The sequence below is a fragment of the Peromyscus eremicus genome, chromosome 12, assembly GCF_949786415.1.
Source record: "Peromyscus eremicus chromosome 12, PerEre_H2_v1, whole genome shotgun sequence".
NCBI lineage: Eukaryota > Metazoa > Chordata > Mammalia > Rodentia > Cricetidae > Peromyscus > Peromyscus eremicus.
Window position 1 is genome coordinate 80,181,277 of NC_081428.1, and position 72,089 is coordinate 80,253,365.

At 46.1% G+C, this 72,089-nt stretch overlaps 1 protein-coding gene across 1 annotated transcript; it reads right to left on the reverse strand.

Moving 5' to 3' along the window:
• Positions 1-2,608: 2,608 nt before the first annotated feature.
• Positions 2,609-45,669, reverse strand: C12H3orf70 (chromosome 12 C3orf70 homolog). Its single transcript, XM_059277413.1, has 2 exons — positions 45,264-45,669; positions 2,609-7,076 (listed from the first exon to the last, which is right to left on the reverse strand). Exons 1-2 carry the CDS (start codon positions 45,451-45,453, stop codon positions 6,520-6,522), a joined length of 747 nt encoding a protein of 248 aa, XP_059133396.1. The 5' UTR covers positions 45,454-45,669; the 3' UTR covers positions 2,609-6,519.
• Between the last annotated feature and the right edge of the window lie 26,420 nt (positions 45,670-72,089).

Here is a 72,089-nt window from a genome sequence, read left to right on the forward strand (position 1 = left end):
GAGGTGGGGGCTGCACTGAGAATCGGGGACTCTGCCCTGACTGCTTCCCTGCCGGTGAACGCCACATCTGACTTAAGTCTTGACTGCTTCAACCAACACATGGGTGCTCGCAGTGTGCGCGCGCGCGCACACACACACACACACACACACACACACACACACACACAAACACAGAGACACACATAGACACCACATACACACACAGTGGCACAGTGGTCAGGGACAGTGAAGAAGCTGCTCTGTGGGGAGATGTGAACCTCAGGTGTTCCCTGAGTCTACAACGCTGGTGTGTGTCGTCATCTTATAGAGAACAACATCTCTGTGCTGAGAGAGATTGTCTGGAGTTTTACACCAGGTGACAGGCTAGATGCCACCAGACTCAGACACCCCCCAGGGCCCAAGCTTTCTAATCCCTCATCTCTGGATTTCACAGGCAGAGTCTCCTGCTGGGAACATGGGAAGACCTCCCCCAGCCCACAAGCACCAAGCTATGGTTGGAGCACCCATCGGCTTAGTCTTCGGCAGATGCCGGTTAGCTCCAGGCTAACAACTGCCCTGCTCTCTCAACAGGTAGATGGTAATGTGGCCATTGCCTAGACACCCCTCTTCCACCACAGACTCAGTAAATGACGACCCTGTGCTCAATAGGGCTCCCATTTACAAACTAAATGGGCTTTTAGCCATGGAAATACAAGTTCATTTTTAGAAAACTCCAAGAAGTAACAAAAACCACCTGAGTATCTCAGCACCTTTACCTGTTCTTATATATAAAATTTCTTTATTTCATGTGCATTCATGTTTTATGCGCATGTGTGAAGGTTATTAAATCCCCTGGAACTGGAGTTACAGACAGTTGTGAGCTGCCATGTGGGTGCTGGGAATTGAACCCGGGTCCTCTGGAAGAGCAGTCATCTCTTAACTGCTGATCCACCTCTGCAGGCCACCTGTTCTTACTTCTAACATGCACTTCCATCACGTCTCCTTGGCTCAATGACGCTCCCTCCTCAAACTCAACCACCAAGAGACAGGTCTCACCTTAGCCTCTCCATTCAGCGCTGAGCTGGACATGGAGCGTTAAAAGCATTAGTAGTTCCCAGGTTGTAACAAGGACAAGATGGTAGCCCAGTGTCCTGCAGAACAGTATGGCCAGTCAGCACACGATAGACTAGAAACAAGGAGATGCTTCCAGAATGTTGCAGTACAGTTATGCAGAGTTACATCAGTGACCCGCACATGCAGATGAGATTGACTGTCAGCAGGAATCCCCTAAGAAGACAAGCTGACACTTTGGGAAGCCGAGGCAGCCTGGAGCACAGGCCAAGACATGACGGGAATGGAAGACTCCATGGACCACTCTGAATGCTGAGCTCGTGGAAACACCACACGTGTGCACACATGCACTAGCTAGTAATCTGGTACACAGAAGGGGGAGGCTAGACCACAGCCTTGCTCCAGGGCTGTCTGTGGCACTGTGTGGTGAGCCACAAGGCTCAGACAGCAATGGAGAAATGCAGGCAAAGGGCCACGAGTGTGGACTCGCGGGCCAGTGTCCTGGTTCAGGTCCCAGCCTGACTAATGAATGGTGCCACTGCAGCGTTCTGAGCTGCCCTCGTCTGTGACTGGGGTGTTCTGATGACCACACAGGAAGTGGTAAGGCAGCATCAGGAACTCGGTGAACGCATCGCTGACGGCATGTTTAACAGCAGTGCCTGGGGAGTTTGTCCCACCGAGTAAACCCCAGAAGCTGGCATGCTGAATCAAATGGAGTTTCTGGACTTGCCATACTGGGCCTTGGCCCTCGGCCTTAGTGACCAAGTAAACCCAAGGCCCCACAGACTAGCGGCCTCCCTCACTACTCAACCTGTAGTTACAGCCGTCTTACACAGCACTCGTGAACTGGAACAAGGGCCTAACTTGGTGTGAAATAAATGTTATTTATGGGGTGATACAATTTTTATTTCATATAAACCTGATGGAATCAACACAAAAGTTTTTACAGAGTCCTGGGAATTAACCTAAGTGGCAAGCATGGACACATGATGATATTTTCCTGCATTTCAAGTTTCATCAAGTTTAAATGGGGAAGGGGTAAAGACTGCTTCTTTTCTAGCACACAGTGAACACTTGGTACAAAAACTCCAACAGCAATTTTGTTCTGGTACAAAAGAAAACCACATTTATTGTACAGCAGTATTTTTCTAAAGTTGAGCTGTCTTAGGAAACCAGACTCTAATTTTAGGAAATTACAGAAGGGTCAACATTGTGCTTAAACTTTAAAACAGGTTCAAAAGAACCCAGCACAGCACATGACTACTGCAAGGTATGCACAGCCTTGACCGTGTGCAACACACTGACCTGGAAGCCCATGCAAACTCAGACAGGCTTCCAGCTGCTTCACGCTCGGCAGCAAACAGCTCCGCACCGACCGAACCGCACCGGCCCTTCGGGCAAACCCGTGCTCAGGCACCATAGTCAGGACAAGGTGAGATTTGGAAACGAACTCATTTTGAGACATGCCCTTGTGTTTATACTGAAGTTTAAGATGGCCTTCAGGGCTGTGCGGCATAGAAAAGGTGAGTGGTCCTCCCTTCCCCTCCCACCCGCCCTGCCATGGGGAGCACAGTAACACACTTCCCACGAAGCCCACAGTCCACTGTTTGGGTTCACAGCACCGCTGGACACAGGGGAAGGAAAGAGAACAGTTCAAATATTTTCCTCAAGTAAAAAGCCAAAACATGACAATAAAATTTTGAAAATAGGATCCGGGACAATCAAGAGCAGGAGACATAAACGGTATTTTACGTAAACGTGTGCTTTTTTCTCACACGGCAGTATCTACACCACCATGTGCAGATGGATATTCTGACTTTCAAAAGTGTCTGGTTGCAATAAAATTTGCATAAGAAGAATTTGTTCTGATCAACCCCAGAAGAACATGATATTTCAAATAGACAAGCAGGTGACATTAAGAAGTAAAAGAATATTCCCAAGAGATATCAGATCCCAAAGATTTGTCAGAAAACCACCGTGGCTCAGGTTTTACATTGTGTTGTGTTGTGTTTTATATTGTTACGCTGTACTGTGTTGTGTTGCATTGTATTGTGTTATATTGTGTTGTTGTGTTGTATTATATTGTATTGCGGCCTGTTAGGACACTGGCTCTGTGTTGTATTACATTGTGTTGTGTTGTGATACTGTGGATCCAGTTTTAGTCTATTCTGTATAGTATTACATTGTGTTGTGTTGTGTTGTGTTGTGGTGGTGTGATACCGTGGCTCCGGTTTTAGTCTATTCTGTATAGTAGTGTTGTGTTGTGTTATTGTGGTGGTGTGATACCGTGGCTCCAGTTTTAGTCTGCTCTGTATTATATTTCATTGTGTTGTGCTGGGATACAAGATCAGGTTTACTCTAGTCTGTACTGTGTCGAGGTATAAGTCTTCTAGGAAAGCAACTGCTTCTCTTCAGGGTTGTGTTCAAATTCTCATTTTATATCTTAAATGTCACAAGGCGAAAAAAATCCTAGATTTTAAAGTAAAACCTTTGTTTTGTTTTGTTTTTTAAAGATATCAAATAGTTATCCCAAAAAGGACTTTAATTGCTTTGTCATTTCTCAGAAAAAGTTATGGACACACTTGAGACTTAAAATCTTGGTTAGGTAAGAAAACTATATTCCACATTGAGTGGGATTACACTGGTACCTAACAATCCTTCAAAAAGTAACAAGAGTGCCAGTTTCCCACAGAAGCCCATCCACACGGTCCAAGCCTTGCTCCAGGCAAGCAAGCATTCGATAAGGTCCAGATTGCAAGCTGTCATCTCTCTCACTGTGCAAGTGTTAGTCAGAAGCCGATTCCACGCGGCTGTACTTACCATCTAGAGTGCATGTTGCGTCTAAGTATTTCTAAAGTGCCTATGAATACAATTATACAAATCAGCACTATAATATCAGGATTATAGAGAAATTCTTTCATAGAACATAGAACAGAATAGGCCTAGAATTGAAGTTAAGCTATACATTTTTTTATATTCCTTTCAGCTGATTTCAGAATGCAAGCATAGAGAAGTAATTCTGGCTTAATCGTATTTTAGACAGTTACTGATATGAACAGTGTTAGGAGAATAAAACCAAAAACCTCTTGGTTTGTGCTTATTTAGAAAAGGCTGTTTTGAGATCCAAGAATGCAAGGGAACGTGTCCAATTATATAAAACAGCAAGTGAAGCTTAGTGAGTTTAATTATAAAGAGATTGTGCAAATATTTAATGGGATCATCAATTGTTATTAAATGCAAAAATTCCATTCACAATTGTGGCAAATCTGAATGGCAGTCGGGGTTTTAAAAATAGGACCCTGGGCAAAAGTCACAGGTGTTACTGATAAAGGGCCCAAGCCCAACACCCGGCCAAGCTCCAGAACGGGGGCTCTGACCATGTGTTTTCATGGCCTTGGAGCCCGGGTTGTAGACTCCAGCTAGTTTAGTGCTTGTGGCGGTGGGCCCATAGCAGAAAGTATTGGAAAGGTGTGGGGAAGCAGCTCTCCTGTTTGCCTGCCTCTCCACCTGGGAATCTGACATTGCCCATCGCCCACCTGAAGATGGCCGGGTGCTGCCTTCACAGCCCTGAGTGCAGGATGAGGGATACGTGGCTCATGGTATTTGGTGTGCACGCCAGTGAGGATGCACAAACCTCAGGCAGGGCTCCCCAGATGTCCCCAGGCCATCCCAGGCCAGCAGCATGACTCCAGCCACGTTGTGGCTGCTCCCAACTGTCCTCCCCTGTGCCTGCTGGTCCTTCTTGGTTTGAGTCCTCACATTTCAGTGAGTGGGGCTTTTTGCTACATTCTCATCTAGTGCAGGAAGTTTTAATAATGCTTTTCAAAGGAAGCCACATACTCTGCCTTCTGAACGCTATGGATGTTTCCGGCTTGTCAGCCTAAAGAAGGTTCTAGTAATAAGTCACTGGAACTCCAAATCCAGTGGGGAAAGCAGATTCCTCCTTGAGTACACAGTGAAGAACCCCAAATGCAGGACAGCATGGCGAGCCTCTCCTCTTGAGTACCCAGTAATGAGAGGGAGGGATGTGGGAGACGCCGACAGCGAGGAGGCCACGGTGCCTGCTCAGACCGCCAGGCTGGGGTGCCCTGCTGCCCTGTGACTCTCCTCATGTGTTAAAACTCTCAAGTTTGCACTGTGCCTCACAGATAGACTCGGGGAAATGGCAGATAATGAGATCACGTGAGAACGCCCAATATATAGCAAATTAGGAACAGAGTTTTGAAGAAAGCTACGTAAGAAAGGATTACTCACTATTTTGTGTGTGTGAAAGAACACACACAGTGTGTGTGGATCCCAGCGTAGTGAAGTGGAGAAGTGTTACAGAAAACATCTTCCTGACTCAGCAGTGAGCTAGTCAACTGTTTGCATTTGCATAAAATGCATGCATCATACAAAATTCTAGTCCGTTTCTCATCTAAGCCATTCTAATGCTTCATACAACCAAACGAAGCAGAATTAATCAAACCTATTAGATTCATTCCTAATCCCTAAAGGACTTGTCTTTTAGCATTTCCATGCTAACTAAAACTATTGTGTTTTTTTTTTTCCTTAAGATGTCTGATGTGCTGCCTCCTAAATATAATACCTACAAAACTGAAATGCTTCTCCCTGATCTGCAGACAGTCAAGAAGAGGGCAGTGGATGCTGTGGGACCCACCCAGGGCCAGCTCAGTCACTGTAGCAACTTTCTGAGCTAGCCTAGGTCAAGTCCACCTCTCCTTCCCCTGGTTCCAAGAGCCTCCTGGGTGCCATGAGCCGCATGACTTGTGTCCCATAATTCAATGTGTCCCCTTCACCGTGAGAACCAGGTCTGAGCCCTCCTGGATCCCTACTACCCTGCTGCATGTATGTTCACAGCTAAAGCTGGGCTAGACACAAACTGGAGAGACCCATCTCGCTTCACAGTCACAGAAGCTATGACACAGCCATCACCAGGGGTCAAGGGGACCTCCAGGGACCTCCTAGAAGTAGCTCCTGAGGCTACTCTTGTCCTGAGCCATTGAGGGTGGCAGGCAGAAGGAGGAAGTGCCAGCAACACTGTTTCCTGAAGTGAGCTGCTTCCCTACCCGAAACCAACTGAACAGAGGTGTCACGTGACATGCCAAAGAGAAGCTGGGCAACAGCCTTCACCACAAAGGATGAGCTACCGGTAAAATAGGGTCACCTCCACTCTGGGAAGCTCCTCCATGTGACCCATGATTCTCTGTGGTCACCACCACTCTCAAAGTTCTCAGTGAAATTAAGGCTGGGTCACAGCTCATGACACCAGATGCTACATAGAAAGCAAGATACAAAAGAAAACGATGTCATAGCTACAAGGTAATTTTAAGGGTAACACTAATTAGCAGCCCCCTGGACTGCTACGGTTGGTAATAGGGCTTGGAAAATGCCAAGAGTGTTGGAAAAGGACACATCAAATCAAAGTCCAGAAGCTCAGGGTGGATCCCGGCCGCAGTGCCCAGCTGACTACACAGTGGTTTCCATGGTTTCGATCACTTCCAGATCCGACTGCGATGGGGACAGAAGGGTGCACTCATCGGGTTCCCAGCTGCTCTCAGGGCTGTAATCTTCCTCGGAACTCAGCTCTGCCCCTTCTTCTGTGTCCTCGTCACAGGATTCCACATAGTGAGCCCCAATTGCGTTGATCCCCGAGTCCTCAGAACTGGAAGGGGAGGAGCAGTGACCCAGTTTCGGAGTGTCACCCTCTTTAGAAATTAAGGCATCATGTGCAGAGACCTCCTCAGGGCTCATCTTCTGGGAATGGGGCGCCTGCTGCTTCTGCACATAGCACATCTTCCCATTGATGCATTTAACCTGATAGTTGTCAATGAAGAGATCGGAAATCATACAGTACCTTGGCGAGTCAGGGGGAAGCGGAGGCTGGAAGACAGATGCAAATTTCAAAAAGTGTTCGGTGAGCGAGACTGAGATCTGAATGGTGTTCATGGGCTCTCGCGGCCTTGCGGGGATCTCCGTGCTTGGGAGCTGCTCCACGGGGGTCATAGGCTGATAGACATATTTGCCTGTGGGACACACAAGACACAGCTGAAATCCAAGCCCACTGCACAAACTGTTCGCATAGGTGCAACATCAAGACGGAAGCAGTTAACGACATCATCACCCGGCACTGTCATATCCACTTCAGACCCAGTGTGGCACAGTCATTCCCATGCCAGAAACCCAAAATACGTTCTGAAATTTAACTTAGGAGGTACTCTCATAGAATGCCTACCCAGCATGTGTGGGGCCTTGGGTTCAACCACCAATACTACAAAAAACATTGAGCGGCCCCCATGGGTCTGGAGTGGACGGACAGTCCTGTGGCCCTCCCTCTTAAATGATTCACCCATCACACTGGACACAGTGCCCAGAAACAGCATGGAAAACACAAGCTGAAAAGAAAACAATGTACTACAGAACTTTGACTTCCTTTTTATCTCTAACAATAGGTTAATACATGTTGATACGTTTAAAAAATCTAGAGGTACTTCAGTGTGCCACCAAAACTACGGGGGACCTTCCCTTTCTAGCTTTCAGTGTTTTGACTTTGTTACTAGGGATGGAACCTGGAGGTGAGCATGTGCCTGCCACAGAGCTAGACCCGAGGCCCTAGGTGAGATGTTCGAGTCAGTATACACACATTTATTGAGTAGGTAGATAGGAGCTTACTAGGCTGTCCTGACCACCCTGCGCAGCTGGCGAAGGTGGAATCTCTCTAAAGACCCAAAGTGAATCACGTGGCATAAGGAGGAGGTGCCTCCCAGACACCAATGCCACGGCCCCTTCCTAACCCAAACCAGGCAGATGCACACAGGGCAGCTGAGCGGCTCATCTTTAGCTCTTCTCCTCTGCCCTCAGCCCTCAGCTGCTCCTCAGAGTGAAGACTTGTCTGAAGGAAACTAATGTGTCCTTTTCCATGCTCTCTTTACTTTCATATATTTGGGAAGTCTTTCAAGAGCCAAATGCTAAGGAAACCGATTAAAACCATGCAGTTTGTAAGTCTACAATAATTATAATGATTATACTATTATTACTAGAGATAGGGTTTCACTATGTAGCCCTGACTGTCCTAGAACTCACTCTGTAGACCAGGCTGGCCTCAAACTCACAGATAGTCACCTGCCTCTACCTCCCAAGTGCTGGGATTAAAGGTGTGCGCCACCATATACCCTTGTAATTCTAAAATATTTCAAAATACAAAGCTAAAAGTAAGAGGGGTCTGGGAAGATGTCTCATGACAAAAGCACTTGCAAGGAAACCCTGATGGCCCAGGTCCGGATTCCCAGAACCCATGGAAAAGCAGGTGTCACGGCGTGTGTGTATCTCACACTTCTACAGTGAGAAGTGAGGCAGAGGGAGGAGACACTCCCAGGAGCTTAAGGCCGGGTGACCTAGAGTACACAGGACACAGCAAACAAGGGAGAGCCTTCCTCAAACAAGCCGGTGATGGACACCCAAGGTTGTCCTCTGACCTCCATGTGTGGGTGGGTGATGGTACACACACACACACACACACACACACACAATCATATATATGTATATATATACACACATATATATCTCCATCCATCTCCATCCATCTATCTCTATCCATCCACCCATCATCCATTTATCTATCATATCTATTTTAAATGCTAAAGTAGGGGAAGCCCTGAAAACTCAAGAGACAGAAGCCACTGCTCTGCACATCCCTGTGTTCTTCCTATTTGGATGAGTGGATTTACTCAGGCTGGGTTTCATCCTTTGCACACATTATGGCAGCTTTTAAGCCTTAGTGCCACTGGGATTTGGGGACAGATCATCCTTTTCTGGGGTTGTCCTGTGCACTGCAGGAAAGCTAGCCTGGTCTCTGCCATTCATTCATTTGATGTCAGAACAGCTCCTCCCTAGACCATAAAAAAATCCAGAGATTGTCCAATACCCCAAGGGGCAGCCCTCTTCTAGTAGAGGATGGAGGGTTTATGGTACCTCTCCTTGTAAGCATCTCATTGCAAGGAAGTCACTCATGTTTTGTGTCTTGGTCAGACTGGGAGTCCTCACATGGAATTATCTTCATTAGGAAGACTATCTCAGGTTTCATAATGTTAAGACGTGGAAGAGCAGCAACTACATGTAGGACCATGTCCCACCCTCTTCCCGTTCCCTCCTTTGTGAGCTTCCTCATGCTTTGGTTTCTCTCCTCTTGGTTCTCCCGCCTTCCTGCTTCTGGGCTCCTCTCCTCCAAAGCTCTGTTTTCCCTTCTTGAAGTATGGCACTTAGTAAGAATGCTGGGCCCCCCACATTCATGTGTTAAAGTTCCGATGACCAACCTGATCTTCAGGAGAAATAAGCAGATCTATGTGAGATGGTAAGAGTGGACCCAGTGGGCTTCATGTCCTTAAGAAGAGGAGGAACCCAGAGCCTGTTCTCTCTTCAGCTCTGTGACCAGGATGAGTGTCCTCAACGGACACTGCATCTACTGCCCACTCATGTACATGTACACCCCCTCCACGTACCACATACCACACAAACACCCACACACATCACACACCCACACACATCACACACCCACACACGCATCACCATATACACAACACATACATCACCACACCCCCACACGTACATCACACCATACACACACATCACCTCACGCACATCACACCATATGCACACACAGTCTGTTGGTGTCTTGCTCCAGCATCTGCCATAGTGCTTTGAGACAGGGTCTCTCAATGTTTTAGTTAGGCTAGCTGGCTGGCAAATAAGCTTTCCGGATCTGCCTGTCTTCAGCCCTCTACCTCCCAATACCAGGACTACAGGCACATCCAGGCATGCCCAGCTTGTTCCCGTGGGCCCTGGAGATTCAAACTCGGGTGCTCATCTTCCACGGCAAGTGCTCAGTCTGTGGCATTGTACTCCAGCGGGCTGAACTGACCTAACCGTGCAGTAAAGGGAGAGACCAGCTGGGAGATGCACTGTGCTTCAGAGCACAGCCCGCCTCACTCTGAACTAGGCAAAGTCTGTGATCTGGGAACACAGATGGTAAAGACAAAGGATGGTTAAAGAGGCAGCAGCTCCGAGACAGATTATCACACAACACTGCATTGTGTGACTGCTTTACAGAAACAGAGAAAGTACATTTGGAGGCGCGGCACGGTGGTAAATCGCCTGCAGAGCAGGCACATGGCCCTGGCCTCCGTCTCCAGCACCACAATAAATAAGTTAAAAAAAAAAAAGAATTCAAATACCTCATAGGAAAGTCCTGGCTTAAAGAAGAGCAGACGGAGAATCAAGCATCTCAGAATGTCCCTTCTGGACATACACAGAAGTGCTCGAGGCAGCAACTCAGGGAGCAGTGTCTCCACACCTCTGTGCATACAGTGTTATTCGGGCTATTTACAACAGCCCAGAGATAGAAGCCAGAGAAGTGTTCATCATCAGACAGATAATAGAAGCGAAGTGTGCACGTGCAATGAACACTAGCGTGCCAAACCAACATGGGTGGCTCCGGAGGTCACTGTGCCAAGGGAAATAAGCCAGTCGCAGCAATGAACACTCCGTAATTCCACACACGTGAGGTGCCCAGAGCAGTCAAATCCATACAGACGGAAAGCATAACATGTTTTTGGGAGATAGGGCATGAGAAGGAACTATTGCAAGTAACTTCAGTTTATAGGACGCAAAGTTGTGTGAAGATACATGCTGGAGGCAGCTGGTCAAAATGAATGTCACTCAACATGTATATGAAAAAGTATCCAATGACACCCGTCACTGGGGACACACAAATCAAGGACAAGAATCAGAATGGCTGTTATCAAAGGAGGGAAAAATAGCCAACGCTGGTGAGGCTGTTGAAAAGCAGGATCTCTCACACTCCTAAGAAGGATGAAAATTAAAACAATTACTGTGAAGACCGTGTGAAGGTTACTCAAAAAACTGAAATAAGGCATATTAGTCAGCCATGGAAGAGTGCAATGGACAGTGTAATGTTGAGTAAAATAAGAAAGGCATAGAAAGATGATATGGCACGGTCTCTATTATATGTGCAAGGTGAAAAAGTTGATTTCATAGAAGCAGAGACTATTAGTAGTAGTAGCAGAGACATTACTAGCGGTAGCAGGAAACTGGAAAGCACAGGATGGTGGGCAGAGAGAGGATTGCTAATGAGTGATACTGGATAGCAGTGATTTCTGATGTTCAAGGTACAGTAATTATGGTTGACAACAATTGACTTCAAAATAGCTAATGGAATTCTCAGACAAAAAAAACATGTCTGAAGTATCAGATGTCAGTCACTCTCTCTGATTAGCACACTGAAATGTCACACTGCACTCCATAAATTTAAAATAGATTTAAAAGCTGACCAGAAAACGGAAGATAATTTTTTTAGTAATTTTTAAAAAGATATCCATTTAAAACAATGAAACTAATTAAAACATGAGACATGATTAAACAAACAAACAAAAAAAAGCAACTGTGACCATCAGGTGGGAAATGTATTTCAGACATCTCACTTCTTTTGGGAGGAATCTCCTTCAACATTTTCAGCCATTTCTTGAAGATCAATCAAAACCACTAAGCAACTCCCATGAGTCTTTGGAAGTCTCTATTGATAACATTTCTGACTTGGGCAATATAACACCTCAAGGAAACACGTAGACGTACATAGGAGATTTGTGTCATCTTGCATAAATAGAAGCAAGAGAGCGCCACACTGTCAGGCTAGCTGATGTATGAAAGGCAATCATTCAGAGCAAGGCAACAGTCTCCTTCCTTCTCAGGGGCTCATCTGAGCTGGTGCAGGCTGTCAGTGGACCACCCACCTCACCTAACACTCCCTGTGTAGCACCTTGTGATTACACAGCAGAAACAGTTTTTTGAACCTGTTTCTTTTTTACAAAGGGAAGAAAAAACGAAACCAAACTGAAACAGTGAAACAAATCCATCCAGTAAGCCACACGTGTTTCCATGCCCCGTCAGTCAGCTCCTGCTCCTGGTTACGTTTTGTTCCTTTGTTTTATAGCCATACATTTGATAACTTTAAAAAATAATCCTCTAGGAAGAAAAATAAGCATTTTGCATTTACAGATAACTTTGTGTCTGTTAAATGTGTGTCGCCCTTAACATGTGAAACACACGGCTCTCAGGAGTGCCGAGTAATTTTAAAATTAGTCCAAGTAAAATATAGTTAGGAACGTAAATCTGCACAGGAAAGCCAGGATGGTCTGAGGCAGACTGTACCCAGCTCAGGCCCTTGCTTTTCATCAAATCACAACTGTTTATGTTAGGCTGGGGATATTCAATATTTGGAAGGAAATGCTATCTAGTAATTGTTACAGTGTGGACCAGCTACTGAGTAGAGAAGTGAATCGCACACTAGAAGTGAATGGACACAGCGTTCCAGGAGCCTGACTCTCCACCCTGCCCACGACAGTGTATATTCTAGCATTACTGTCCTCTGCCCAAGGAGCATGCTACAGTTCACACTTTGCAGCTATGCTGAAACCCTAATCAGGAACGTGAATGTAAGCAAGACTCTAGATTCTTCATTTACCGCCCATGTCATCTTTAGTGGATCCCATAATGAAGTAAGTCCCTGGTGGGACAGACCAGCTGGAGCATGGCATATCTACTCACTGAATAAGTACTTAGCAAATGGCCACTGTCTTGACTAAGTCACATGACACAGGAGAAAGACAAAACAAAGTGGTGTTTCTGGAAACATTTGGATTGAGACAGAATGCAAAAAAAAAGTAAAACCAAATCAGGGCGTTGTAAAACACAGGAACATGGAGGGGTGCTGCAGAGGCTGAGGAACGGGATCTGGGCTCCAGGGAAGCTCTGTCAAGGCTCAGGTGACTGCGCAAGCAGACTACTCCACACTGGTTTTGGAGCCAGGGTGAGGCAGTTCAGTGTGGGGTTCAGACACGAGGACTGTAGCTGGATGGGTCCTGGAGTGCAAGACCAGGGCACCCAGTGTGGCTACCACAGTGAACTGTGGCGGTCTCGGAGAGGAAGGACACACAGAGAAGTGAAAATGTGTGCTAATGAACCAGAAGCAAGTGAGAGGGAAGAAGAGGCTGTAACAGACATCGGGCTGTGATGTTCTCACCGAAGTGGTGGTGTGAAAGAAACAGGAGGACATGCCCACAGGAAGGTGGCCGCCACAGGGGGTGACGTAAAGTCTGGAGTAGAGGACATCCCAGAGTCCCAGTGCTCTTCATCTGCTTTTGGGTCTCGTGAAGTTAATATCCTCGCCTTCAGTTTTCCGCAGTGCACATGTGGTTAAGATATTTACCTCAGACAGGTTGAAGGACTAACATGAAAATGTCTCCAAGCCTCAGCTGAGTGCCCAGAGCACTGTAAATCCACTATTCTTGTTTATAGAGGGTGGCACTGCCCACCTTACCAGGCCACCCTTTGGCCAGCCTCAGACCTCTGCTACACCCTATGCAGAGTCCTCCAACCGACTGACTCAGTGCTGTGACACCCCACTTTCTTCACCTGTGACCCACACCACTTTCACACTAATCAAGTGACACTGAACTGTGTGCCAGGCACTGGGGACATGGGGCCTTTAGGACAAGGCTATGACTGGCCTCTGAGTCACTGCGCATTCAGTTCAGGAAGAATCCCACTCAACAGGGCATCACAGGAAAAGACACATACTTACAGACTATTAAGAATGGTGAGCACAGAATGATAGGAAGGCCCAGCCACACCCTACTACACTTACAACGCTGATTGGCCGTGTAGCCAGGGACAACACCAGGGAGGCAGAATTCAGTGCATGTCACCTCAGGACAGGGCCAAAAGGGCAGAGGAGGCCTACGGTGACTGGATTAAAAGGGTGGTGGAGGCCAGACAAGGCAGACCGAGGGAGATGCTGGCAGCCGGAGAGCCGATTCTAAGGAGAAGCGATCCTCCCATCCGCCTTTGTCTTCCTCCATCTCTGATTCTCTCACTGAAGGCCACAGGCAAATCCAACCAAAAACTCCAAGCAGGTGTCAGCTGTGGAACTGCACCTTTCTCCAGGATCCAACTCCCTTGTGACTTTCAGTCAACTAGGTTTGAGACCAATGGCGGAGGGGGAAGCAGGCATGCAAAGCAACCTGCATAGGGCACACTCCTTAACCATGGACTTCGGCCATCCCCGCCGCTCTGGACCACATCTTGATTCCTCTCAAGTGCAGCACCCAGCGAAGCCTGCCAAAGCCAAACATGGAGGAGCTGCCCAGCTCACACAGGAATTCCCTGCAGCCAACCGACAGGGACGGTGAAGCCCTAGACTCTCCGGACTATGTCGAGGCTTTGGAGAAGCCTACGGGATTTAAGGGAGCTATATGGCAAACACTCATGGGGTGGGTTCAGGGAGAGCAGAAGTAGACAGCACATCCCACTCCCAAACATCCACACACACTGCAGCAGAGGGAAGCAATGAGCTGTGGCTACAAACTATATATAGGGTTCAGAGAAAAGCAGAGCGCCAGAGAGGGCTCCTCAGAAAACACAGCCTGCAAACTGAAGGAAATCGAAGGGCTGAGGAAGGGAATGTCAATGCCTTATGCCGAAGCCTCCAGTGTGGGAGTGTGGGTAAGCAAGGGATGGTGAGAAGCAGCCTGGCTGGAGCAGTGGACTCTCCTGTGACCAAGACCAGCATTATCACCCAGATTACTAAGAGCAAAGCTCTTCCTTGTCATGAAAGCCGGGGTACCAAAAAGCCATTCTGCTGGATAAATCGGCACAACAGAACCCTTTGAACACACAGACATGGGCAAATCCAGTTAGAAGAGACCCCATTTGGGATGAGTTCAGAATCATTGACCTATGTAAGTCTAGCTGAACAGACTGAATATGGGTGGTGCAGAGTGAGAACTCTTTGGTTTCTAGCTTCTTTTAGGTAGCTATGCAGGGTGGTTATAACTGTCAACTTGACATAACCCAGACTCTCTTAGGAAGATGTTTGTGTTTGTTTTTCCAGATAGGTTTTCTTTGTGTAACAGTCCTGGCTGTCCTGGAACTCGAATTGTAGACTGGGCTGAACTCAAACTCAAAGATCTACCTGCCTCTGCTTCCTGAGTGCTGGGACTAAGGGTGTGTGCCACCACCACTGGGCAGGAAGAAAATCTTACTTAAGGAATTATGTAGATCAAGTTGGCCTGTAGGGGATTATCTTGATAGTTAACTGACCCCACCCACTGTGGGTGACACCATTCCCTAGGCTGGTCACTGAATTGTATATGAGTGAAGAAAGCTAGCCAAGTGACAAGCAGGTAACACAGGCACGTTAGTTTTTCTCTGCTCTTGACTGTGGATGTGAAGTGACTGGCTGCTTGAGATCCTGCCCTGACTTCCCTTCAGTGAGAGACTGTAACCTGGAATTGTAAGCCAAACAAATACCTTCCTTCCCCAAGTTGCTTTTGGTTAGGATATTTTATCACGGCAAGAGAAATGAAGCCAGCAGAGTAGACAAATGGGGTTTGTGTAGGGACGATGTCGACTTCTTTCCACTGAAGTCCCACTTCCCTGCAGAACTGGAGGAAGAGTGTAGAGGCTAGGAAACAGCCGAGGGAGTCCCTTCTGCAGTCTGGCCCACTGGGGTTGACACCATGTCCAGAGAAAGGTCCGCTGGTAGGGCAGTTTGCAGTGTAGGAAGACACACTCAGAGGGAGGGAGAGGGGATAACCAGGGTGAGAAAAGCTGTGTGTGCACGTGTGCGTTGAGTGTGTATGATGTTAGGAATACTAAAATCGGAAGGCACTGTCTCCAATCTTTCTAAAATAATATGCCTCCACCTTATAGACGTTTTCTAAGATCATTCCTGCCTCCTACCTTCTCTTCAAAACCTCTCCCCAGAGCCCGAGTCACCAAACTGGACAGCAGATTCCTAGAACTGCAGTTTGAAAAATCCATTTAGAAACAAAAATAAATGCCCGCAGTGGGGAGCAAAGCCGAAACAGCCTGGCGATCCTGGGGTGGCTCTCTCCCAGGCCACCAGCACAAGGCTGTAGACCCACAGACCTCCCGCGACGTTACCTGAAGCCACTCATTCGACAGACAGATACCTCTGACATGCTAAAGCAAGGGAACAGGCACAAGACATGTGCCATGCTTCTCCACTGATCTGGGGATGAAAAGTGCAGATTCACAAGGAAACGACACTAACTTACATGGGCTGATTCAGGGACAGTGAAACCTCCAGTGTCTGCACTTAACGTGGCTCAGCAGGGGCCTTAGGATGTGTACTGCATTTTAAATATCACCTGTAAAAGGCTATTGTTTATAGACAACATGTCTGTCCGTTATTCACAGGCCTCATTTCCAAAACTATACAAAGTAATATAGTATTCTGGAACTGTATATTGTAAAAATCGGGCTGGAGAGATGGCTCAGCAGCTGAGAGCACTTGTTACTCTTGCAAAGGACCTGGTTTTTTTTTTTGGTTTTTTTTTTTTTTTTGGTTTTTCGAGACAGGGTTTCTCTGTGTAGCTTTGCGCCTTTCCTGGAACTCACTTGGTAGCCCAGGCTGGCCTCGAACTCACAGAGATCCGCCTGGCTCTGCCTCCCGAGTGCTGGGATTAAAGGCGTGCGCCACCACCGCCCGGCTAGGACCTGGTTTTATTCCTAGCTCCCACATGGTGGTTCTCATCCACCTGCAATTCCCGATCCATGGGATCCGTGCCCTCTTCTGACCTCTCCAGGCATGAAGCATGTTTGTGGTGCATACATCATGTCCTCTGCTAACCGTCACAGGCATGAAGCATGCATGTGGTGCACATACATACATGCAGGCAAACACTCCATACACATAAAATAAAATGAACACATCTAATTTAAACATTTAAATATTAAATAAATTTTTAAATTTAAAAGCCATAATATTAGTACACACTCTATCAATGAGATATATTTTAAAACCAAACTATTACCATTTATGCACATAAATTACATAGTCTTTAATTAAATAAAACATTTATCATGTTGTATTTTGTTTTCAATCAAATGCAATAATTACCTGAATTTTTCTCTTACAACCTATAGTTAGGTTAGCCAATTTAAAAATTGGGTGCTACTGGAGACATCCCAAGAATTAGGGGCAAGAAGTAACAAATAGTGTCTACTTCACTATCCATTTAACCAGTACTTCATGAGGACAAAGAAGCCCACACAGATGCACCAAAAGCCAGCGTGATTGGGTCTCTGTCCAAGGACATCTTCCTCATGCAGCTATGCAGTCAAGGGCGTCTTCCTCATGCAGCTATGCAGTCAAGGGCGTCTTCCTCATGCAGCTATGCAGTCAAGGGCGTCTTCCTCATGTAGCTATGCAGTCAAGAACATCTTCCTCATGCAGCTATACAGTCAAGAACGTCTTCCTCATGCAGCTATGCAGTCAAGGGCGTCTTCCTCATGCAGCTATACAGTCAAGGGCGTCTTCCTCATGCAGCTATACAGTCAAGGGCGTCTTCCTCATGCAGTTACGCAGTCACTGCACAGTGGACGTGAAATGAGAAAGAACGGTTTGGACTACAGGGAGACTACAGATGCACAGGGGTCGATGTGTGGACTCTTAGACACAATAGACAGAATTCTCTGAAGCACATGTTCTTTCCCACAATGTGACACTTTCTCAGAAAGTGCTAGATGGTGACTGCAGGACTAGACACTCCTCTGCTGATGTCAGGGCTCTGGCAGAAATACCGCAGCCATGTTCCTGGGACACGTGGTTCCTTAGCAACCTAACAGCTAACCTGGTCTAGCAGCGGCCCTCCCAAGACTCTCTCCAGTGGAAACCAGTATGCCCAAGGCCTGCTGTCCACACCAATCCTTTACTGCCCCTGTACGGTCCACCCCCACCTGCACAGGCTGCAGACCTGCACAGCAAAGCTGCAACTTTCTTTGCACCTATGCCAGGGTTAAACTTAACTGTCTCAAAGCCTGACTACAGCCTCAGGAAGGGAACCTCCTTCCAAGTTCGTCCTTCCTGTGACATTATCCTAGTGTCCCTTGGAACCATCGATGACTTCCTCATATAGTGTAGTCTCTTCTTAGGCTGCTGAATAATCCTTTTGTTATATGAGATGTCCTCTTCATTCAGTCTGTGGTCTCTGTCCCTTGATTGGAAGCGAACTGTTCAATGACCATGAAAGGGTAGGTTTCTAGCAGGTGGTCATTTTCTGTCTACTAAGAAACACAACAGTTTAGGCTGGAAATGTGGCTTGGTGATAGGCCTGGCATGTGTAAAGCCGTGGACTTGAACCCCAGCATTTTAAAACCAAACCAACAAAAAGAAACTTGCTAGTTTATACATTTGGAACCTATACTAATGATGGATTGAGTGTTATGCAGTAAGTACTAACTATTTTAGATGCTTAAAATTGGACAAGGTGATGTTAATAGTTTTAATAATTAAGTTAAATATTTATTAATGGGGCAAAAATTTAAGATAATGCATTCTAAAATCTGTATCTGTTAAGAACATGGCCTCTGCCTCTTGTATATTTCTCTATCAACAATTAATGACAAAAAAAATTTAAGAAAACCAAAGAAATCTTTATTGAATACACTTGACTATTCTCTCCCAAAACAATGTCATATAAAACTGCAAATGCTTCTGAAACAAGTGAGATTCTGGATTCATTCTTCACAGTTAGTGCGTGTATCTTTATCCAGAACGAAAAGTGTCAGCAGCATGCCCAAGTAACATTCTACGGCTTTCTGAATGGCAGCAGAGCGCCCTGTGGGCATAGGCTGCCAGACTCTTCTCACCAGAGTCTAGGATAGACCCAAGGGAGGACAGGAAGAAGCTGCCTGCTTCCCAAGCAGGGCCCACACGAAAGAGTGCACCCTGGTTTATCTGTGAGTCTCGACAACGGCAAAGGGAACAGCACTGAGTACATCCTAAGGAGGCAGTTGTCTCGGGTGGGTTTGTGAACCCAGTCTGTGCCGGGCCTGTGAAAATGCCTGATTATGGCAGTCTGCAGAGAGTTTTAGTCTCTGGATACAGCAGACGTGTGGAAACATGACCACAGGGATTTTCAAAACCAAGGGCTTTGTTTTGTTTTTTAATGTGTTCAAATGATCACTTGAAAATATAAGGAAAGTGGCATTACGGGAACAAATATGACAGTTGCAGAGAGGACAAAGTGTGCCACCAGGTGCATTTGCTCAGGATGTGCCTGGGCTAATCCGAGCCAATCACCCCGTCCCGGGGAGCAGTCTGACTACAAATGAGGCCCTAAGAGGTGTCATGCTGCTTTTCAAGGCAGCGGCAACGGAGGATTAAAAACTAAAGCACTGATGAAGAACCACACAGGACTCTGGGAGTTCTTGCAGCCATTGCTTCTAGATGGCAGGAGAGACCATAAGATAGATTCAAGCCGAGAGATTAATGGGGCCTTTGTTGTCTTGCTGGGTAAAAGTGGACCTCATTCTATTCAAAACCATTATCTTGTAGAGTCCACTGAGAAGGCTGATAACTCAGAAAAATCTATAGCGTTCTCATGAAACCTCAAAGGCTCACAAAACGTGATGGAGGCAAAAAGGACTCCCCCTCAAAGTAAACATTCTTGGAAACCCAACTAACTAGTCTTTTTGATGCTTGGTAGGTAATGATGGTTAATTTTATGTAAACTTGGAAAATGGTTTTGGACGCAATTAATATTCAAGCCAGTGAACTTGGGTAAGTAGCAGGCCTTCCACATGAACAGGCCACATCTAATCTGCTCAAGGGCAGAAGAGCAGGGAAACACTCGCTGGCTGCCAACACGGGGCTCTCCAGCAGCTCCCAACGCTTCCCGGGCAGGCTCTCCTGGGCGCCCTTGCTGCCCACACTGGTCAGTCTGCAGAATGAACCAATCCCTTCTCTCCTCCCTCTTCCTCTTGTTTCTCTGGAATACACAGACTCTCTTAGTTTCTGTTGCTGGGATAAAACACCACGACCAAAAGCATTTCCACTTACAACTCTCAGGTCACACTCAGGAACGCGAGGCCGGCACCGAAGCAGAGGCCACGGAGGAGCGCTGCTTACTGGCTTCCTCTTCATGGCTTGCTCAGTTATACATCCCAGGACCACTTTCCCAGGGTTGGCACCACCCTCAGTGGGTTAGGTCCTTACCCATAAATCATCAATCAAGAAAATACCCCATCGGCTTGCTTGTAGGCCAATCTTACGGCATCGTTCTCTCAACTGAGTTTCTTTTCTCTCAGATGAGTCCAGCCTGTGTCAAGTTGACAAAAGAACTAGCCGGCACACTGACCAATATACGGTGGGGCTGCAGTGACCAGCAAAGATAATAAGAAACAGAACCAAATATGAACTTTAACTTCATCAATGGCAAAAAATATGGCCAACTCTACTCCATTTTGAGACACGCCAAAGGAAGACTGTCTACAAAACAGGCCCCGTAACCAGCTGGAAGGGCAGCACTGAGCAACCCCAGTCGTCTTTCCCTGAAGAGCAAACGTGTGTTGTATGTTCTGAATTGACCGATTAAATTACCCAGCTAACTCTAGACAGCTCCCCTGTGCACAAAGGTGGATCCCTCCTTCCTTTAGTCCTTCCTTCTTGGACCAGGGACTGAACCGAGGGCTGTATGCTCGCTGCCCACGTGTCCTAGCGCTGTGCCACGGTCCTGGACTTCTTCCCCTTTGCTTCATCGCACTTAATTTTGAGCTAGGGCCTTGCTAAGCTACACAGGCTCCATGAAAACGTAATTGCCCTGCTTCAGCTTCCAGAGCTGTTTTGTGCCAAAATAATTTGAGATCAGGTATTGTACTGTCTCCAGTGTTTAGTTTCTCTGCACAGGACTTTTGTGGTTATACTGAAGTCTGTTCTGTTTCCATACAAATCTTAGGGTTTTATTGTTGCTCTTTGAAGAATGCCATTGGAAATCTGATGGGGCTTACATTGAATATGTAGACTGATTTTGGTAATTTGTAAATGTAAAATGGCCAATTTAGAAATATTAACCTTGCCAACCCATTGACCATGGGAGGTCTTATCATCATCTAAAGCAGTGGTTCTCAACCTTCCCAATGCTATGACCCTTTAAAGCAGTTCCTCATGCTGTGGTGACCCCCAACCATAAAATTACTTTCATTGCTACTTCATAACTATAGTTTTCCTATTGTTATGAGTCATAATATAATATCTGAAATACAGGAAATCTGATATGCAACCCCAAAGGCTGAGAACCACTGATCTAGACTTTTTCAATCTCTTCCTTTGATGCCCTAACATTTTCATTGTAGAGAGTTTTCACTCATTGTTTAGATTTATTCCTAGATAGTTTTTTAAAGCTTACAATCAAAAGGATGTTTTTCCAGATTTCTTTCTTGGCAAGTTTATTACTGATACATCCAGAAGTGACTAATTTTTACATCCTGATGGTGTATTCTGCTACTTTGCTGGAAATGTTTATCAGATCTCAGAGTCTTCTAGTGAGGCTTTAGGGTCTTTTGTGTACGGATCATGTCATCCCTTCCTTTCCTATCTGCATCCCTGTTATTTCTTAATCTTGTGTTATTGCTAAAGCTAAGTCTTCAAACAAATACTGACAACAGTGGAGAGTAGACACCCTTCCTTCTTGTTCCCAGAGTTCAGAGGAAATGCCCTCAGTCGCTCATACACACTGAGTATGCTGCCTGTTGCAAGGTCCTCCACAGCCTTCTGTGCTGAGACATTTTCCTTCTAGTGTTGTTTTCTTTAGCACTTCTATTATGAAGCACGTTGAACTTCGTCAAATGCCTGTGTCTATGGAGATGACCATGCAACTTCTGTCCTCATATCTATCTGTATGCTATATTACATTTATAAACCTGTATATGTTGACCCACCTTGCATACCTGGGATGAAATAAATTTGACCATGACATTTGTACCTCTTAACGTGTTCTTGAATTCAGTTTGTATTTTTTTTTGAGAATTTTTGCATCTCTGTTCACCAGGGAAATTAGGACACACGAGGACACACACACACACACACACACACACACACACACACACAAATACACATCCATTCATCTTTACCCAGTTTGGTATCAAGTCAATACTGGCTTCTCAGAATGAGACTGGTAGTGCCTTCACCTTTTTTGAGCTGTTTGAAAAAGCAGTGAGGTTAACTTTTCCTTAAAAGTTTGACAGCATTCAACAGTACAGCCTCCTGGTTCTGGGTTTTTCTTTGTTTGGGAGATTTCTTTTTTAACTAACTAAATTTATTTATTTTTATATCCCAATCGCAATTTCTCCTCCCTCCTCCCACCTCCTCTCTGTGACCCCCTCCCCACCAATCCACTTCTCATTTCTGTTCAGACAGAGGCAGGCCTCCCATGGGTGTCCACAAAGCATGGCATATCAAGTTGAGGTAGGACTAAGCTCCTCCCCTTGTATGAAGGGGCAACCCAGTATGAGAAACAGGTTCCCAAAAGCCTGCCAAAGTGTCAGGGACAGGCCCTGCTTTGGGAGGTTTTTTTAAATATTGCTTCAATCTCATTGCTAGTTATGGGTGTATTTACATTGTTTATAATCTCGACTTAATTTTAGAAGGTTATCCATGTTTAGGAATGTATTCATTCTTCTATTTTCTAGCTTTTTTGAATTAGGTTTCCTAGCGTTCCCTAGTATTTCACTGCAGTCTGTCGTAATATCCTTTAATTATCTCTGCTCTTCTTATTCAGGTCCTGTGCTTGTTTGAATGAAAATGGCCTCTATAGATTCTTGCTTGAATGTTGGGGCCTCACATAGTGGAACTGTTTGAAAAGGATTAGGAGGTGTGGCCTTGTTGGAGGAGGTGTGCCACTGCAGGCAGGCTTTGAGGTTTCAAAAGCCCACATCATTCCCAGTTAGCAACCCCACTCACCCTACCTCATGCTTATGGATCAGACATGAACTCTCAGCTACTGCTCCAGCACCATGCCTGCCAGCCTGTTGACATGCTCCCCGCCATGGTAGTCATAGACTGACTCTGAGCCCCTGGAACTGTGAGCCCCAATAAATATTTTCTTGTATAAGTTGCCTTGTCATGGTGTCTCTTCACAGCAATAGGAAAGTAAGATGGGCCTCCTCTTTCTTTTAGGTAGTTTGGGTAAAGATCTGTAACTTTGTTTATCTCGTCAAATAACCAACTCTTGGTTAACTGTATTACACTTTTAGTTTCTATTTCACTCATTTCTACTAGTCTTCATTACTTCTTTCCCCTACTGCATTTGGCCTGGCTTCTGGTTGAGGTGCATCCTGAGGTGACTTCCTAAGATGTTTAATGCACAGTTAGAGCTATCCACCCTCTCTGAGAACTTCTCAGCTAAGCCCAGAGGCTCTAGTGAGTTCTTTCATTTTCTTTTGACCCTAGGACATTGTTCATTCAAGAGTATAGTGTTCCGTATCCAAGTATCCATACCATTTCTTTGATTCCTCTTACTGTTGATTACTAGTTTTAGTCCACTATAATTTGATGATATAAGGAATTATTTCAGTTACTTTGTATCTATTAAGGCTTGCACTGTGGCCTATAATGTGATCAATCTTAGAGGAGAGTCTGCCGGCCACTGAGAAGAATGTGTATTCTGTACCTTTTAGATGGAATATTTTGTAGATATCTGTTAAAACCAATCTATGATCTATGTGATGGTTTAGCTCTGAGTTTTAGTTTGAAATACCTGTCTAAAGATGACAGCAGAGTACTGAAGTCTCCCACCAATGTTATCAGGACCTGTCTGACACATGCCATGCCTTTAGTGTTTATCTTATAAAGTTTAGCAGCCTCAGCACTCAGTGCACACATATTTAAAATAATTTCTTCCTCTTCCTCTTCCTCCTCCTCCTCCTCTTCCTCCTCCTCTTCCTCTCTTCTTTTTTGAGACAAGGTCTCTCTATTATGTAGCTCTGGCTGGAACTTGCTATGTAGACCAGGCTGGCCTTGAACTCACAGAGATCCACTTGCCTGGGATTAAAGGCGTGCACCACCACATCCAGCCTTACTGTAGTTACATCTTCTTGATGAATAGTTCCCTTTGTTAATATACAGTGGCCCTCTGAGGAACCAATAAGGACTTCAGTAGGGACTAAAGTAAAAACAGAACATTCCTTCAGACAAATTTGAAGAGAAAACTGATAGCCAGATCACTTGGGTTTTATTTTTTGTTTTTCTAACAACAAAAAGTATAATATACTTACAATAAATTTTTTGAAGAGCTTTTTCGATATTTGTTCTGATTGCTAGGATAAAATATCCCAATAACCTGTTGTCTCATGACTTGAGCATGCAGCAATGTCCTCTGAATGTCCTACATGTCCTGGCTTTACTCCTGTAATTTCACAAGTCTCCTTACATCCCTCATCTGCTCTGCTCCCCATCAGATTAGCCTTAATTCAGTTTGCAGAACACATGAAATCTTGCCTTTCAGGGACCATTGTTTTTGCTGGGGTTTCTGCCTCAAACATTCTCTCACCCTGGAGGCAGCCTCACTCTCCTCCCGGCCTCCCATGTGATACACTTCCAACTCCTCTTCTCGTCCTGCAAGCCCCTCCCCAACTACAGTATGATCTCTTCACAGGAACCTTGCCTGGACATCCTACCCAAAACAGGCTTCCTTATTTGTAGCAGAATCATGCTTATTTCCTTAGTTATAATCACAATCTTCAGTTGTGACGTGAGAATGTCTATAAAGGCAAGACCCAATAATAACTCTCTCCAAGAAGCCTACCTCAAACATGAAGACACCACCTACTGAGAGGTAAGGCTATAAACGAAATGTACCACAGATGTTATCCAAAAGAATGATGGAGTTACCAAATTAGCGTAAAACTAGTTTTAGAGCAAAGAATATTTTCCAAGAATTTAAAAAAAAAATCACATTGTTATGAAGGCCAAATGACCAGGAGATAAGCCTCTGTGCACGTGAAACCGAACAACAGAGCTTTGAGGTGCTTAAAGGAAAGTCAGATCTCCTCAGAACTACCTACAAACTCAACACAAACAAAATCAAAACCCAAACCCAGAATATGATTCTAACATACACACGGAAGGCGGTAGAACTTCAGTTAAAACAGCTTTGGAAAGAACACAGAGAGTTGTGTGTTCTCGGCCAGATGTACAGCGCCCAGCATTTGTTTCTTACTATGGCACGGATCCTAACACCAGACGTAGAGGGGTTGGCCACTTCCATAACTCTCATGACACTGCTTTACCCGTGGACACACCGTGCCATGCTAGTTATCACTGTAGCTCATGGGGCGCATAGCTGTGTGACACCGTCCACTGCTTCTCTACCCCAGCAGTCTGCACAGCACCTCCTGATACCATGAAAGCTGACCAGTAGCGAGTAAGCTTCCTGGGCAGTACCATCTTGCTTTCTCCATGTCCTATGACCACAGCGTGTGGTATCTTGGCAACCGAGACCTGCTCCACTTTTTGCTCTCACTGTAGCCCTGGATGAGAGCGGTAAGCAGTAACCATGACAACCAGAATGCTATCCTGGCTTGAAAACTCCTCCTCCAAGTATATTAGTACATTACCTTCAAATTTAACCTCACTGAAGTTCTCCAGATCCAAGCAGGATGTGGCCAGATTCTCTGCCAGGATATAAGAGGAATGGTCTTAGTCTAGTTCCCTGTAGGAGTCTGTGTTCTCTGAAGCCTCATGACCTTGGCCTCTACTTTCTGCATTTCTCTTAGCATTCTGGTCTTCCAAACTCCCATCACAATGGTCCATTAAGCTCTGTGTATAGCACGCTAGGACTTGTCCAGCCCAAAGTTCCAAATTCAACTACATGCCTCATGCAATCAAGTTCTGATGTCCTAAAAACCACATGGTCAGGTTTATCCTCGCAAGTGACTCTGCTTCTCAGTACCAGTTTTTCTGTATTAATTACTTTCTCATTGCTGCCATAAGATACCTGACCTTAACCCATGTAATGCTACCACACTTAGAAGGATCTCCCCACTTCAATTAAATCAATCGAGATAATCGCTCACAGATCTGCCTAGAGATTTGTTTCCATAGTGATTCCGAATCCCATCAAGTTGATAATCAAGATGAGGCATCACGGGACTCCTAATAGCCGGCCAGGAACACTTGCAATGACTCCAAGACTTTTTCCTTCCCCATCCTTGTTAAAGGTTACACCGCCGCCTGGTCAAACTAAGACTTTAACCCATGAGCCTTCGACAGACACTTATGATCCAAACAGCAGCCAAAACTTAAGAGATTCTAGGTGGTGACGGCAGATGTTACACCTCTGTATCTGTAAGCTATGGGTAAGAATGTATAATTGGGGAGCTGGGGGCGTGGTACAGCCAGTAAATCTATTGCTATGTAGGCAAGATGAGTTCAACTTCTAGAACCCACACTTTGTTGTTGTTGTTGTTATTTTTAAATAAAGTGGGGTGCCTCAGCATACATCTGTAATCTCAGAGCCGGGAAGGCAGAGACTCTAGGGTCGGTTGAGAGACCTTGTATCAAAAAATAAAGTAGAACAGGCTGGCAAGATAGTTCCATGGGTAAAGGCAGCTTCTGGGTAAGCCTGATGATATGAGTTTAGGTCACAGGACCCAGGTACAAGTGAAAGAGAAGAACCAATCCCACAAAGCCGTCCTCTGTCTCCATATGCATGTCACAGCATGTGTACCCACATACATGCATGTGAGAGAGCGAATGCATACACACAGAGAGACAATAATAATGAAGCTTTAATTTAAAAATAAAGTAAGGGAGAGAACACCTGAGGAGGTATTTCACATCAACCCCCAGCCTCTGCATGTTCCATATGCACCCACACAGGCAGAATATAAAACTGTTTCTAGAACCTAACCAGAGACACATTTTTCAATTTCATTCTGTTATAAATAAATCACAACATTTTAATGTATATATCTGTTCTGCCTAGTTTTATGTCAAAAATCAAGAAAGTTCAAGAAGAAATCACATCAATTTATTCAACGAGAAGGGAGTTTAAGTCCACAAATGATCTGATAATTTATCTATTCCTACCCTAAGAATTCCTTAAATTAAACAAAAAAAAATTGTCAATAAGATTTTATGTCCAGTAAATTTGAGGCAGAGTCTCATGGAGCCCACGCTGCCTAGAACTCATGATGTAGCCAAGGATGACTTTGAACTCCTGATCCCCTCCCTTCTTTTCCCGAGTGCTGGGATTATAGATGTGCATTTGATTTGAACCCTTGCATACTACGCAAGCATTCTAGCAACAGAGCCACACCCTTGTTTTCAATATCTTACAAATAAGCAGAAATCATGAACACATAGTCTGCTATGTGTTAGGAAACAGGAGTGAATGAGCTCCCTCCAAATGACACCCTAACATCAGCTGTGGCTTAGAACCCAGAGTCTGGGGAAATGGAAGTCGAACCTGTAATGGAGACTAGAGTTGCTGCCGCGATCTCCCAGTCCCTTCTGACACATGGTGTCCATAATCTCAGAAGCACCCCCAAAGCACCAGCCAGAGAAGCACTCCCTCCCTCCCACACCTGCTGCCTCAGCTCCTTTGTGACCAAAGAAGTAAACAATGCTTAGATTTGTATGATTTGGGTGATTTTGCTCACACAGTCTTCTCCGTACACTTCTGCTCTCTCTCATGGGTAAGACGAGGCCTAATGTCAGAGGCTGAGATCTCAGGCTGCAATCCAAAACCTCACATACTTACAGGGCAGAACAGCCCACAGGAAGTACGGCTGGCTGGTTAGGCACGGCGGTGCATACCTGTGATCCCAACAAGCCAGATGCGGAAGCAGAAGGAAGGACCGCCACAAGTTTGAGGCTAGCCTAGGGTACACAGTGAGTTCAAGGTTCAAGGCAAGCCTGGGCTATATATCAAGGCCCTATCTTGGAACAAAAGTGGCCACAGCAACACTGTGGGAGGGTGGCTGAACTGCTATGACAGCTTTACCTTTACAGGTCTAACAAGCTTCCCGGAACTCCTTTATTCTTACTGTCTAGTCCTGGTGAATGGAGTGATTCAGACTCATGTTCCAGAACCCTCGAACCACAGGCTCTGGACACTGCATTCCTATTAAGTCATTAATTGCTAGTCTGGTTTATCACGACTATAAGACAATTATGGTCAAGATAGCTGGCGATACTACAAGGCATTACATTATTTCTAATTCTTACAATTGTACCATATATTACTACCAGGTGGCAAATTAATAAACTAGAAGGCTGAGGGTTAACTCGGTGGTGGAGCATTTTCCTAGCAAACGTGAGACCCTGAATTTGACCCTCAGTGTCACTGACTGGATGAAGGTCTTCTACTAGCTCTGGACAAAAATCATGAATATGCAAAGTGCAGCTCCTTCAGTGCTGGTAGCTCCATGCACGGAATAGCAATGGCCTTCAGTTCTTAGCAGTAACTGCTCCAAACCTGTGAGTGCCAACAGCCCTCAGCACCTGGTGTTCCCATACACGCAGAGCACCAGCAGCTAAGCTCCAGCCATTCCAACAGGCTCTTCAGCAGGTCTTCGGATGGACCTCTTCCCACAGCTGGAGCCTGTAGCTCTTCCGGACTCCTTGCCCGCCTCAGTCTCAGGTCTCTGCAGCTCTTCTCCCTCCCTTCCCCTTTCAACAGTCTCTGCCTGCAGCCACGCACAGGACATCTCCAAACTCCGCTACCGCTAGCTGTGCTGGGAGCTAGCAGCCTCTTGCGTGGTCTGTTCTCACACAACCATCTCGGTTCACTCTACCTAACAGACCACAGGCATGCATCGTCCACCTGCAGGAGGCTTTACTGAAGCTGCGCTGCAGCATGGGGGCAGTGTGTAGGTCTTGACCTGAGGATAATCAGAGGCGGCTGCTTAGGCAGGGATGCACGTGCACAGTCACATTTTCTCAGTCATCATATTCTGGGTGGGGAGGTTCACTGAGCCTGCCCGTCCTGGGGGTCATGGGTGGGGAGGTGCTCTTCCTGGGCTGTAGTGACACTTCTGCAGTAAGTGGAGACATATGGAAAGGGTAGGATCATCAAAGGCTGTCAAGGCCAAGTGCATTTTCCAGAGCCATAGTAGAATATCTACAATGAAAAATGCTAAAGCAAAAACTCTTAAGGTAGTTATTAATATGGTGGCCTCTGGCACAGATGTAGCAGCCATGACAGCTGACAAGGTCTCTGTGGCTTCAGTGAAGTCTCCTTGGGCTTCCCATAACTAGAGTAAAGTCATGTCAAGGTGTTTACATACAAAACCCAGTTTTACTGCGTAGTTGATGAGCATTTAAAGCAAATGACTCACCAGATCTCAAAAACAGGGGCTCTTGACTGACAGTTCCTACTCCCGCAAAAACAACAGTTGCTACTGACTGATGATGTAGTGGTTTGAAAGAAAATGGCCCCCAAATAGAGTGGCACTATTAGGAGGTGTGGCCTTGTGGAGTAGGTGTGGTTTTGTTGGAGGAAGTGTGTCACTGTGTAGGCGGGCTTTGAGGTCTCATATATGCTCAAGATACCACACAGTGTCTCAGACCACTTCCTGTTGCCTGTAAGATGTATAACTCTCAGCTACCTCTCAGGACCATGTCTGCCTGCACAGCACCATGTCCTACCATGATGATAATGAACTGAACCTCTAACTGTAAGCTGCCACCTCAATTAAATGTTTTCCTCTGTAAGAGTTGCCACGGTCATGGTGTCTCTTCACAATAGAAACTCTAAGACAGATGAGACTTCAGGTAGAAATGTGCTCACAGCCTAGCCAGATGCAGGACTGAGAAAATGACAGTAACACTGCAATACAGCCTTGGTCCCTACCTGCCCTGGGGCAGATGCCTCTTTGGCTGTGCCTGGGCCACATCTGACAGCTGTCAATCTCATAGCTGAGCTAGTCACTTTGACCAACCTTGACAGCTTCTGTCATTTTAAAAGAAATAAAAAACATCAAAAAGTGCTTGAAACTAAGATTAACATAAATTAACATATTCTGAGGTAAATTCTGTCCAGTATTGAAATGGGAAAAGGAAGTGTCCTTTGGTGTGCGTAACTGAAGAGCTAGTGGTTCTGGGTCCTCATCTCATGAATTAAAAGAGTAAAGGGCGAGTTTTCAAGTTCTATTCTTATAGAAAGAAGAAAAATGAAAGATTTATGGCCGAAAGCAGAGCTCCATAGAATTAAGCAAAGCTCCAGAGGGGACTCCAAGAGAGGGGGAAACGTGTTAAGCTGGCTGTGCCGGATTTCAAACAGCATTTAAGAAAAGAACTGGACAAAGTCCGAGGCCATTTCTAATGAGACTGGTTAATGCTCTGAGCATTGTATAAATTAAGCCAATGGAGGGCCCATATGCTCTATGCGTGTTAACCTAACTGAACCAGGGAGATGATGTGTTCTGTCCATTTAATTAGGGGAGTTGACATGCTTTGAAACCTATAGATGTGGAGGAAGCCCTGAGTGAGTGAAGTCCTGAGTGGACATGTATTTTGACCCATGCGTGGCCATGCTGTGGACTAAGTGACGCATGGCAAAGCTGTTACCCATATGGACCATGCTCAAAAGGAACGGCAAAGCCTTCCCCAGAAGTGCCAGTATGAGTATTTATGAATGACTGGTTAGGGTGTACAAAGACTAGCAACTGTGTTTCCTCCTCCCAGACTGCTCTCCTCAAGAGACCTCCTACCCAGAATAGCCCCTCCCTCTGGGCTGTACATAATAAACTCTCTGGGGTTCCAAATCTTGGCAGTAGCCACAGGGGTAGTGGAACCCTATCCAATCCCAACTTCACTGTACTGTGTCTGTGTGTCTGTCCTTTCAACACTCCCTGGCTGCCCCTAGCCGGGGTTCTAGGAAACCCCTTCTGCCCACCTCTGACACACCTTGCTGGCTGTTAGCCCAGAAAAACACTTCGGGTGGTGCTGACCTTGCCAGAGTCCCCGGTCCTAGCCCTTGGCAGGGTGGGCTACCAGTTAATAGAAACATGCTCTCTTTGTTCTCATGTGTACAGGACCAGAGTGTAGCTTACCTCAGCAGTGAACCAACTCTATCACAGCAACCAAGAGGTAACTACAGTCTTTCCTGGTTACTTCAGACTTGGTTCCTTGAGTATGGGGGTCTGAGTGGTCTCCTTTCTGGAATAGGTGGTACTTCTGGTAAAAAGCCACTATTACTTACAATTGAGTCTGTTTCTATTAGCTACATCAGATGCAAAAATATGTTAAAAGGTGTCATTATCTTCCTAGAGCCCTGGCCTTCTCATCTGATTACCCACCTTCCCCTAGTTAGTGCATACCCAGCTGCACCGGTTAGCTCATACCCACTGCACCCGGTTAGCTCATACCCAGCTGCACCGGTTAGCTCATACCCACTGCACCCGGTTAGCTCATACCCACTGCACCCGGTTAGCTCATACCCACTGCACCCGGTTAGCTCATACCCAGCTGCACCCGGTTAGCTCATACCCAGCTGCACCCGGTTAGCTCATACCCACTGCACCCGGTTAGCTCATACCCAGCTGCACCCGGTTAGCTCATACCCAGCTGCACCCGGTTAGCTCATACCCAGCTGCACCCGGTTAGCTCATACCCAGCTGCACCCGGTTAGCTCATACCCAGCTGCACCCGGTTAGCTCATACCCACTGCACCCGGTTAGCTCATACCCACTGCACCCGGTTAGCTCATACCCACTGCACCCGGTTAGCTCATACCCAGCTGCACCCGGTTAGCTCATACCCAGCTGCACCGGTTAGCTCATACCCAGCTGCACCCGGTTAGCTCATACCCAGCTGCACCCGGTTAGCTCATACCCAGCTGCACCCGGTTAGCTCATACCCAGCTGCACCCGGTTAGCTCATACCCAGCTGCACCCGGTTAGCTCATACCCACTGCACCCGGTTAGCTCATACCCAGCTGCACCCGGTTAGCTCATACCCACTGCACCCGGTTAGCTCATACCCACTGCACCCGGTTAGCTCATACCCACTGCACCCGGTTAGCTCATACCCACTGCACCCGGTTAGCTCATACCCACTGCACCCGGTTAGCTCATACCCAGCTGCACCCGGTTAGCTCATACCCACTGCAGCCTCTTTAAGTTCTCAGCTTTAGTGTCCTGCCCTTACAATGCATTCACATTGCATCAGTGGTTGACCCCCTGGTGAATGCCTTTCAGAAAAGTCAAGTCTCTCAATCTGTCTCACTGACAACCCACATGTGAACACAAACTCACACACATACACATATGCACACGCACGCACGCACGCACGCACGCACAGGTTCCAGAGAGATTTTTGCTCTTTTTTTTTTTTAAACACTGTAATCAGTGAGTGTGAGCTCCCCATCTTCTTTTCTGAAAATGAATGAACCTGATTTCCCCTGAAGGACACTGAGTCAACACAACAGTAATGTTTGTGATTTTCTTAACTTCCCTTTTTATGTAAAGCAGATACAGAGATCCTCACCAAAGTAATGAGGGAGTCCACAGCAGGCCACACTGACTGTCGAACCTCGCCGTGTAGCCTAGTGGAACCTCTTTCTTTTCCAACATCCAGAGACACTAATGGGTATATTTCTATCCCACGTGATGTGTGAGGCATAAAACACACTATCAGGGCAACTGTACTGTGATTACGGCAAAGCTCCAAAACAAACCCACTGTATGACTGTCCTTAATATGGTTGCTGAAAAACAAGACACAAATGCTGGAGTGGATCTGAATGGGCACTATTTAATTAAGTAATTACAGACAATACTGCCCGAGGTCAGTTACTTGACACACACCCACTGTGTGTCTAGCATGGATCACAACTTCTGAATTTGTGTCTCCACCTATCGTTAACAGAAAGTTTTTCAGTGTATAACTGGACTCTTAGATTACATTCTGAGGGCAACACAATATATTAAATGACAATAGCAAAGAAATAATCACTTTTACAGTCTTATCCAGGCAGAACTGAAAACAGAACCTTTTGTGGAGGCTCATATATGAATCTGTTAAGGTGAACTCCAAGTTAAATGCAGAAACTACCAGTTTATACCTCTACCAGTCACAGCTTTAAAAAATATAAAGATAAGCATTATAGGTATAGCTATAATTTTACAGTCAGTTTGAAACAGACATTAATTCTAAAACACAGCTGTACTAAGAAATGACATCAAGGAGTCTTTGTTATTCAAATGATATTTTTCTATTACTAAGTGAAGTTTGTAACAAAAACACTTCACAAAGGTATGATGAGCCACAATGGAAATGTTCTTTGCCTTGATGGCATCGACGTCAATTTGTGGGCCAATGAACATCAGGCCTCTCTGTATTATTTCTCATGACCCCATATGAAACAATCACCAAATGAAAGCTTAAAAAGGCGAGTGGGAGAGATGGCTCAGTGCTTAAGAGCACTAGCTGCTCTTCTAGAGGTTCTGAGTTCAATTCCCAGCACCCACATGGTGGCTCACAACTATCTATACTGAGATCTGATGCCCCCTTCTGGTATAAAGGCAGACATGCAGCTAGAGTACTCATCCATAAAATAAATAAATAAATCCTTAAAAAAAGAAAAATAGTTTAAAAAGGTAATTCCAAAATTTGATCAATCCTGAGTGATAAAACAACTGCTAGAGGTATCACCATCCCTGATCTCAAATTGTACTTCAGAGATAAAGTAAAGAAAACAGCATGGTACTGGCTTAGAAACAGACACACTGATCAAGGGAATCCAATTGAAGAGCCAGGCATAAATCCATACACCAATGGACACCCGATTTTTTTTATAAAGAGGCCAGAAATACACACTAGAAAAGGATAGCATCTTCTATAAATAGTGCTGGTCAAACAGGATGGATGCATGTAGAAAAATGCGAAAAGATCCATACTTACCACCCTGCACAAAATTCAACTCCAAATAGATCAAAGGGCTCAAAATAAAACAAGATACACCGGGCAGTGCTGGCACACACCTTTAATCCCAGCACTTGGGAGGCAGAGCCAGGTGGACCTCTGTGAGTTCGAGGCCAGCCTGGTCTACAGAACGAGATCCAGGACAGGCACCCAAACTACACAGGGAAACCCTGTCTCGAAAAAACAAACAAACAAAACAAAACAAAAACAAACAAACAAACAAAACCAGATACACTGAACCTGATAGAAGAGAAAGTGGTTGGAAACAACCTTGAACTCACTGGCACAGGAAAAGACTTTCTGAACAGAACACCATTGGCACAGACACTAATATCAATTAATAAACAGGACCTCACGAAACTGAAGCGCTTCTGCATGGCATGGGACACCATCATTTGAACAAAGTGGCAGCCTAAACAATCGGAAAAGATTTTCACCAAGAACACATCTGGAGGAGGTCTAATATCCAAAATATATAAAGAACTCAAAAATCTGGATATCAAGAAGACAAATAACCCAATTAAATTGGGGTACAGAGCTAAACAGATAATTCTCAAAAAGAGGAAACTCAAATGGCTGAGAAGCATTTAAAGAAATGTTCAACATCCCTAGTCATCAGGGAAATGCAAATCAAACTACTTTGAGATTTCATTTTATACCTGTCAAAATGGCCAAGATGAGTAACAACAGTGACAGCTCATGCTGGCGACAATGTGGAGTAAGGAGAACACTCCTCCACGGCTGGTGGAGTGTGAACTGGGACAGCCACCATGGACATCAGTATGGGAGTTCCTCAAGAAGATGGGGACTGATCTACCTCAAGATCCAGCCACACCACACTCAGGCACGTAAAGGATGCTTCATCCTACCACAGAGACACTTGCTCAATCATGTTCTTTGCTCCTCTACTCATAATATCTAGAAATTGGAAACAACCTAGATGTCCTCTAACAGATGAATGAATAAAGACAATGTGGGATATTTCTGCAATGGACTATATTACTCCAGTGGTTTTTTTTGTTATTGTTTGGTTTGGTTTGTTTTTAATAAAATTAACAAGTAATGGATGGAACTAAAAAAAAAAACAAAATAACCCTGAGTGAGGTAACCCAGACCCAGAAAGACAAACATGATCAGTGCCTTGCTCAGCCACCATCAGAGAAGCTTCCTCCTGCAGTAGACAGAAACAAATACAGAGACTCACAGCCAGACATTAGACAGTGAGAGACCTTTGAACACTCAGCCCTAAATGGAATATCTCCATCAAATTCCTCCCCTCAGGGCTCAAAGAACTCTGTGGAAGAGAAGGTAGAAAGAAAGGCTTTAAGAGCCAGGGGGTTGGAGGACACCAAGGAAACAAGGTCTTCTAAATACACCAGACCGATGCACATAGGAACTCACAGAGGTTCCATACAAGCTGCTAATGGGTAATCAGTAGTCCTCCCAAGCTGTAAAGCCTATAAACCACAACAATAACCAGTTTGGCAAGATGTCCTTAATGATGCCTGTGGTGGTTTGAAAGAAAATGGACCCCAAAGGGAGTGGCACTACTAGGAAGTGTGGCCTTGTTGAAGTGAGTATGGCCTTGTTGGAGGAAGTGTGTCACTGTGGAGGCGGGCTTTGAGGTCTCATATGTACTCAAGCCACGCCCAGTCACAGTCTGCTTCCTAAGTTGCCTTCTGATCAAGATATGCCTGCATGCATCACAGGGCTAAACCTCTGAAACTGTAAGCTGCCACCTCAATGAAATGTTTTCCTTAATAAGAGTGGCTGTGGTCATGGTGTCTCTTCACAGCAATAGAAACCGTACGATAATGTCATAGTGGCACATCTATCTTGGAAGTGACAAACAGCTGACTGGCTGGACTTAAGGCCTGCTGGACAGCAGGTAACTCATGTCTAGGACTGTACACCTACTCAACTGGCCACTGCTGTAGACGTTATAGACCCTAGAGGAGACACCACTACTGTCATTTCCATAAGCCAATATGATGTACAGCTGTATTGTAAGTACTTACCCTTACACCTACAGATGTCTATAGATCTCACCCCTCATCAAAGAAGCCTGTTTTTGCAGTGGACAGAGACCACGACAGAAATATACAACTGGTCAAAATGTAGAGATCAGGTGACAATGGGGTGTCCTGTGGACCATCTACAATGCAATCCCTACCTCTAAGGCTCAGGGAACATCCCAGAAGAAGGGACAGAGAGGTTATGGGAGCCACAGGACCAGGATGCCTAAAGGCTACGCAGTGTCTTGCAGACGTGGCAGGGATTCTGCACCCATGAAATCTCAACAATACCGTTTCCTAAACAAGACCAGCACAATAACAGACCAGTCGACATGTCAATGCAGACAGGGGATATTTCAAAGGGCCTCACCCCTAGCCGAGGAGCTACAGGCAATGGCTTCTGAGAGAGGAAGAAGCAATCTTCTTTAGGTACAAACCAACTAATGGATTATCCGATCTCAACTGGTCATCCCATGAGAACACCACTACACGGACTCAGTAGATTCGGGGTGCTATTTTGCTGGTTTGTTTGGTTTGGTGTGTGTAATTATAGAGGATGGAGTAAGGGACATGATAGGAGGTGGAGGTGGAAAAGGAAGAAGTGAAAATTATGTAAATACAGTATTTATGTATTTCCTAAAAGCGTTTTAAATTGAAAAAAGAAATAAAATGATAACAAATGCTGGAAGGGTGTGGAGAAAGGGGAATCCTTATTCACTGTTGGCAGGGATGCAAACTTGTGTAGCCACTATGGAAATCAGTGTGGAAGTTTCTCAAAAGCTAAAAATAGAACTACCATACGACTCAGCTAAATCACTCCTGAGAATGTGCCCAAAGGATTTCACTTCCTACTACAGAGACACTTTCACATCCATGTTCGTTGCTGCTCTGCTCAAAATAGATGTGAAATGGAATCAAACTAGATGTCACCAACTGACGAGTGGGTAATGAATAAGTGGTACATAAAACCAAATTAGGAAATCTGCAGGCAAATGGATGGAACTGAATATTACCCTGACTGAGGTAACCCAGCTCAGAAAGACAAACTCCATGTTTTCACTCATTAGCGGATCCTAGCTTTCAAATTTTAGATGTGTGTGTTTACCCTGGAGTGACTAGAGGCCAGGAAGTTAGAAAGGGACCACTGTTGGGGCTAGGGGAGGAGGCCTCAGGGGAGAGGGGAGTAGAACACGTGCTATGAAGGCACCGGGGAGGAACACAGGCAGAGGAAATGATTCAGTGGCTACAGACATGGAGTGGTGGAAGAGGAGAGGTTGAGAGAGCTGGCCGAAATAAGGACATGCGGAAAAACTCGCCTAGGAACCTATTTTGTAAACTAACTCAAGAATACAATTTAAGACCAATTGTAGCTGGGCGGTGGTGGCGCACGCCTTTAATCCCAGCACTCGGGAGGCAGAGCCAGGCGGATCTCTGTGAGTTCGAGGCCAGCCTGGGCTACCAAGTGAGTTCCAGGAAAAGGCGCAAAGCTACACAGAGAAACCCTGTCTCGAAAAACCAAAAAAAAAAAAAAAGACCAATTGTGGTCAGTTTGAGGCCAGCCTGTTCTACATAGGGAGTTCCAGGGCAGCCACAGTTATATAGTGAGATCCTGTCTAAAACACAAACAAAAATTACAACTTTAAAAAAAAAAATGTGATGGGCGGTGGTGGCGCACGCCTTTAATCCCAGCACTCGGGAGGCAGAGCCAGGCAGATCTCTGTGAGTTCAAGGCCAGCCTGGGCTACCAAGTGAGTTCCAGGAAAGGCACAAAGCTACACAGGGAAACCCTGTCTCGAAAAACCAAAAAAAAAAAAAAAAAAATGTTAGCCAGGCAGTGGTGGCACACACCTTTGATCCCAGCACTTTGGAGGCAGAGGCAGGAGGATCTTTGTGAGTTTGAGGCCAGCCTGGTCTACAAAACTACACAGAGAGACCCTGTCTTGAAAAACAAACAAACAAAAAAAAGTTTGAATAGACATATCCTGCATGGGTAGATAATGTTTCTCCCAAAAGCCATGTATACCAGCTCTAGGTGTAAGACACTTCCCTATAGAGTACTGGTCATGGAGGCCCAAGAGGTCCCCAAAACAATACAGGTTATTGCCAATGCTCTTGGTTGCCCTTAAGAACTTGATGGTAAGGCCATATTGCTGAAGACACCACACATCTTGGTTACAGGACATAGGAAAATCACACTGGAAATGAGATGGAAGCTTCATTCATGCTAGATAGCTCTCATAATGCCATGCAGGCTGCTGGCAGAGAAAAGTCATCAACAGTCTTACCCAGCTGTGAAACCCTGGCATTAAAATACTGGCCTGCCAGGCAGGACATGCCACTCATACAATAATGGCATGACTGCTGTGGCGTAACCAACCACATCATGACTGAATTAGAGGACCATGGGAGGGAATGCATACCTGGTACTGTGTGATGGTTAATTTTCAACATGGCAGAATATGGCGTCATCTGGGAGATGGACCTCTGGGCATGCCCACTGGGGACTATTTTAGTTACGTTAATAGATGTAGGAAGACCCACCTTAACTGTGAGTGGGGTCATTGTTAGGACAGCAGATTCTGGACTATATAAAATTGAGAAAGAGAGTTGAACACAACATGCATTCTTTGCTCTTTTCTCCTTACTTTAGATGGAATGTGAACGGCTGTTCCAGCTCCCTGCTTCTCTGACTTCCCTGCCATGATGCGATGCACTACACCTTGAACTGTGAGCTAAAATAAATTCTTCCTGTCTTTGGGTACTTTTTGTGTTATTTTCTGTTGCTGTAATAAAGCTCCATGACCACAGCAACTTATAAAATAAAGCGGTTAATTGGACATATGGTTCCAGAGGGTTAGAGTATCTGATGGTTGAGCAGAGGCATGGCGGCAGGAACAGCTCAGAGATCACATCTCAAACCACAAACAGGAAGTAGCGAGAGCTAATTCAAAGTCCAGGCTCCAGTGGCCCTTCCTCCAGCAAGGTCACACTGAATCCTCCCCAGACAGCCACCAACTGGGGATGAAGTCTTCAAATGCCTGAGACTTATGGGTGACATTTCATTCAAACCGCCACACCGCTGGGAGGTGGTGGCTCATGCCTTTAATCTCAGCACTCGGGAGGCAGAGGCAGACAGATCTCTGTGAGTTCGAGGCCAGCCTGGTCTACACAGTGAGATCCAGGACAGGCACCAAAAATACACAGAGAAACCCTGTCTCGAAAAACCAAAAAACAAACAAACAAAACAAAACAAACACACAAACAAAAAACCGCCACGCTTTTGTCAGGGTATTTTATCACAGCAATACATTCTAAACCTGGTCAGAGGTCCTGAGGTCACAGGCCCCAATGAAGAACCTACTTCTGTTGTTTTCCTGAATGGACATGGTATCAAACTACCTACTAAATATGTATGCTTACATTACTGTTCTCAGCACTGCTCAGTGTGAGCTGTTGGCAGCGGGTGAGTTAACACTCATACAGAAAGACTTCAGCGTGTGTAGACAAGCATTCTGTTTTATGCTGTTGGGGAGGTGGACACATTCCTGAGCACCAGTCTAATGTGAGGATACCTATCGGCCTTCTCCAGCTCTGACATCTGTCAATAGACTTACCCAGAACATTAGTCCACATCTCCTACCCAAGACCTGAGCTCCCCTCTTCAACTACCAGTCAAGGTCAAGCAGGACCTTCAGTCTTATGGATAAATAAAGGGTAGAAGTTGACTGTTCTACCTAACTACCCTCTTCCCCTCCGGCTACGTTTCACTGTCACCGCAGTGAATATATTCCCTGTAGCCCCAATTATGGGTATGACAGAGCTATCCTTCAGAAGAAGCAACCAGGGACTGCCAGGGAAAACAGAGAGTATGAGGTTCCTAGCGTTCATAGTATGGATGTGGGGAAAGAGAACACTAGAATAACACAAAACTACAGTGCTAACCTACGGACAAAGTTCATTTGCTCTGAAGTTCTAACAGCTAAATTCTCTAATCAGCAATTTACCTCTGTATAGGACATCGACCAACAGGGATTCGATTATATCCAAATGCCTGAAGACCAGGCTGCTTCCCACCCTTTAGGTAGCATACAGTCTCCCCTAAACAGTCCTGAAAATCACCTCCAGCCCTGCCTCTGTCTCCATTCTTCCATCTTCTCCAGAGACAGTCTTTCTTTAGATATGCTAATATCATCTTAGGTGACATTAAGTCCCACTCCGACTGCTTTCAACCCGAAAGGAACAGACATCTTCTGAGATGCATTCTGCAGGAAATCGAGCTCATCTCTTATGTGACTTTATGAAGTCAACTCTGAGCTCTGCTAGTGGCACCTACATCATATCATGTACACCCACTCAACCCCACCTGTCATCTCCTAATCACTTTCTCTTTCATAAGCCTTCACTTGAGTTTTATTCTCCAAATCCAGTGACCTCTTTACAGCTCTCACTCTGCTGGATTTCATTACTGTAAACGACACTTGCCCATTTCTAAAACACTTTCTCCATCGTTGGCTCTAATGGACTTGAGCTATTGGTTCTGCTCATTAACTCTAAATTTCTCTGTTCTGGTTCTGGGTCAGATTCCAGCATCAGGCATACCTGGATCCAGATACAAGCTCTAGTCCTAACTAGTTATATGCCGTGAGAAAGCTTCTTGACTCCACTGGGTCTTCTTTATCAACTGTGAAATGGACAGAATGGCATTGATTGTCAAGAATATCCTCAGCACAGTCAGTTTAGTCCGTCACAAAGTAATCAGTGAGCAAACATGAACAGTCACATCCTAATTCTCAGCTCCTGGGACTCTGTTGGCTTTTTGCCTTGAAGAATCTATCTCAAATTGCTTTGACTAATACTTTAGTATATTCCTGAAGTAATGATTGCAAGGCTAAATCTTTCATCCTCTTCTGCATAAAAAAAAAAAAAAAACCCAGGAGTGTCATTGGCAAATATCTAAGGAACAACCTGATGAGTACTGGTTACATCTTCCTGTTCCTTCTTCCAGAATTCACCGCCCTTTGCCCGTCCAGCACTCCATTTGAAGATCTGTCTTCTCTAGTCATCTCAGAATTTATCCTCATGCATTGACTCTCCACACTTGTCTGAAGAGAGAGCCTAAGGGTGGTTTTCTTTATTCTTTGCCCTGTGTCTTCTTGCTCTTGGAGATACCACACTTCCCCATGGCTCCAACTACAAGCTCTAGTTAACAGAAAACGTTCATACAATCTCTGGCCCAAACCTCCCCTCTGAGTTCTCCAACCCTGTATGCAACTAAGACCACATAAACTCAGCAAATCCAAACCCGACTTTATGACCACCCACGTCACTTGCTCTCCGTTTATCCCAGCTGTAAAGGACGGAAGCCTAGAAGTTGATCCCAATAAACTTCCCATCCCTTCCCCTCACCCCAAGTCTACTCACACCCATATATTTCACCTCAAACATCTCTCAAATTCACCCACCTACATCTCTAATTTCTTCTTCCTTCTAAACCAATGTCTACTCAAGGACAAAAGTCTACTTTCTAATATCTTCATATGGTTTACTCTCTCCTACCTCTCTCCTACAGCTAAGCCACAACTTCCCCCTCCTCTCAAAACTGTTCTTAGAAACCTTCATTCATTCATTCATTCATTCATTCAACTCAACATCATTCTTACCAGGAAAAGGTTAAGTAACACAGTAAGTAACACTCTTAACACAGTAAGAGTCTGTAGTCGGAAGGTTTAAAAAAATCCTAGTTTATTCCTCAAACACTAGTCATTATCCAAACACGCTAATTATGCAAGAATGCACCAATGAGTATATATTTTACATGTCTTCTATAAACATGTACATATTTTCAGCTTTTTCTATTTTATATGGTTATGAACTTCACAGTTTTGACATCCATCATATATATAACATCCATCATATATACTGAACTTGCTTAATTGTTCTGATTCTCTCTTTCTCAAGTATGATGGGATATCTCTCATTTTGCATTCTCAGCTTCAATGAACAAACCAATGGTGTCCTCATCTATACATGTGCTACTTTAAAGAAATTACAAAAATTCATGGGGCACACCCTTAGACGCTGCTTAAAGGGTGGGATGCAGCTGTATTCATATCTGTATTTCGTTTCTACAACATCTCATGAAAAGAAAATATGTAAGATACATAGAACAGATTATAAGAATCGTGACAGACAACAAGGTTCCCAAACACGTTAACTGTTTCTACTCAAGAACAATTTTATTTTGGTGAAGAGGTAGTAAGAACTGATACCCAACCAAGTGAGGGACAGAAACAAAGCACCTGGCAGCCGGGGACCACAGCCACTCATGAATGAGACCCCTGCATCGCTGCCAGTGCAGGGGCACAGAACAGGAGTGGGGGCCTGGCAGAGACGAAGAAGAACAGATGAAGGTCTGGGGGGACGGCCCAGCAAGCAAAGTGCTTGACGCGCAAGTGAGGAGACCCAAGTTCAAATCCGCAGACCCCACAGAAAAGCCAAGCACGGAAGCCTGTGTCTGCAACCCCAGTGCTCCTACCTTGAGACAGGAGGTGGGAAGAGAAGAGTCCCCAGAAGCTCACAGACCAGCCAGTCTGCAGACAACAAAAGACTCTGACCCAAACAAGGGGGAAGTTGGAGGACAGACCCCAGGGCCTCACACACACACCCACTCACACATAAACACACAAGTGTGTACAGACATAAACACTATACACACATACTTATACACACACAGACATTACATATACCCTCACTCATACACATGTACACATACTGACACTACACACACACTCACTCACAGAAACACACACATATGTAGAGATATAAACATTACACACAGAAAAGAAATCATAAAGAACTACGAAAATCAGTATACCCGATGGAAATCCTTTCCTAAATTTGGATTATTTATCAGTCCCTGGTCTCTTAAAAGAAAACAGGAAGCATTGTGGAACCCATCTGAGTTATCTGCTCATTCTAATTTCCTTTTTTGAAGAGGATTGCGTATAGAAAGCACAGATCAAGAGGCTGCAGCAAAATCCCTGTGTTGGTGGGACCGCAGCAATTTAGTTGACCAGCTCCCATTTACCCAGATGGACATCACAACACAAGATGGAGAGCGCATTTAGGCATCTAGGTAATATGGAACAGTCCCAACAGTGCTCCTTAACAAAGCGCTGTCAGCTTCAAGGGCAGGTCTATCAGCAGGCTGCAGGACTCTGTGGCCTTCCCTCTTAACTACTTTATCGATAACTAGAGTAAAGGCATAGAAGCTTACTACAGGCACAATGACATGAACACAGGAGGAATAACACACACGTAAATACACAAAAACTATGCACACCCAATCATAGAGCCAAGGCTGAAATCACAGTAACTTAGGAAAATGGGCGAATTCTCATATAATAAAATAACGGGGGGTGGGGTGGGGGGGGGATCCCTAAGGTATCAGAACTTGTCTCCAAAACCACACGTACAGCTTTGAGAGGGGCACGTCATGGATGAACTGCCACCGTTTTCAAAGCTCACTTAACGGCATTAGCAGACAACAAGCTTAGTTTGAGGGAGCAGCGGCAGCTTGGCGTGACGAGGTATCCGAGAAGGGCTAACATCACGCAGCTAGGCAAAGGCAGAGTGGCCCCTCAGAGACGACAGGCCGCAGTCCTGGTCCCCACGGGCCAGACCACAACTCAGGTAGTTTCCACCTAGACAGGCGGCAGTCCTGGTCCCCACGGGCCGGACCACAACTCAGGTAGTTTCCACCTAGACAGGCGGCAGTCCTGGTCCCCACGGGCCGGACCACAACTCAGGTAGTTTCCACCTAACATCAGCACACGTGTTCAGAACAAAACAACCAGGATGGCTAGGAACAGGGCTACTTTTCTATAAGAGGAAGGACAGCCGGGAATGGCAGGCAGTTCAGAAACAGGACACAGCAATGGCCTCAGTGAAAAATGGTGGCTATCTCTATCCACTAAGTCCTTCAGTGAGCATCAAGTTCAAACCTGGGATGCAGAGAAAAAAAATGGGCACGTGTGCAAGAAATCCTTTGTATATTCAAACGTGCGTATCTAGAGTGGAGACCACCACGATTTGAGAAGAATTTAAGATTTAGTAAGAAGTGGGGTAGCAAGATGGTTCAGAGAGTTGAAGACACTGGCCTCATAAGCCTGGCACCCTGAGTTGGATTCCCCAAGATCCACAAAGTTGTCCTCTGACCTCCACATGTGAGTCACGGCATGCACACACGCGCGCGCACACATGATTTCATAAGGCACATGTAAGAACAGAGGAAAGAATGGATAAGGGAGACAGTCGAGAATCCAGGCTCATCAATGAGGAGAAATCGGTTTGAGCAGATGCTACTTCCCAGGAGTCAACTCCACCTGCAAGGGGCAGTGCTTAAGTAAGAAAGGCTGGGCCCACCCTGACTTCTCCACAGCCCACAGTATGAACAGGACGCTTGAGGACTCCCATCCAATGCATCCCACTGCTGTCCTTCAGACCCGTACTTCCTACTCGGAAGCCACAGTTGTGATGAGAAGCAAAAACTTTCTGTTTGGCCTCATCAGCAGAGGAGTCAGCAACAAAACCCCTGTTTGCTGAGTCTACAAGGAAAAAGCAAAGACTTTCTATCCTTTAACTCATAATTCAACTAAGGTATTCAAATATCCTCAATTAACGCAAATAAAGATTAGTTACATATTACATCTCTCCTTGTGAGCCATTTGCTTCTGAATAACAGGAAAAATAAGTTTGATTGAAGATCACTTGGAAAATGTGTCTTAAACACTCTAAAGCCCTCTAATCTAAGATTATGTGGAAACAGACTGTAGAATGTTTCTAAAAAGAAATGATTCATCAGTCAGATTAAGCTAAATGCCGAAGTAATCAAATTGTGGAATTCTGATTAAATGGATACTTAAGTTTAATCTATTTAAAACTTGCAGGATAAACAGAAAGGGCCTGGCCTAGACTAGTTCTGGCTTGGCTCAAACGCTGTAACTGGGTATCGAAGGAGTTTGCTCTTACAAACTGTTTAACTTCTTAGCAGCCAGCCTTCATACTTCTTTCTCGGTCTGAATAAATGAGAATCACTTGGGCTTCTCTGAGCTCTTTCTGTTAAACAGCAGCCAGAAAGAAAAGGCAAGAAAGTGAAAGGGGCATGTCCGTGCCTACCCCCACCCCTGAAAACGTTCCCTGCCACTAGGCACTCGCTCTGGCGGCTTTACCACCTCTAAGCAAGTATATTAAAGAAAAAGCAAAGAACACCAGACCCAGGCTTCCCTGGGCCAGAGAAGGCTAGGCAGCTAGGCTCCCCGGGGATTTCCTCCCGTGGTCCCGGCAGCGCCGGGCCGCAGGCGGGCGACCGCAGGCCGACGCGGTTCCACTTACAGTGACACCATCCCAGGTGACAGCACCAGTGCAGCTTGAAGCACTTGCCGTGGCTGTGCGTGGCACAGATGGACAGCCCGTCGCACGGCTGGAAGTCGGGTCTGCGAGCGGCGCAGCTCCGCGCCAGGGCCTGCGCCTCGTCCACTTTCTCGCTCTTCCAGCCGCGCTCGGGCGCCGCGGCCGCACTCATCTCTCCCGGCGCGGAGCCGGGGCCGGAGCCCGGGAGCAGAGGCGCGGGGCGGGCAGGACGCGGGCGAGCTGCGGGCTGGAGGAGGCGCGGCGGGGACCGGCTGGTGGAGGAGCCGCCCCGGGAGGGCGCAGCGACCGGGCCGGGCCTGCCACCTCCAGCCGCCCGGGTCCCTTCTCCTGCGCCCTCCTCCTTGCTCCCTCCTCCCTTCTTTCTCCTCTCCACCCTCCTGCCTGCTCCCACCTCCCTTCTCTCTCTTTCGTCCTCCCCGCTGCTCCCTCCTCTCTGCTCCCCCCCACCCACTCGGGCCGCCACGCCTGCACGCGCACGCGCACACTTAGGCTGCCGCGCCCCTCGGCGAGCCTGGCCCCCGCGAGTCGGTCCCACGCGCCTGTCGGAGCGGAGGGCGGGCCGCGAGGACGGTCAGCTGGGTCCCTACACGCACACGTCCCGCACGCGCCCGCCCTCTCGTGGGGTGGGGTGGGGGGTGGCTCTGGCTGCAGCTGCCTTCTCCCGCATCCTTTCGGCACACGGTCCAGCCTGGCCCTGGCACTCCCTCCCCGGCGTGTCATGGCGTCCTGCGGGGCTCGCACTTGCCCCCGCCGCGGTCCGACAGTGACCCGAGACCCGAGACCTAGCGCTTTCCTCCCAGCGCCAGCCGCCCGGAACTAGTGCTGGGTTCGGGGCGTCGGGCAGCTGGGGTGGGAGGTTGTGTTAGGCTCGTGTCCTGATAGATGGGGTTGGGGGTGTTCACTGAGTGACTTGTAATGTCTATGTGTGTGGCCTGTGCGTACAGTCGAGTGGTCGAGTTGGGGGTGGGAGCGGGGGAGTGAGTGTGGATGCCACAGTGTGTGTGTGAGCCTGATTAACTGCATAGGTTGAGCATGAGTGTGTGTGGCCATGTGGTGGGCTGGAATGGCGTAGAGGGCTTATGCATGGAGTGTATGTGTGGAGTTGACACGGACGTGGGCACACACATGGGACCGCCGCCGTGGGGCCCAGCCTGGCCAATGGGTGTGGCTGCCCAGGCAGCAGCGTCCCCTCCCACCTCCCCAAGTCTGCTCCTCTGTCTTCCCTCTTGACCACAACTTGCATGGAATAGGTTTTCCATCCCAGGCTGAACCAGAGAAAAGGAAAGAAATCCTTCTTCCTAGGGAGCCGCGCTGGGAATTGGCTGTCCCTGCAGTGGGTGCCAGGACCCAGCCTGGAACACGGAAAGGAGGGAACGCCCTCCTTCAGCTTCCTTGCCAAATGCTTCTCAAGGCCAAGGAAAATGCCTGTAGTTAGCAAGGGTCAGAACCCCTCAACACAAATGCTGGACTGGAACGTGCTTATACCGGGATCTCCTTTCCCTCCACCTTATTCCCGCTTAGCAGTGAGATCTAGCCTGGCTTTAAAGCAAATTCATCCTCAAGCCCTCAAAAATCTTTGCTGCCATAAGCAACCTTTCATAATTTTCCCTCTTATTTAACCTTGGCTTAGGAAGGGAAATCTAATTTGCATACGTCTGACTCTAGTGAAATCTTCATGTGTCAGGGATAGAGGGAGATCCAGACGGCAAAGGCTGTCTGTTCTAAGTCACAAACTCTGGCTTCCCATTAACCTACCGCTGAAACAGCGTTAAACATAAGGTGCCATCGCTTCACCTACTTCCCAGGTGTCCACCCCCTTAAGTCCCAAAGCTGACTCATAGCATCCATGCATCCCTGCTGTTAATATAGCCATCTCAGAATAACTTCAGCAAGAAAAAAGAAAAAAGGAATCCACACCACATTGTTGCTATATTATCAAATCCTTTTTTTTTCTAAATTTTATTTTATTATTTTGTGTGTTTGGCTGTTTTGCTGGCAGTATGTGTGTGCACCACCTGCACACAGTGCCCGACAGAAGAGTATTTATCAGATTCCCTGGGACTGGAGTAACGGGGTTGTTGGCTGCCATGCCAATGCTGGGGATCACACCCAGGTCCTCTGGAAGAACAGCCAGTGCCCTTACCCTCTGAGCCTTGCTGTAGACCCACCAACCACTTTTTTTAAACAATTGGTATATCGATTTGTTTTAATCTATTTTTCACTTCCAATGTATAAACTTCCTCTACTACCAGGCATATCATATGAGACCACATAACGGGAGACCTTCAGGAGGGCTTACATAGCTAACCCCATTTGCTTTTATTACAGACTGAACCACAAGATTCCATTAATTAGGAAGCATGCTGACACAATTTTTTTATGCAATGGGACTATTCCTAGCCAAGCTGTGGATGACCAAGATGACTTAAGATGCCAAACACTCATAGCCACCCAAGATCAGTCTTGACAAGGGCTGTGACTTGTCTATTTGGCTATAACGCTACAGTTAGAATCTTCAGGTTCAAATATGAAGAGCTGGATGACTTGTTCCTGTCACAGTATACCTCTTGGTCTATTGTTCATGTATGTTGTCTTTGCACATCAACCCTCCGAATACTTAAAAACTGAGTCTTTATGGTACAGGTTTTGGTTACCTAATCAAGCAACCAAGCATCGTGGTTATGAATCAGCTACCAGCAATCTGTCTGCTAGTCATATTAAACCAATCACAGGATGACGGGGGGGGGGGGGGGGGGCGCAACAGCTTCCAAATGCAGTACAGCTAAACTGGGAGCCGCCTGTGAGGAAGGAAGAAGTCTGTTCAGCAAGGCCATTAGCACAGCTTGGACTCAGCGTTTGCTCCAGTGTGGAGATAAGAACAGCATCTTTAGACTCAGAAGCAGTCACGCTTCCCTGTACCGCCTTGTCCTGTACCTGGCCCCCACTGCAGATGCTCCATATTAGTCCCTGTCCTGGTTTGTTTTCTATCTCTGTAATAAAACGCTGACCAGAAGCAATGTGGGGTAGAAAGGGTTTGCTTTATCTTAAACTTACGTGTTACAGACCGTTGTCAAAGGAAGTCATGACAGGAACTGAAACAGAGCCATGGAGGAACACCGCTTACTGGCTGGCTTCTCCATGGCTTGCCCAGCCTGCTTTCTTATATACAACCTAGGACCACCTGCCCAGAGCAGAATTGCTCACATCATTCATTAATAAAAAAAAAAAAAAAGTCCCACAGACTTGCATACAAGCCAGTCTAATGGGGGCACTTTCTCAATTGAGGGTCCCTCTTCCTAAGTGATGGGATGACCTGAGCTGGCATCGAGTTGACAAAAACTAACCAACCCAGCATCTCAAACACTCACAACCAGAGACCTTTTCCTCCCGACCCTCCCTCTAGGGTGCTGTGGAGAGACCGCCTTAGAACTGCTGTCTTAGTTACATGCTGTGAAGAGACACCATGGCCACAGCAACTCCTATAAAGGAAAGCATTTAATCGAGGTGGCATACAGGTCAGAGGTTCAGTCCATTGTCATCGTAGTGGGCCACGTTGGTGTGTAGGCAGACATAGGGCTGGAGAGGTAGCTGAGGAAGTGGTCTGAGACACTGGGCATGGCTGGAGCATATATGAGACCTCAAAGCCCGCCTTTGAGTGGACACACTTCGTCCCACAAGGCCACACCTACTCCAACAAAGCCATACAACTCCAATAGTGCCACTCCCTTTGGGGGCCATTTTCTTTCAAACCACCACAACAGCTATTCAAAACGAACCTCTTCCCTAGGCTCCAAAGCCCACCACTGCTGTATTTCTGGAAGTGTGCCGTTCTCTTCTGCCTGCCCTAATGCCTCCCGGTTCTTTTGCTTTGATTGCTTGACTCCGGATCTTGTTTGAGCTCAATTGCTGTCTGAAGTCTTTGTCTAGTTCGCCCTGGGTTGTCATCATCATCACTGTTGTTATTACTATTATTAATTATTATTATCGGGACTGGAGGTTGAACTTAAGGCCTCAGGTGCTCAACCATATAGTTATACCCTCAGCCCTGTTTACACTTTGTATTTGGAGACAGGCTGTCACTAAGAGACAGAGGCAGCCCTCAAGCTTGCAGATCCTCTTGCTTCAGCATCGTAAGTAGCTGGGAGTATAGGCCTGTGCCACCATGACCAGCTTCCTCTGCAACCTTAAGAACTTGCTGTCCCTCTACGTGGCACCTCAAACAGTCTAGCAGGAACTGTTTATTCCCAGCGCTTGACATTGTATTGGGTACATCAGAGGCATCTGGCAAATCATGTTAAATAGACATATCAAAATGTTCACAGCTACGCTGGAGATGTAGCTCAAAGGTAGATGTGAAGGGAGCTGAAATGGATCCCCAAAACCATCTGTCTGTCTGTCTCTCTCCACACACACACACACACACACACACACACACACACACACACAGAGAGAGAGAGAGAGAGAGAGAGAGAGAGAGAGAGAGAGAGAGAGAGAGATGATTGAATATTGTGAAGTGTATGGAAAGAAAAAACACCTGATTTTTAAATCCAAAATCCCCAGAATGAACAGATTGCTTTGAAGCCTGTTGAGATCAGGTGGTACCTTGTCCTAAGTGACTCCACATTGTATTAAACAGTGGTTTTTCAGGCTGTTCCTTGCCTTGAGAGGCTCCATTGTACAAGCAAATTACGACTCCATTTTGAGGAAGGAGATGGCTCTGTACCTAGGTAGACAAGCATATTTACCAGGGTGAACTGGGTCTGTGAGAGCACATGGGTGTGGTGGTTTAAATGAGAATGGCCCCTTGGGCTCATATATGTGAATGTTTGGTTCCCCATTGATGGACTGTTTAGGAAGGATTGGGAGGCGTGGCCTTGTTGGAGTGGTGTGTTGGGGAAGCAGGCATGTGCTCATTGCACAGACACAGACACATATGTAAAAATAAGATGAACTTTTAAAACAGAATTAAACAAGCCTTAATTAGCCCATTGCAGGAAGCACTGGGAGATTATAGTATCAGTAAAGAACCATCTAGAATACAATGGCTGACTCAAGAGTATAAATGAGGCACTGGTGAGGACAACGGCCTGCAGTCAGCCCTCTACCAAACACTCAGGTACAAGCCAGTGCCCAGAGAGCACCTTCTAGCCACCACAGTCTCATTTGTGTAGCATTTTTTAAACGGAAACTTTCTCTCCTAAATGGAGAAGTGTGTGTGTGGGGGGGGGGGGGGTGGACAAAGTTACAAGACTCACAAGGTCTCACAACTGCTGTGAAGAGGGGAGTCTCCAATCAACTCAGCTGAGTACAGGGTGTTCAGGGAGCCCCAGGGATACAGCTTCTGTCCTCCTTCTGGGGTGGGCTTCTCAGTGATGCAGCTGCCCGTGAGGCCCCATGCTCTAGTAAGTATCCTCAGGAAACTCACTGGCTCGCGAAGCTAGACTTCCACAGAATCCTTCCTCTAGTTAGTCCCGGGTGCCCTATCACCCCTATCCCGGGGTGAGGAGATGTTGTTCATGTCTCCCCAGGGAAAGTGACACAGCACCCTAACAGTTTGCTGGAGACAATTTGAAGGGGCTAACCTAAAGCGAGCCTAGGATTATAAAAGGTAATTGCTTGTACGGCTTTAAACAAAGCACAAAGGACAGGGTAGAAGCGCAGTTCTGCCCAGAGCCATCAAAACACATTTCCCAGCAAGAACGCACTGGCTGTACAAAGGCCAGGGAGAGGGCAGTGCACACTGGGCAGCCAGCAAGGCCTGGGCCAGCTCTGCCGTCTTCTTGAAAGAAATATGGGTCGGATGGAGCAATTGCAGCTCCAGAAATAGAGGTGGGAGCATTTCCAAGATTAGGTTGCAAAGAATGTGATTTGTGTTGGCCTCTTGTCAACAGCCCTCTTGGAACCAGCCTGGCGGAAACAAAATATTCTGAAGGCATCTGTGCCCTTCCTTTCGGCCGAAACAATGGTTCCCTCAAGAAACCGGATTCTCCAGGAATCTCACGCTAAGAGAAAGAAAATGCTGACTGCCTGGGGCCAGCAGGAGAGGAATTTGTCTCCAGTTTCACAGTTGTGACAACTTTGCCGGAGAGACTGGAGCTGAAGACACTGATGGGTGGATGATGGGGCAGGGGACACTCTGACTGAGACTGCTTCAGTATGCAGACCTCCAGACGCCTAGTCAAACCTAAGCCTCATGCCAAGACCTCGCAGGTGAACTTGGGGCCACTGGACCTCCTTACTTCTCCTTCCTGTGTGTTCCCAACATTGACTAAGTCTCCTTTCTCTGCGACCCATTGCTACCTCTCTGTTTAGTTGGCTTATTTAAGGTGGATGGCCAAGCCTAACTTGTCAGGGCTACCAGGCTCCAGGCCCCGGCCCTAACAACTCTGGGGGCATTATGAGTGACCCTATGGCAAGGACTCTCCAGCCTATGGCTGGCAAGAACCAAACCTGACAATAGCTACTGAAGCTTGGTGGCAGATTTGCCCACCTGAACCCTCAGATCAAAACACAGACCTGTAGCCTCAGAGAGACCTCTCACCAGCTAGGCTGCCCCTAGATTCCTGCCCCACAGAACACTGGGAGATAATAAGTTGATATTGTGTCAACCACTGAGTTGTGAAGAAGTTTGTTACGTCTCAGTAAGCGACTAACAGAGGACAGTGTTAGGGTCAAAATTGCACTTTATATACTAATACTGGAAAGCCCCGGGACCCCTTAAATGGGGCAAGGTCGGAATGAGGTGATTGCCAGCCCGGGGAACATGCATGCAAGGGAAAGTGGTAATTCTGAGGAGATGGAATCAGCAAGACTGGAGATGAGTTGGCTCCAGGGAGCAGAAGTGTTAGGACAATGGTGGTCATTAGCCAGGAGACGAAGGAGCATCAGGCCTAAGCAGGACATGGATAAGCACCCCTGCGAGGCCCAGGTAACATCATGGAGGAGGGAACAAAAAAGAATGTGAAAGCCAAAAAGGTAGGAAGGAACACACAAAACACTCTTCTGGCCATGAAGTGGTTTGCAACTCAGGAGCCTGGAACAGATGTGGCTGTCTGCGTAAGAGCTTACTGTCGTTCCATCTGAATGGAAAAAAAAGAAAGAAAAAAGAAAGAAAAAGAGGACGTGGCTGCTCCTAGGGGGCTGAAGTTTTTAATATATATATGTGAGGGGAGTGGGGGGAGGAAAGGGGAGAGCCAGAAGGCCAAGGGGCCAAAAGGGCCAATGGTAGCCCACATGACTGAATTATATAGGGAAGATGGGGGGTGAGGGAAGAACCCAGTGTAGCTGAAGTTTTCCTGGTCCTGCCTGGCCCATGGTCAGGACAAATCTCTCTCATCCACCAGTCCCGCAGCCACTTGGACCCAAGCAAACACACAGAGACTTATATTACTTATAAACTATGTGGCCGTAGCAGGCTTCTTGCTATCTAGTTCTTATCTCTTAAATTAACCCATTTCTATCAATCTATACCTTGCCACATGGCTCGTGGCTTACCGGTATCTTACATCATGCTTCTCATCCCTGTGGCTGACAGCATCTCTCTGCCTCAGCCTTCCACTTCCCAGAATTCTCCTCTCTCCTTGTCCCGCCTATACTTCCTGCCTGGCTACTGGCCAATCAGCACTTTGTTTATCAATCAATCATCCACAGCAGCCCTGCCCCGGGGTTGGAGTGTTCAGGGTAGGGGGCAGGGTGTGACAACCAGGAGGAGCCTGTAACAGGTAGGGCATGTGGGGTGCTGGGAGAACCTGGTGGCCAGAGTAGGCTTTGATATGTTAATAGGCATCTCAGTTAGCCTTTTGTTCCAGGTTTGAGACCTAACACTGCATTCTTTCACCAACAGGAGAGGAGATTGTAAGGTCCCATCCCTCCCTGAGGAGCTGTCTCTGGGAGAGGGGGACTCATTTTCTTTTGTGGCATGGTCAGTGGTAAGTTGCCCACAATCCAATAACACCCCAACACAATCCATGCTTATGCAAACAACTCAAATTCAATTCACAAAGGTATTGTGGACTTGAGAAGAAGAGGGTATCAGAAATCCAGGACAAATGGCTAACTCAGGTGCCTGCCTGTAAACCTATCAAGCAGACGCTGGCCAGTACTTTTAGCATCCCTCAGCACCCGTGGCTCCTCCCAGTTCTCCCAGCATCCCTCAGCACCCGTGGCTCCTCCCAGCTCTCCCAGCATCCCTCAGTACCTGTGGCTCCTCCCAGCTCTCCCAGCATCCCTCAGCACCCGTGGCTCCTCCCAGCTCTCCCAGCATCCCTCAGCACCTGTGGCTCCTCCCAGCTCTCCCAGCATCCCTCAGCACCTGTGGCTCCTCCCAGCTCTCCCAGCATCCCTCAGCACCTGTGGCTCCTCCCAGCTCTCCCAGCATCCCTCAGTACCTGTGGCTCCTCCCATCATCACCCCGCCCCCTACCCTAAATCTTCCAGAGTTGGGGTTCATGTCCCTTCCCCAATACTGATCCCTATAATAACTCAGCCATCTGGCTATACTGGTCTGTGGGTCTCTTGGCAAGGGCTGTTTCCTCTTGATTGGTTGCTCTTCTTTTGCTCTCCCTCCCCCTCTCTCCTCTCATGGTCCAGTTTAGCCTGCCAGCCATGTTCAGCCTGGACTCCTCCCTCTTCCTGTCTTCTCCCTTACATCGACAATAAAAAGCTTCTCCATACTTTAGGAGTACTCATGTTTCCTCCTTTTGTTTAATTTCTCATTCGGTTTAGAGGGAAAGGGAGGAGAATAAGATAGGTGATGCAGGTGAAAATGGTCACAGTATGTTGGGTACATGTGTGAAATTGTCAATAAATGCATGTAAGTTTTTAATTGGCAAAATCGAATTGGCTGGTTAAGATATATCTTAAATTTGAAGTATGATTGAGTCTGAGATCTCAGATAAAGCTGGTGACGGATAAAGATGAGTGGCACATCAGGAGAATGACAATTAAAGAAGGGACTCATCCTGGGGGTGACATAACAAGTGTGGTGGGGACCGGGTTGGATCCTCGCTGGCATCAAAGCCGAATGTGTAAAATGCCCTGCTGTCTGCAAGGCTAACTCCTGCTTCAGAGGAAGCCAAGGCACTCCTGACCAAGTTGCCCCAGAAGACCAAAAAGGCAGAAGCTTGGAAGTCAGTCAATGCTGAGTCTCGTGTCTGTCGCTTGCCAATGGGTGTCCCTGGCCAAGTTCATTATTCTCTCTCAAGCAGCATTTCGTTAGCTATAAGGTGTTGAAAGTGTCAGTTTTGTGGGATTGCTGTAATAGAATGCAGAAATTATTGCTAAATGCCAAGTGTTGTTCCTGGCACAGGACAGGCACTGGGAAGTGGCAGCCAATATTACGGCAGTGAAATGGCGGTGATGATCACCCATGGAAAGGCACATCAGCACAGAGAACATCCTGGCCAGCCTGTCCAGGGAGCAGAGGAGCCACCTCAGCCTCCCTGACTGCTGAGCCAGCCTCATGTCCCTGCTTCTATGCTATCCCCACCATGAAGGACTGTAGCCCCCAACCCCTGAAAATGTAGGCCAAAATAAAACATCATTTTTTCCTTGAAGAAGAGGAGGAGCTACCTCGGAGCATTCCTGCTACGACTCTCAGTACTTAGTGTCAGGTCCAAAGGAAATTCCAGTTTTCCAAACTCCAATAGGCAGTTCAGGTATTGAGCTCAACCAGGGCTACAGGAGGATTTCTTGTGCTTAGGTAAAAGCTAGCATTCCTCAGGACCTTGTGAAACTAATGACTACCAAAAGGAGTCCTTTCCCTTACCTCTGGCAGAAGAGACCTATTAGCATATCAAAGCTCATGCTGGCTTCCAGAGTCAGTGTTACAAGCACCTGTCACACACTTCAAAGTCCATGCTAGCATCCCAGCCCTTCTCACTTCCTCCTCTACCCTGAACTCCCTCCAGCTCATGGCTGCCCACCCATCAGCTACTCCTTCTCCTTATAACCCTGCTATTCTTGCTATGTTCACTCTGTTCTTGCTCCATTCGCTCCGCTCCTGCCTCTCTCACTGTGTGTTCTCTAGTCTCTGTACCCTGTCTTTCCCCCCCCTCTTGTAGATAGCCCTGGCCACATCCAGTCTGCTGGCCATATTCAATCTACTTCTTTCTCTCTCTGCTCTGGATTCTTCTAGATGCCTCTGGCTGTTCTCTCTCTCTCATATCTACAATAAAACCTTCCCATTAATCGTATTATGGGGCAGTCAATTTATACACATGATGTCAGGAGGGCTGTGTGTGTGTCTGCCTTTTGGTTATGAACACTTCACGTGCTGAGAGTGCCAAGGGGCAATATTAGAGACTCTGGGAAGAGAAGTCCTGGAGCACCCAAGGCTGTCAGGAGGTGAGCATGCAGCAAGGGTGTTCTGGAGTGACAGCAGCAGAAGTTAATAGAGCTTCACTAATGTGCAGACATGTGATGTCACCCTGGCCCGTGCCTCACACCACTGATGCACTTAGGCTTTCTGTCATGTCTTCTCTTTGTCACTGCATTTTCATCCTTCTACTCTGACTCATAAAACCTTAACTCCACTTTCTGATTCAGCTTGCACTATGACCAACAATTTCCTCTTCCCTCAAAAGTTCAAATTCTTAGCAGCAAGAGTTTATTTTATACGCCATATCAGCAGTGGCTTGGAGGGAAGTTGTACGGTGTTAAAGCCACTAAACTAAAGCTGGACACTGGCTCCTGCTTGTAATCCCAGCACTCCGGAAGCTGAGGCAGGAGAACTATCATAAAGTCAAGGCCAGCCTGTGCTGCACTGTAGTTTGAGGCCAATTTGGACTGCAAAGTGAGACTCTGCCTCAAAACAAAACCACCACAACAAAAATCAATGAAATAAAATTAAGTCAGCTGAAGAATTATCGGGAGCTACTGGCCATCGATTTTCCATAGAAGGGACTATGGACAAGGAAGCACCATGACTGAAATGCCTGGTGTGGTAAATATGGGAGTATACATTCACTGGAGACCAGGGGTCTGGGAGTCACAGGGCAGAAAAGATTTCTGATGCGGGGAGCTGAAGAGATGGCTCAGCAGTTAAGAGCGTTTACTGTTCTATCTATGGGAGGATCAGAGTTCAGATCTCCTACTGGGTGGCTCACAAACACCAGTTAACTCTCCTAAGGATCTGGTGCCCCTGTGGAGGCTGATCTTGATTGTCTTGACACACCTGGGAAGAGGCATTAAAGGAAATCTCCCCCCCTCCCCATACCAGGACCATAAAACAGGCCCAAGTCTTCAAGAACTCTGCCACCTACTGAATTCTCTCAGAAGCAGTCAAACCCTGTACCATGCCCTGGAGCCCTGAGGTCACAAAAGCAGGCAATCGACTTACTTCTCACCCTGACAGTTTTGAAAAACAGTTTATCCAAAAAGCAGTTTCTGGGCCTGATAAAGCTAGGCCCCCCCTGTTTCCTGCTCTCAGTTCAACTAGTTTACTGATGCTCAGACCTGGCCTGAGGGCTCCCTTGAACCCCCAGATACCCCCAGTCACAGTGTTTGGGGACGCCAAACTCTCAGACCAATACAGGTTTGCGCTTGCCATTTTGAGATCAAATTGAGTCTATTTTTTCATTTTCCTCTGCTGGCTTATTTCTTACAAACCTCAGTGGAACTGCAGCCATCGGCTCGGCCTATGGGCATGTCTGTGGGCACTTTCTTGATTGCTAGCTGATGTGAGGGCCCAGCCCACTGTGCATGGCTTGATCCCTAAGCAGGTAGGCCTGGGCGGTATAAAAATATAGCTGCTGTCTGTAGACCTACAGAGGTTAGGTACAGAATAAGGGTCTGGGGTGTGGAGCAAAGAGCTCCCTAGGAAGAAAAATAGAACGGATAATTCTGGATGGACAGAGGGGCAGGGGTGGGGATGAGAGACTGGAAAAGGGGTGTCAGGCTGGGAGGGAGAGAAGGAAGGAAGGAATACGGGGAGGGACAGCTAAAATTAGGAGCCATTTGAATGTAGTATGGAAACAATACAGTAGAAACTTCCCCAAACATATACATATATGAAGACAATGTAAATGAAATTGCCAAATAATGAGGGAAACAGAGCCCCAACTGGACATTTCTTGTCATCAAATGAAGCTTCCAGTGCCAGAAATGGGTTTCATCTAATTGAGTTGTTGGCCAACGTGGCCCCGTGGCCATCAACTCCCAAACAACGCGGGCTGTCACCAAGACTATAGGTGGCTCTCCCTAAGCAGAGAGTAAGGCCCCACTGCTGAAGACAACACCTTCACGACTCATTGAACGTGGAAGAAGTCGATGGAGCTGGTGCCGGCACAGAGCCTTCACCCCTACTGGCTAGTGTTCTTGGTACCAGAAGGTACCCTGAACACTACCAAAGGAGAAACCAAAACACCAACCCAGCCACAAACTCTTCGATCTACAGCAGTGTCCTGTCTGCAGGATATGCTGGTGCAAGGGCAGCACAGAGCTTGTGAAGATAACCAGCCCCTACCTGACTTGACTTAAGGCCCACTCCATGAGATGGAACCCACACACCCAACGCTGCTGCTTGGGTGATAAAGAACCTAAGACGAGCTAGCCCAGAGACCCAGGGAAAAACCAAATACTACCGTTCCACTAAAGGAATGTAGCAGTACAATGACTCCTAATGACATTCTGCTATACTCATATTTCAGTGCCTTGCTCAGCCATCATCAGAGAAGCTTCTTCCTACAGCAGATGGGAACAAATACAGAGACCCTCAGCCAGACATTGTGCAGAGAGTGAGAGACCTTGTAACATTCAGCCTTAAATGATATGCCTGCATCAAATCCCTCCCCTCAGGGATCAGGGAACCCTGTGGAAGATGAGACTGAACCAATAAGAGCCAGAGGGGGTGGAGGACACCAAGGAAACAAGGCCTTCTGAACACACCAGGACCAATACACACATGAACTCACAGACACGAGGCAGCATGCTCAGGGCCTGCATGAATCTGCACCAGATGGGGTCCTAGAGCTGAAAGAAGTGGACACGTGCCCCCATCCTTAACCCAAAGCTAGCTTCAACTGATAGCCACCTACAAATGAAAATTCAGTTTCCTCCTAGGGAGTCTCACTGGGGAAACAAACTACTCTTAAGGGCAGGCCGAATGCCCAGCAGTGAATGCCAGAAGAAAACAAACCCACCGGCATCTTTGGAGGTTCCTTGTCTCAGAATCTCATGTCAGGGCTCTCCCCCAACCCCTGCCCACCCTGACCCTGACTACCTTTATTGTATTTTGTTTTATTTTTTTATCCTACAGGGCTTTTTGTGTATGTATTATGACTTCTGGGTTTATGTTTTTATGGGATTCCTGAATGTTTGAACAAAATTGTCTCTGTGTCTATATTTGTTTCTTATGTCTTTTCTTGGGCTCTTTTCCTTCTGTTTGCTTTGATTTTATCTACTATACTATACTATACTATACTATACTATACTATACTATACTATTCTATGCTACATTATTATTCTGTAGATGCCTGTTTGTTTTCTAAGGGAGACAGAATGAGAATGGATCCAGATGGGAGGGGAGGTGGGGAGGAACTAGGAGGAGTAGAAGGAGGGGAAACCATAATCAGAATATATTGTGTGAAAAAAAATCTATTTTCAATAAAAGAGAAAAAAACCCTTAGAGCTATGTTGGAGACCAAATACATGTAAACAGTACGTGTTATGAAATATATAAACAATGCATGTTATGATAAGTGGCCAGGTTCATTTTATGGTTTTGTTTTCCTCTGTTTAACAAACTGGTCTCATATTTTATTTGGATAAACATCAAACTGAGGGCTGGAGAGATGGCTCAGAGGTTAAGAGCACTGGCTGCTCTTCCAGAGGTCTGAGTTCAATTCCCAGCAACCACAACCATCTATAATGAGATCTGGTGCCCTCTTCTGGCTTACAAGGATACAAGCAGGCAGAACGCTGTAAAAATAATAAATAAATCTTTTTAAAAAATCAAACTGATTAGCACAGAGGAGATCTTATTGTAGCCTAGAAACCTGTTGTAAGACCAATATTTTTAGAAAAACACAAGACAATGATAAAAAAAACATGTGCATGAAAACGCTAATATATGGTAGTTATATATTGTTATTAAATATTCAATATGGTAAATTATTGGAAATGTAATTAAATTAATTGTGCATATAACAGGTTCTGAAGAGAAATAAAAATCTTAATTCTCAAAAAAAAGAAAGAGCTCGCTCACTCGCCGAGTGTGAGCTGGAAACAAGCCAGTCAACATCACCCCCACTGGTTTCTGCTTCAAGCTTCTGCCTTGAGTGTTTACTGCAGCAACAGAAAGAAAGGTTAGAGCAGCCCCCTGGTCTCCATGGGTACTCGCATGCACACATGTTGAATAAAATACATATTTCTTAAAAGATAGGGTACTGCCGTTTCAAAACGAGTCAGAGATTGGCTACAGCCACGCGGAGCCAGAGCCTCTCCAGGATCCTCTTTTTCCCTTCCACAAAGAATCAGGCACGAGGAGTGAAGAGCGAGGTTAGCTCCAGACGTCCCGTCTGTGATGCAGCACTCGGCGCTTTATATGACTTTCTGGAAACCGAACCCTAGTCCAGCCCAGCAGCAAAGGCACAAGAATAACGCCGGATGTCTTGCTTTGCTTCCTCACCACCCATCTTCCCTGTGTGTGGTTGGTGGCAGGCTTATCACTCCTGTCCAGAGCTGGGCTACGTCCCCTGGGTGAAGCCGGCTGGGTGGAGAAGGGGTGGAGGCCCATTCTCCTTCACTGCTTCTCCCTCGGAGCTGCCGAGACTGACTGCCATCCCCACTCTCCTGTGGGAGCTCAGGCTCAGGGCCAGCTGCTGCTGCGATATTCAGGATGGACAAGCGCAGCTCCCTGCCCTCCTCCACCTCCCACGGGCATCAAAATACGTGTGCTCCCATCTGGAAGCTCCAAGTGTGAAGAGCTCTGAGTGATTAGGAGTGTTGTGTGGATGGAGAGAACTGCTTAAACCTGAGGACAGTGCAGATGCAGAAGGGTGATGGGGTTTGTAGGTGGAAGTTTCTGTCCTACCAGCAGCTTCCAAATAAACACACAGAAGCTTATATTAATTACATGCTCGGCTGATTGCTCAGGCTGATTTCTAACTAGCTCTTACAATTTAAATTAACCAATTTCTATTCATCTATATCCCGCCATGCCACGTGGCTCGTGGATTTACCTGTCCTCCAGCATGTCCTGCTTCCCCTGTGTCTCCTGTTGACTCCCTGACTCCTTCTTCCTCACAGCGGTTCTCAGTTTGGCTGTCCCTGCCTGGCTACTGGCCAGTCAGTTCTTTATTAACCAATGAGAGTAATGTGTATTTCCACAGCAGGGATTGCTTGCCCAAGGTCATAATAGCTCATTTCATGATCTACTCCTGGGTTTGTGTTTTTGTGGGATTCCTGAGTGTTTGAACAAGTGTGTCTCTGTGTCTATATTTGTGGAGAAGGAAGTAGATCTGTTTTTAGATTCTAAGGCCACTGTTCTAGCCTAGAGGTGTAAACAGGGTCAAGCTTATGCTCACCAATATTTCACATCCCTGTTAGTCCTTCTCACCTTCTACAGTTGATTATTATATTCTCTCTCTCTCTCTCTCTCTCTCTCTCTCTCTCTCTCTCTCTCTCTCTCTCTCTCCATATATATATGTTTCTTTTGATAGAGTTTAACTACGAAGCCCAGGATGGCCTCTTGCCTGAACCTCAGGAGTGCTGGGATTATAGTTATGTGTCACTATGTCCAGGTATTACAGGAAAGGACCCAGCCCTGCCCTACCTTAGTGTGCCTCCATCTCCTGTCCACATGGCTGTAACAAGGGCAAATACAATAAATAACCAAGGGTTATGAAGCACTTTAACTTTCTATGATGATGCTCCAGGCTCCCTGACCCAAAGTAGAACCCATTGGTGGAAAAGCAAATGAAAATTCTTATGACCTCCCACTCTCTGATCAAATGGCAATAAGAGGAAGTCTAGGAAGTAGAGATGGGCCCTGTCAGGACGGCAGTGGCCTTGGCCTGTTTGCCACCTAAACACGTGCTGGGGGAAACCAGATGTCTGAGTTTGCTTTCCATTGCTGTGATAAAACACCATGACCAAAAGCAACTGGGAAAGGGAAGAGTTCCCTTCTGCTTACAGCTTATAGTCTGTCATAAAGGAACCCAAGGTAGGAACCTGGAATACCGGAACTGAAGCAGAGGTCATGGAGGATTATTTTTCTTACATGTTTGCTGCCCCCCCTGGCTTTCTCAGCATGCTTTCTTATACAGCCCCGAACCACCTGCCCAGGGTGCTGCCACTCACAGTGCTGAGCTCTTTTATGTTTATCATCAATCAAGAAATTGCCCCCACAAAAGTGTCTTCCAAGCAGACAGAACTGATGCACATATGAAATCACAGAGACAGTGGCAACATGTGCAGGGTCTGCACAGGTTCAAGCCAGACAGGGTCCCAGCACTGAGGGGGAAGTGGACACAGGCTCCCACCCCTAACCAAGAAGCTATCTCCAAATGACATCCACAGACAAAGGAAAAACTAGTTTTCTCCAATAGAGTCTCACTGGGTATCTAACCGCACACTTAGGGGGTAGGCTCTATGCCCAGCAATAGATGACCGATACAAAACGAACACAATGTTACTTTTTTGTAGACGTTTGTCTTATTTTGTTCAGGCAGTTTTCATCTTACTGGTCTTTTGCTTGTATATTATGGTTTACAATTTTGTGTTTTTATAGGTTTTGTTTTTGTGTTTGTGTGTCTTTTTTATTATCCTGGTTTATTTGTTTTGTTTGTTTGTTTTCTAAAGAAAGAGAGAGAGGAAAAGAAGGATGTGGGGTTGTGTTGGTGGGGAGGTGGGAAGGATCTGGGAAGAGTTGGGGGAGGAGAAACCATGGACAGAATATATTGCATGAAAAATGCGTCTTTTTTTTTTTCAATAGAAAATAAAAGTAGCAAGAATACCACACCAAAAAAAAAAAAAAAATGCCCCACAGACTTGCCTACAGTCTGATCTGAGGATGCATTTTCTCAATTGAGGTTTCCTTTTCCCAGATGACCCTAGATTGTGACCCAAGTTGTCAAAACATCAACCAGCACACTGGAAGAGAGAAGAGATGGACTGGGCCTGGAATACTGAGAATGACAGAGGGATCAGAACGAGGCACAGATCCACAGCCTGAGGAAGTACAGTCTGTGCTAGACACCTGCTGCTAACAAATCCCTCCCAAGCTTAAGGGCCGACACCAAGAACCAGCTGTTAGGTTCTGAATTAGGAATTCAGGCAGGCCATAGATGAGCTGGCTTTTCTCTGTTCGGCATTATCTGCAGTTTTAGCAGGAAGGCTGGCCCGGGTCTGTGTGAAGGAACACGTGTCCAGGCACTGTTGCTGGCCAGCAATCATTGATGACCTCTCCACATGGTCCACATGCAGCAAATGTCCTGTGAGACAGACGAGTAGAAGTCACATTAACATTGATGACTAGCCTCAAAGGTCATGCACATGACTTGTATATTTAGTGAGTACCTAACTGTATTTTTCTTAAAATCATGTCACATGTTCATCTCAAATAAAACATAAGCCATTTCATTAGTTATAGCTTAATGGAAATTTACTCGATGTTTAACAGGAATGAGAGGTAGAACTGAAAGGCTGGTGAGAATAAGGTGGAGTTGACAGGAAAAGCAGAGCAGAAGCTGTAATTACCCAGAGTGTCCCTTGTGTCATGGCTGACTGGCAAAGGTCATTCTTAGAAGCAGAGTCCGTGGTTTTCCAGCTGTAAAACTATAAAGCAATGACTTGGGAGTCAGAGACCCTTCCTAGCCTCCACCCTGAGACCACCCTCTGCCCAGGTTTCTTCCCATGCTTCCCACCAGAACTGCCTCTCTTTTCTCTGAGTGCTCCTTGGAAGGGGATAGGAGTGCAAACACATAGCATGTGTTCTATCATCTGCTAACAGCTCATGCTCTGCCAAGTATGATGTTAAATGTTCACACTGCCTCACAGTTGTGACAAAAGCCATCTATGGCAATCACCCCACTTCACACATGAAGAAGCTGCAGCATGGAAATACAGGAACTTGTCCACACGGCGCAATTGGACTGGTCTGAAGCCCAAGCAGCCTGTCCTGGGTGTTTTCCTGGCCCTGGGCCCTGAAGGGGGAAACATTGGTTTATTTGGCTCACGGTTTCAGTTCAGTCACTTGGCCCTGTTGCCTTGGGCCGTGACAGCAATAATGTCCTAACAGGAACAGTGACCCAGAAGGCCTGCTTTCTTTCTGACAGCCAGAAAGCAAAAAACATATGAAGAGGCCAGGCTTCCAATATGCCTTCAAGGCCACACCCATAATGGCCTTCCATCAGACCCCGGCCTCCTAAATGTCCCATCACTTCCCAGGAGTGCCACAGGCTGAGGACCAACCCTTTAATGCGTGGGCCTTTGAGGGTCATTCAAGATTCACTCTGTACCACAGGCTCCCAAGCCCCAGATCCTGAGATGGGGAAAACAGTTACAACCCAGAGAAAAAGGAGATCACCCAGAACACCTTTCTTAACTACAAATAATAAATAATCACAAGGATCTAAAGTGAACCAAATGTTTAATGGGGGCTAGTAAGTGAAGAATAGAAAAAAAAAAAAAGAAGTAATCAGGGTATACATCCATGAAGATCAAAACTAGGTTAGAGCATTGAAAAAGAATAAGTTAATTTTTCAAAATAAGACTGATGGGTGATGTCATTCTGTATGCTGTGAAAATGTGTTGCTCTGATTGGTTGATAAATAAAGCTGTCTGGCCAATGGTGAGGCAGAATAAAGTTAGGCGGGACCTTCCAACTGGAGAAATAAGAGAGAAAAAAATAAGAGAGCAGAGGAGATGCTGCTAACCACCACCAGGAGAAGCAAGATGTAAAGGTAAAGGTATTTGGGACAAGCGGCTACAGGACGCGGGTGGGAGAGATTCCGCAGGACCGGAGAAAACTTCTGGCTACGTAAGACTACTGCTGCAATCAAAGCAAGAAGACGACATCTAAATTAATAAGGCTGTGTACAGACACAGAACACAAGTTAGATTTGGCATTTGGCAGACTGCAGTTTTGCTGTAGTAAATAAATGCTGACGCCAAATGGGTGCTTAAAACAAGAACCTCCGTGACAGATCAAGTAGCTGGGAATGAACACAAGAAGTCCCTCATTGTCCACCCCCCAAAAAAACTCTACTTTTCTGTGGGTTTGGATTTTTTTTTCAAGCATTAAAGTACAGACACATTTCTGTTAGGTGAGCCTGGAACATTCTATGAAGACAAAATGTTCAAACTTTGCCAAGTTATGTGGGTTTCCTAGATCCTCCTTTGGATCTGACCCACCTTCAAGCCACTTGGTCTGCAGTGTCACAAAGAGGAAACTGAGGCAGCGTCACTGGGTCTCCAGGCTCAGCATCGTAGAGGGCACCTTGAAAGCAGTCCATTTTATTTTTTTATTTTTATTTTCTAAAGATTTATTTATTTATTTTGTATACAGTGTTCTGTCTGCATATATTCCTGCACACCAGAAGAGGGAGCCAGATCTCATTACAGATGGTTGTGAGCCACCATGTGGTTGCTGGGAATTGAACTCAAGACCTTGGAAGAGCTGCCAGTGCTCTTAACCTCTGAGCCATCTCTCCAGCCCCAGAGGTGAACTGCTTTTATTTTTTTAATTTATTTATTTTTATTTTGTGTAATATGTCTGTGTGAAGGTGTTGAGTCCCCCCTGGAACTGGGGTTACAGACAGTTGTGAGCTGCCATGTGGGTACTGGGAATTGAACTTGGGTCCTCTGGAAGAGGAGTCAGTGCTCTTAACTGCTGAGCCATCTCTCCATCCCAGTCCATTTTATTCTTAATGAAACACATACTGTTTTTTTTTTTTCAATTTAGTGCCTATATTTCTCAAACTTATGGTAACTGTTTAAAATAAAAAATATTAAATGTAAGTATTAGAAATAAAGAAATCAAAGTATTTCTTTTGTAGAGGACTTGATTACAGACCTAAGTATCCAGAGAATAAACTCTCAAGTAGAAACTCTGTCATGAAAAACAAACAAACAAGTAAACAAACAAAAAAAAGTTTTTTCAATACTTTACACCATGGACTTTCAGTGCACTACATGCTACTGGAGTCATCTTTAATAAATGTGGGTTCCATGGATTTGAAGAGCCAGCTCCAGATACTGTGATGGGTGACCCTCCCTGCCCCCCATAGCTGCATCACTCAAAGTCCCACCCCAACACGGATGACCTCATGGAAGTTGTACCGTGGAGTCCTCCCTTCATTACAACAACCCTCCCCATTGTGGAATATTATTTGAAGATGTGTTACATTTGTTTATGCTGTGGAACATTTGTTTAATGATGCAAAGATGTGTTACATTCTTTTATGTTGCATTTGTTTAATTCTGTGAAGCTGTACTACTTTGCCTGTGTAAAATACCTGATTGGTCTAATAAAGAGCTAATAGCCAGGCGGTGGTGGCGCACACCTTTAATCCCAGCACTCGGGAGGCAGAGCCAGGCGGATCTCTGTGAGTTCGAGGCCAGCCTGGGCTACCAAGTGAGTTCCAGGAAAAGGCGCAAAGCTACACAGAGAAACCCTGTCTCGAAAAACCAGAAAAAAAAAGAGCTAATAGCTGGGCAGGAGAGAGAAATAGGGGGGCAGGCAGACAGAGAGAATAAATAGAAGGAAAAGAATGTAAGAGGGGGAAAAATCAAGGAGCAAGGAAAGGAGAAGAGGACAACAGGGGCCAGTCACCCAGCTACACAGCCAGCCACAGAGTAAGAAGTAAGGAAAAGTATATAGAATAGAGAAAGATAAAACCCAGAGGCAAAAGGTAGACAGGATAATTTAAGAAAATACCCTAACTGTCATCATAGAGCCTTTCTCCAGTAACTGATGGAAGCAGATGCAGAGATCCACAGCCAAACACCAGGCCGAGCTCCAGGAGCCCAGTCGAAGAGAGAGAAGAGGGATTCTATGAGCAAGGGGCATCAAGATCATGATGGGGAAACCTACAGAGACAACCAAACCAAACTAGTGGGAACTCATGAAATTTAGATCAACAGCTATGGAGCCTGCATGGGACTGGACTAGGCTCCCTGCATAGTGAGACAGTTGTGTGGCATGATCTGCTTAAGGGGCCCCTCACAGTAGGGTCAGAATCCATCCTTGGTGCATGAGCAGGCCTTTTGGAGTCCACTTCTATGATGGGACACTTTGCACAGCCTTGAGACAGGGAGAGGGGCTTGGACCGGCCTCTATAAATATACCTTACCATGGGAGGCCTTACTTTCTTATAGGAGGGAATGGGGGTGGGTTAGGAGGGGGAGGCTGGAGGGGCAGGAGGAGGGAAAAGGGGGATCTTTGGTATGTAAAAATGAATAAAAAAATTTCTTAATAAAAAATAAAATACAAAAAGACAATCAGATGTTGACATGAAGAAATAGACACGCCTATGATAACTACACATACTATGCTAAGTCGGGTTGTCTTTGGCAAGTGTCTTAAGAGCCTTAAGTCTTAAGACTCATAATGCCTGTCTTGAGCATAGTTTGAGGAAAAACGTACACAATGTCTGCGCAGCATTTAGCACAACACCAGAAACATAGAAAACAGTTACTGTTATGAGTCAGTGCGTTAAATATAAACTAGAAAAAAAAAAACCAAACTGGCTAAATGATCTAGAAATACAGACAGGAAAACATTTCTGTCCAATGGGGAGAGAGCAAACAAGTTTCTGAGCATAGACGCTCGAAGGATATTGTCCAGGTGCTGTGAATACTTTGTCCCATCCTAAGACACTCGTTATCTGTAAAACAGTGGCAATGGTCCCCACCAACCTGTCGTCTGATTTCAAGCGTGCCTGTCAAGAGCCGGCAGGAAAGAACTCCCGACTGTGTCTGGGTCTTCAGCTTGGTTTGGTCCCCACTGTGGACTCAGTCCACTCAACTATGTCCATCCTCTTGTCCACCCGTCTGGATCTGCTGTCGGTCCACCCACCCATCCTTCCTCCTGGACTGGGTCCTGCCCTTTCTTCTCTTTATTTGGGTCCCACTTACAGCTTCACCTGCAGGCCTCTGACCCAAAGTGGCCTGACCTACAACTGAAGCTCAAAGTAAAAGAAATAAAACTGCCGTGGACAGGATGTGGGCACAGATGTGGGGGATGGGAGGGTGGGGAGGGGGAACAGGGCTGGGAGGCCCAGAGAACAGCCTTCAGAGAAAGTCCCCCAAACAAAGGAAAATATCTGACTTCGATATTCTTTTAGGTGTTGGTGGGAAGTCCCACAGGATTTTCTAGGATAGTTACAAGGTGAGCCAGGTAGAATCCTAAATTGGGGGTTATAAAACTACAGCCCAGGATGGCTTCTTAACTCTATCAGGGAAAGGGGGGCGCTGTGGAGGAACATGACCTGACTTCTTCAGGCTGTGAGATCTGGCCAGCTTGGAGTGACCAGATCTTAAGGTGACAGGTTCAGGATCTAACAGAATGCTTAAAAACAGAGCAAAACAGTTCTAAAGCAAAATGTCATCTGGAGGGTAAACATCTATCATTGAGCTCCTAAAATGTGTAGCTTCAGAATGACTAGAGCTAGGCTAGTGAGGGAATTTCAGGATGGCCTGGAATCTTGCTCTCCACTGCCAAAAACCCTTTCAGGGGTGTTCTCGGGGAAGAAAGATTATGGGCCTTCCATGTAAGCCAAAGTGCAGTGAAAGGGAATAAAAGTCTCCCTGTATTCACTGGCTAGATTTGTCAGAGCCCCGTGGTCTCTTCCCCGTGGGCTCTAAGGAAGCTTCCTGTGGGCCTGACGGATGTATGCTTCTCCCTCCTTACTCCCCAGTGGAGCCATCTCTCCCTTTACTCACAGAGGGATGCAACCCTCTCAGTCCTAAGTCATCGATCAGGCCCTGCCTCTGCCTTCAGCCTCCCAGAGCTCGCTTGTTCTCTGTGCCTCCGATTCACCTAGATTCCCCTCGCTTCCTTCTTCTCTTTCTCTTCTCTTTCTCTTTCCTCACTCCCCACTCCAGCGGCTTCTTTTATTCCTATTTCTTAATCTTCACCCACAGCTGGCTTTGTATCCAAAGTCAAACATATCATGAAATCTCTGGAGGTCAGCCCAAATATCAATATTTTTCAAAGCTCCCCGGGGTTGATTTTCCTGTGGAGTCAGAGTTTATAGCCACCTGCTTAGAATAGTGCTGGGAGCCTAGCTAAGAGCCTCTCTCAATTCTGAGTTGTGGGGCAAACGAGGAAGCTGTCGACCTGGCCTCTCCTAGAGCCTTGGGTTAGTAAGCACCACAGCTTCAGCTCTTCACACCACAGCCTGGGAGCCCAACACTCTGTGTTCTCAAGTGACCTGGGGAGCACAACTCAGAACATGGCTCCTGAAGGCTGTCTCAGCAGGGGTGCAGGCCCCAGACCAGGGACTTGTATTTTACTCTTCATTCAACTGTCATTGAAGGTCTTTCCCCTCTGGTCAGAGCTCCCCTTAAAAGCAAAAGGGGAAACAAGAGCCACTTAAAAACTGCATTGAATAAAAAAGAAAGGGTGGAGGAAAGAAAACACTGACCTCTTCCTTGGCCCACAAGATGACTAAAAGTGGGTTAAGAGCCTGGCATCTCCTCTGCCTTCATTTGTATCTATTTCTGAATCCTGCGTGGCTCTTCAAGCACGTCAATCATTCAAGGAATGTCTGTTTAAAAGCTGGTGGTGCCTACCCCGTCACATTCTCCTTCAAGGCTGCAGGCATAAAGATGGGTTGCTGTCCTAAACATGCAGTCATCTTGAATGCCAGACATGGACTAGACTTGCAGGACAGACCACTCTCTAGAATGGTGGTGAGGAGCCTTCAATTTCCGGGCCTCAGATTGCTCCCATCAATCGACAAGGACCTCACGGAACAACCTCAAAGAAACAGAATTGAGACCAAACTTTGACCAGAAACTTGCTGAAGATGCACAATTCTTGCCCCTCCCACAACCTTTTCCTCTACTTAAAACCAAAACTCAGCATCTGAGGCAAGAGGCTGGGACCTAGCCAACTCTGGCATCCCACCTCCCACCACATCAAATTGTGTGGAGAGCCTGCTTGCTTCTGAGGTGAGGAGCTGGCACTAGCTGACCCTGGCACCCCACTCCTCTCTTCATGGCAGAACAGTATGCACATGCTTGTGTGTTTGGAGGAGACACTTCTACAGAACCTGATACCACCCCTAAAACCTATGAAGAATGTCTCATTATGAGGTCGGAGACTATGTGCCTCCTAAATGACATGGAATTACCTCAGCTACCCTACCACAAATCAGCCACCTTCCCCAATCCCTACGTATCCCTACCTGTCCAATCCAAAACCAGATAAGACAGATTACAAGCAAGTATAGATTCAAACACCCACTCAGAAACAAGTAGGACAGAAACTTATACCAAAGGACTCAACCAATGAACTAGCTCCAAATGAGTAGGTCCTTCTCCAAAAACAAAAGCAATGTATCTTCTCTAAAAATCACCAGTCCTGAGGACTGGAGAAATTTCTCAATGGGTAGAGCATTTGCTGCTCTCACAGAGGACCTGGTACATAGCAGCTCACAAACACCTGTAACTCTAGTTCCAGAGGATCTGATGCTCCCGTCTGTGCGCGACAGGTACCACACATGTATACTGTAAATGTTCATGCATTCAAGCACTCACACATAACATAAAACAAATAAATCTTTAAGAAAAAATTATCAGTCTCCTAGTAATGGTAATAATGGTTATATATTAATTGGGGTTCTCTAGAGGAACAGAACTGATAGAATGAATCTGTATGTATTGAAAAGGGGTTATTAGAGTGGTGCATTGGCTGTGGTCTGGCTAGTCCAACGATGCTTACCTCATGATGGAAAGGCCAAGAATCTGACAGCTGTTCAGTCCACCAGGCTGGATGTCCCAGCTGGTCTTCAGTTTCCACTGGAATCCTGAAGAAGTAGGTTTTAATACCAATGAAGGGATGCCTCAGCAACAGGACAGATGAACTTGTCAGCAAGATTCAGGGAAAGCAGGCAACAAGAAAAAGCTTTCTTCTCTCATGTTCTTTTATATAGGCTACCACTAGAAGATGTGGCCCACATCTAGGGTGAGTCTTCCAACTTCAAATAATTCAACCAAGAAGAGCCCCTCATAAGCATGCCCAGATACTTGGGTTTTTAGTTGATGTTTTAGTTTTTAGATGTGGTCAAGCTGACAACCAGGATTATCCATCACAATTTACATGACATCCAGAGGAGTAATCCCAAAGAAGAATTATAAATGTGTTCAAAGAATTGAAAGGGAGCATGAATAAACTACTGAGCAAATTTTAACAGGACAGAAATAAACTCCCAAACGGCTTTTAAGAGATCATCAACAAATAAATGATCGAAATAAGGAAGTCAGTTTAGGATACAAAAAAAGAATTCAATAAAAATACAGAAGTACTGAAGAAAAACAAACTGAAATGATACTGGAAAGGGACTGGTGTCGGCTCCCGACTCCTAAGACCAAGTTCTCAGCACAAAGGAGAGTTATCTGCCCCAGAGGGGCAAATGGTGGGGAATAGGAGACAAAGACAGGGCCAGAGGAGAAGGGAGAAGGAGAAGGGAGCAAGAGGGCAGGAGAGAGATGTTTGCCCCAGGGACAAAGGACTGCCTCTGGATAGAGAGGAGACAGACGTGGCCCGTAAGAAAATGGCAGTTTATAAAGGTAAAAGGGAAACCCGTGTTAGAATAAGATGTTTAATTTTAATTGGGCATGTTAATTAGGTGAGCCAAAGGGAGCTTTTGATTGCTGAACTTCAATACTTTTGATAACTGGATCTTAGTAGTCAGCCTCCGGAAGAGGAAGTGGCCAAATAAGGGAGTAGACCTTGGTGGCTAGCTTTAGGAATGCAATCTAATGGTTTAGCAAGGCAGAGGGAATGGGGGAGAAGGGCAAGGCCTGCCAGAGCTATGTTTGCCATGCTCGGGCAGGCTAGAGTCCCTTCAATACTGGAAGTAAAACTTTCAATAAGTCAAATAAAAGACACAGTACGAAGCCTCACCAAGAGAATGGATCATATGGAGGACAGAATATCATGGCTTGAAGACAAGCTAGAAGAATTCAGTCATTCGGTAAAAACCATGCTTGAAATTTTTTATTCAGGTATGAACAGGACATGTGAGCTCTTGGGAATGTCATAAAGAGACAAAAATCTAGGAATTATAATCATAGGAGAAGATTCTCATACTAAAGGTATAGGAAACATTTTTCAATAAAAATCATGGAAGGAAATTTCCTAAAACTAGGGGAAGAGGTGCTCATCAAAGTCAAAGAGAAAGACAGAACACCAAATAGACAAGGCCAGGAAAGAACACTCTGAGTTTTCTAATAGCTAAAAATCTAAACCTATAGAGCAAAGAAAGCACATTAAAAGACAAAGAGAAGGACCAAGTTACCTTTCAATAATAACTCTGAATGTTAATGGCCTCAATTCTCCAATAAAGAAACATAAACTAGAGCTAGAGAGATGGCTCAGTGGTTAAGAGTACGTACTGCTCTTCCAGAGGACTCAAGTTCAATTCCCAGCACCCAAGTCAACTGGCTCACAATTGCCTGTAACTCTAGCACCAGAGGGATCCAACACCCTCTTCTGGCCTACATGGGCACCTGCACTTATGTGCACATACTACCATACATATATGCACATATACAAACAATTAAAATAAAGAAATAAATAAGAACCTGTAGGCTCTCAGAATGGTTTAGAAAACATGCT

Bases quoted from the DNA above. Each gene is read 5' to 3' on its own strand.
- C12H3orf70 (XM_059277413.1), bottom strand. From the start codon at position 45,453: ATGAGTGCGGCCGCGGCGCCCGAGCGCGGCTGGAAGAGCGAGAAAGTG. The intron at 7,077-45,263 runs GTAAGTGGAACC...TGTGTCCCACAG, and splicing joins TCACCTGGGATGGTGTCACT to GCAAATATGTCTATCAGCCT.